The following is a 71404-nucleotide window of genomic DNA, read 5'->3' as shown; positions in this document are numbered from 1 at the left end:
CGGTCCAAGTCAACAAGACTCGATTGAAGGCATTCGAACCATCAATAGATAGGAACGATAGGCTGGTGAGGACAGTTGCAAAGTTATGGAGCGTTGGACCAAGGAGGCCACCAGTTTCTTCAGGCTCTTTGCATTATATGCGTCCTCCAGTCTCCTGGGTGGAAGTCCCAAGACAAGGGCACTTAGTTTTATTGAAGGAGTCTCCTGGAATTCTGGCAGTTTCCCCACCTCTTAGGACAGGGATGCCAATCCGTAGTGCCCTGTAGAGTCTGGGGAAGTCTCTCTTGGCCGCAAACACCTTATGTTTTGTCGGGCTCCACAGTCGGGAGGGGGGTCCCAGAGGCCCACTGCCCGTTCTGCTATCAGCCAGGATCTTTCCAGGCGCAGTGAAACAGTGTAACCCGGCCTGGCCTCGGGTCTCCTTACCTCTGACTGCTCATTAAAATTACGGACAGCTTTGCACGCAGCCTGGCCTGGGCCTGTGTGCGAGAGTAGCTGACTCAGTGGTCCGGGCTGGGGCTCGGGTGTGGGTAACAGACGGTCAGAAGGCATCGGACGGTCACTTGTTTCTGCCTCGCTGCCTTCGGTCACGGTGCCCAAAATGGAAGTAATGCCCAGTGAGGGCTGTAGCGCCAGACAGGTTATGCTTCAGAGCCTTGCCAGGTAATAGAGGGGCGTAGGTGTATATTTGGTGTGCGTGAGAGAGAGAGACAGAGAGAAGAGAAAGAGAGAGGAGCTCCCTCAATCCTCCCCTGACTTAGGGCGTGAGGGAGGGCCCAGCGAGCAACGTTTTCAGCTTCCCCAGACAACCCCCTGCCTTGATGTCCCCAAGATCCTGCTTGAAGGTTGCGGCTGGCCCTCAGGCCGGAAAGCCTGAAGACGTCTGAGAGCCTTTCTGCCCAAGGGCTACGAATTCAGAGGAAGAAAGGGTGGGGGTGGGGCAGGGTGCAGGTGGGAAGCAGGGAGTTTGCTTCTGGCTGGATAGTGCCAATCTGATCAGCCCTCCATCCTTCCAAGAGCTCCTTGTCCCAGGACCTGCTGTCTTGGCCCCGTGTGTCCTTCGATCCCCGCCCCCCCATCTCCTGCAACCAAGCCCTGAAAACCAGCGGGCTTTGGCTGAGCCCTCTTTGATGAGCTCCTCGAAGCTTCCAGCCCCCAGAGCTGGTCCCTGCTGTGTTCCAGCAGCCCATCCATCAGGCCCTTGCACCCCTGTGTCTACCCACCTGGGCCAGGCTCTCTGCCTCCTCCTGGGCCCCCTCTTTCCTCACTCTGGTGTCCCCCCTCAGCCAAAAGAAACCCCAGCCTCTCTGTTTTGAGCTGTGTGTCCTCAGAGACATGGAGACTATCCCCTGGGGTCCCTTGAACTGCCGGGCACCGTTCTGCACATTCCATGTGATTATTAATCTTTACAACAACCTTATGAAATAGGCGCCCCATCACCCTTTTTTCATAGGAGGGGAAACTGAGGCCCGGCAAGACACTGAGTGGCTTTCTCCAGACACCCCATGAGAACATGACAAAGGCCATGTACGAACCAGGCATGGATCCTGATACGGTATACCTATCGTTACAGCCACCTTTCTTTTTCCCGTTAAAAAGGCAAGAAAGGGGGCACCTGGGTGGCTGAGTCAGCTGAGTGTCTGACTTGAGCTCAGGTCATGATCTCGCGGTTTGTGAGATCGAGCCCCGTGTCGGGCTCCGTGCTGACAGCTCGGAGCCTGGAGCCTGCTTCTCTCTCTCTCACTCTCTCTCTCTCTCTCAAAAATAAATAAACATTAAAAACTTATTTTTAAAAAGGCGAGAAAATATCCCAAAGCCTCCACTGTTTCCGCTAGTCCTGTGAGCTCCCCTTTGAAGGTCCTGCCTTGTTGTGCCAACCAGGCCTCCGGGTCGCACACCCATCCAGCCCTGTGCCGGGTGGATCTTGCAGGTGTGACAGTTTGGTTTCCTAAGACCATCGGTATTGTCCACGGGGAGTGGGATCTCGGCAGCCCCTAGAGGTGGAACACAGCCCGTCCTTCCTTTTCCTGCATTTAGAGCGGCTGCCCTGCCGTTGCATATAGCGTCTCGTTCAACAGGGAGGGACCAGGACCGCCTTCCTCGCGGAGCGGTCAGGGCTCGGGGCATTTGCAGCGTGTCCCCCGGCCACGGGCGAGTACAGAGTTCCTCCGCTTTCCAGACCTGTGATTTTTCCATTATGTGGACGCCCCTCCCCCACAAGTGAAAACCAGAGGTGAGTCTTAATCGGGCACTGGTCCTGTTGATGAAGCTGTCGTCAGAGTGTCTGTCTCGCCAGGCACTGACTGGGTCGATATCTGGGGAGTGTTTACATGACAGATGAAGCCTTTCCTGTTTCGGTGCAGCCAGCAGCCTGTGTGGGCGTTCTTGGCCAGGGCTGGACACATCTGGTCGGAAAAGGTCCTCCAAAGTGAGGTTACTGCCTCATCAAGACTCAACTGACTCTTTTGAGCAGCTTAGTGTTAAAAGCTCCAGCACGGCGGAGGCGGGGGGGGAGGGGGGAGGCAGAGGGGAAGGAAGGAAAGCAAGGAGGGAAGGAGGGACGGAGGAAAAAAGAAATGGAAGGACCCTCTTTGACTTCCCTGAGCGGATCTCTGTAAACAGACATGTTTGGAATTTGTGGCAAATCCAAGCCCCCAGAAGACGTTCTCTACGAACCACAGGAACAGGTAGAAGCAGCTTGAACACACATCTCACACACACACACACACACACACACACACACTCAAGCTGGCACAGGGCTGTTCCCTAAATTACCTCTTTAAAAGTTACAAATGTATCATCTCCAGCGCCTTCACCTGGGGGAGCGTGAAAGCACAGAGCGATGGTGTTGTGCCATTGGAACGATGCAAAGTACAAGGGGTTCTTTGTCCCCGGATGCTTGTTGCTTAGGAAAGCCAGATTCCACTGATGCCAAAGGAAGGCGAGGAAGTGGGCTTTTCTGACACGTCGCGAGCCAGCAGAGAAAGGATCCGGGAGCCACTGAAGCAGGAGAGGGTCCGAAAGTGATTTGGGCTGGAGATGAAAAACTCTGAAACTTTTCTAAGGCTCTCCCTCCTCGGGGATGTTTTTCTGCTCCCGGGGGGAGAGAGGCCCCCGGAAGGTGGGGAGGGTGATGGATCTTGCCACCCAGCAATGGCTAGAACAGGAGGGAATGGACAGATCTTCTGGGCCCCTCAGTCCAGGCAGGACAATGCCAAGGACGGCAGCCTGGGCTTCATGTCAGAGGTTGTCCTCTTGGAAGAAGGTGGACAGAAAGGTCTGTGATAAGCCAAGGCAATGGGTGATTCAGGTAGAGGAGGCCACACCGAGCCGGGGGGTGGGGGGCGAGGGGCATCACTCTCCCGCAAGAAGAGCGAGGTGTGCACAAGCCATCCTGGAAGGCAAGCCGAGGTGAACAAGTCCCAGGGTGCATCGAGGTATGGCGTCTCTGAGCTGCAGGCACTTGCACTAAAAATGAACTTGGGCACAGACGTTTTCTTCATCTCGGAGTCCCTGAACCACATATCAAGTGTGAAACCTCGGCTCAAGCCAGAGAAGTTCACGGGCAAAGGTCAAATCCCTTTGTGAGGTTCAAGGCGGTTCAAGTACGTCTGCTCTTGGTTGTTAAAGGCCAGCGAATATCTATCCAGGGGATTTCAGTGGTAAGCCTGGGTTTCGTGCGGCAATTACCGTAGAATTCTGATCCAGAAATTAAAATCCTAGAACCGTATCTTACAACAGGGACGGATATGCAAAAATGTGGCTGTGACAGCTCTTTTTACGATGAAGGAAAATGTGAACATCCCGAATCTTAAGCAATGGTGCGGTCATTTGGGTGCGGTCATTAGACGCAATATTATGTAGATACTAAAACTAATGGGGAGGGGCCGCCTGGGTGGCTCAGTCAGTTAAGCATCTGACTCTTGATTTCAGCTCAGGTCATGATGGCACGGTTCGTGGGATCGAGCCCCGCATCAGGCTCCGCACTGGGGGCGTGGCACCTGCTTGGGATGGTCTCTCTCTGCCCCTCTGCTCCTCCCCTGCTAGTGCAGTCTCTCTCTCTCTCTCTCTCTCAAAATAAATAAATAAACATTAAAAAAAATAATGCTGAGGAAGGGTATTTAATGAAATGAGGAGAAGTCGACAATGCATGCTTAGTGGAGGGAAAAGTTACAAAGTGCTATACCTATAATTTTGGGGGGAGCTTGCTTCCCGGGGCGCTGTGCTAACCCTCTCATTTAATTCCTACAACAATCCCTGGGGCACCGAGAGGTTAATATAGTGCCAAGGGCACACAGCTGGCAAAAGGTAGAGCCAAAGTGTCAACTTGGCCATTCCGAAGACAAGTCCCGGTCTTCTCAACCTCTAGACGCCCACAGACGTATACCTTCAGACATATCCCCAGTTGCACGGCGACAAAAACGAAAGCCATATCTGCAAGACTGCGGAGTTTGGAGAGCGGGAGCGCAACACGATGTTTCCAAGTTCAACATAAAATGGGAAAAACACATCTGCGTGGAACGGAACGTACCGCCGGGCGAGTCGTGGTTGATTATCACACGTCTCAGTCTTGTGCCTCCATCAGACGAATCTGTGACATTCTGGCTTAGACGGAGGAGGTGGGCACTGGGCCCACCCCAGGGAGGGGTCACGTGGCCCAGAGCCACGGGCAAAGTCTGGCTTCATCTCTTGTACTGTCCCCAAACGGAGTCACACACCCAGACACAGGGGTAGCAGGTCAGTGTTGAATTAAGTGGCACATCTTAGGGTGAAATCGATTGCACATCTTACAATGTCGACGGTGAAATGTAAGCATTTATGCGGACCGTGAGTTTGGCGACCTTATTTGGTGCTTATGTAAATACATCAGGAGACTCAGGAATTCAAAACAAAAGAAAAAGAAGGAAGTGTCCTGCAACCATGAATGAGCCAACCGTCCATTGGTCTAGTTACGAGACTTTGAATCTGAGAATTTGTACGACTCACAGCACAAACATGGTCAGATGTACATCGGATGAGTGAAAGTGCACTGACCAGTTATGGTCCATTATCCAAGGGGGAGAGTCTTACACGGTTGTCAATGGTCTGTCACTCACCACATTGTCTTCTCTTCCTCTCTTGCTCTCTCTCTCTTTTCATGCCTCATTCATCCCTCATGGTGTGCAACCATAATGAAATCAAGATACGATTACTATCTGAATTTCACCACCTCGTGAATTCCTCAACCTTTGGGAGATCTCAGGACCCTTTTGAATGTCCTTCCCAGCAAGGTATTTTCAAGAGACTTCCTGGGCGGGGGGGGGGGGGGGGGGGGTGGGGGGGGTGGGAAGACACAGTCTTGTGCCTCACTCCTATATGATCTTGGATCCCTGAACACACAACTCTGTCTTGGGACCCTTTAGGCAGGGACCGGATTACGAAGCCTTTTTTAAATTTACTAGACCACACAATTCTTGTGCCCAGATTCTCTCCAAGAGGTAGGTTCCCTGGAACCTCACTCTTGGAAACACTTTTCTTGGCACACTGGGCCATGTGACTTCTCCAGCTCTGACATTCTTTCTGGTCTTTACCAATGAGGGAAAAATGGAAGAAATGGCATTCCTTCAAACTGACTATAGATATTTCAGGAAAGGAAGAGACCAATTTGAAGACAGGAGCCTTCAGCGAAGGACTCCAGGCCAGCTAACTTTCCCCCAGCAGGGAAGAGAAAACATCCACGGAGGCCGACCAAGAGATTCATCAGTGTGATCCCGAGTAAGGAATTGGGTGGACGTCCTCTGAGGTCATGCCGTGCCACGTCACTCCCAGTGGCCATTCAGGACCTCCCTTGTCACTTGTTTATTCTTCTATTGGAGAAGACCACGTTGTTTCAACTCCGGGCGGTGGCCTCATCATGGTCTTTGGAAGAACACCGCGGAACCCAGTTATGGTGTTATATGAGCCTCCCAAAGGTGGCTTTCTCACTGCAGACTGAGACCTGTTTGCCCAAAAGACTGCTGTGTCTAATTCAAACTTTTGCACATCAGATTATTTTTTAAAAATAACCCCAAAGAGCAGATTCTTATCCATCTAGAACCTGTCTGCTTTGCATACCCCATGCGACCATCTGGAGGCCATCAATGACATGGAGGCTTAGAGTTATAAGACCCCAAGCTGCTATGGCCCTTCAGAGGTCTGACCCAGAGACTCCCCATTGTGTTGATGAGCAACATCGCCGAGACACGTACGCCCCCTTTTGGAATCCTGTCTTCCAGGACTTTCTTCTCCCTCTTCCTTTTGGATGGCAGCCTCTGGGCCCACGACAGCCTCTGGACAGTCTCATGCTAAGAGGGACCTACCCGAGCACCACCTAATAAAGTGTGATACATGTTACTCCCTCTGGTGACCCTGTCTTTTTTTTCCTAGATCCATCCCAAAGTCCCTCACACGAACCCCCACCTACGCAGAGAGAGACGTGAGTCACAGAAGACACTGGAGCAGATGCACGGAAACTCAGTGATGACCCCAGGATCCACGCACGCAGAGAAGGGCAAAACATCCTCCAGAGAAACCGAGGAATCCCAGCGGTAGCATCGCACAGGCCGTTCCCAGCTTCCTAAGATAACCCAGCTTCGTGGCTCCCATTTCCAGAGAGGCCGGAGTGAAGGTAGTTGACACGGATTGCCGGGGTAGACTGCCAACTGGAAGACCCGAAGAAGGATCTGCTCGCTCTCGGGCTGAGGGAGAGCACCTGTTACGAGGCTGAAGGCATGAACTATTCAGCCATGGAGCTCTGACTAATAACCACGTAGTACATAGACCTGTACATAGTCTCCTGACAGTCCACAGAGCCCTACCCCGTTAAGGTGGTCTCCAGCTCAGGTGACCGATGGACCCGTTGTGTACCCAGCAATTTCAGGGGCAGATCCTTACCCACATGGCTACGTGTGAATGCCTGGTAAGGCTGAAATCGGCTGGTGGCATCAGCAGCTGCACAACGGAAGCATCAGTTCCCAGGCTACACTGGTGGTTGCTTCTAGAAAGGAAACAAAAGCCATATAGTTCCTCTCACTAAGGTCACCGGACTTTGCTGGCTTCTTCCCTGATGAGAGAGTCAACAGAAAATGACTAAGTGTTCTTGGCACCCAAAGCCAATATCCACAAAGATTCCTATCCCTACAGACCTGCCTCTGTGCTAGATAGCTTGTCTATTTTCTCCATCCAAAGCATGATCTCTTCCCCCACTCTTTGAGTCTGGACCTGGCCGCGTGAGCCGTTTGGGCCGGTGGAAATTTCTTGGCAGAAGCAGAAGCTTAGAGAGTGCTTGCTCATTGGGGCTTGCCCTCTTACTACTGGAGACTATTCCCCCATCCTCCGAACAAGCCCAGGGAACCTTGCCGGATATTGACAGACCAGCCATGCCAGCTGAGGCCCCGGAAACGTGAGTCACCCCAAGGGAGAACAGCTGCGCGTGGCCCAGACCTTCAAGCCACACAAAGCCCAGCCAGCGGTCAGAATGTGAAACCTAGTAACTTGTTGTTCCAAGCCGCTAAGATTTGGGGCACTTTGTTACACAGAAAGAACTAGCTGATACATTAAGGATCCTAGAGTTGGGATTAGGTGCCAAATACATTCTGTGGCAGCAGGACTTTATGCCCACAGGGCAGAGGCAGTCAATTTCCTGCTGTAGCAAATTGACTTGCACTCCCCTTTGGCTCTCCGGGGCCCAGAAAACTGATACTTCTTGGCTCAGCTGATTCCCTGAGGGAGGAGAGTGGTAAGGTCAGTGAGATGGAGCAGATTCCCCGGGCTCTGTGGGAATCACTTGACCCGCTGGAAACTCTCCGGCATTTTCTGAGAGTCTTGTGATTCCGCGGAGAGGCTACGGGTCTGCAAAGAGTCCCGTGGATTTGTGGGGGTGTGCTGAGATGCAGAGTCGAGCAGGACCGCTCACCCTAGCTGAGGCGAAGCACCGTGTTTGGTTTTTTCTTTATCTCAGTAAGCTGCCTGACCCCACTGGACATACCAGATGGATGCGTCCATTGATGGTGGACTTGAACGCCGTGCAACGCGAAACTACCATGAAAGCTTCTAAATTCGTACTCCCAGTTTCTGGACTTATCCCACAGCAGCCTTATACCAGTTCGTGAGCTGGCAGAGGTCCCCTGGGCGGACCACACTCGGAGTAGAATTTCTGCATAGACAGCTGAGGCCGGCCCTGACGTACGTAGAGCCCCTGGCCCAGGACCGTGAACTCTCCTCGGTGGCGGGAGCCTGACTATTAAAGCTTTGCTTTGGACACTAAGCCGAATGGCTTCTCTTCCACCCCCCGGGGCAAGGCCTATGGAAAATCAAATAACAGGACAACTTTTGTGAAGAGCAGAACCCTCCCTTGGGCCAGGTGCTGAATAACAAAATAATAACTCTCGACGTGTAGCACCTCATTGGCCAGAAGAAGCAGTTGTACTGAGCCCTTTGTTCCGCAACCGCCCGTGAGTCACGGTCTTGACAGAATGCCCGTCTGCGTGCCAGCCTTGCCCTGATTCGCCAGGGCAGAGCCTGCAGGAAGGGCGCTCCAGCCAGCCAGATGACCCCCCTCGGCTCCCAGCAACCATTCTCCTCGATGGAACCACCGCTTCCTTAATCTGCGGACGGCAGGAGCATAAGTAAATCCCAGAAAAAAATCTAGAGGGCATTAGGGAGCGTCCCCTGCAGCCTCTTCCCAGGGGAGGGGCTTGCAACATCGGAAAGGGGTACCGGGAACGTGCAGAAGGCAGATGCTGAGGACATGTATTTATTTTTTTATTTGAGAGAGAGAGAGAGAGAGGATGAGTAGGGGAGAGGGGCAGGGGGAGAGGGAGAGAGAGAATCTCAAGCAGCGCTCAGTGCCGAGCCCCGACGCAGGGCTCGATCCCACGACCACGCGATCATGACCTGAGCCAAAACCAAGCAAGCGTCAGATGCTTAGCCCACCGAGCCACCCAGGTGCCCCCGAAGATGCTAGGGAGATGCTGGGATGTCCCAGAAGGACCTTTAGTGAGCACCAAGATGCTCCAGGCCTTAAGTGCCTAACATACTATTTCTGTGGTCTTTGCAGCAACCAGACGCTCCCAAGCTAACCGAGGCTTGGAGAAATTCAACGAGATGCCCAAAGGCGCACGGTTACCATCCGCTTATAAAGAACAACAATTACGACTTCTACACGAGCCGCCGACAAAATGACTCTCTTTTCCACCGATCGGTGACGCCGCTTTCAAAACGTTTTCCCCTTCAACCTTTTTTGTGCCTAACGTGGATCGTGTCGGTGCCCCCCGCTGAAATACCGTCAAATCCTATTTTACCATTTCTGGGCGTCTGCGGCTCAACCTGCCTCGTCACGGTGTTTCCAAGGGCCAGTGTCTGCACGCTCTTCTTGTGAAGGGCTGTCCTTGGGCTTCTGGACCACTCTACCTGCAGGCACGGAGAGTCGGAGATGCCCGGGAGCTGCCGCACCGGCCTCCCACCCCCATCTTGGCCATCAACCAGACTGCCAGGCTGAGGACAACGAGAGCGCACGGCCCTTGCTTTGAGTTGGGGCATTTCCGAGGTGCGACTTCCCCTCCAGTGCTCCCTACAGAGTTAGGAGAAAGCTACCCTCCACAGGACGTGGAGCATACACGTCTTCACACCACGGGGCCACGATGTTTTCAACCCGAACTCACTGCCAGCGTTTCCAAGCTGGAGTCATGCGGAAACCTCCATTTCTGTCTGGCTTCTCTGGGAAAACTGGGACGCTTGGGGACACCAGCCAGGATGGCAGCCATCATTTCCAGCTGAGCAGTGGCTCACCCCTGCCTCGTGTATTGATGAAGACAGAAGGGACTCTGATCTTAGTGGCTTTACCTAACAAAGATCATTTCTCATTCACTCCTGGACCAGTCGGGGTCCATGAGGGCTCGACTCCCAGCTATGACTCCAGGACCCAAGACTCCTGCTTCTTCCTGTGATATGTCATATGAATAAGTAGCATCTAAGATCAGTGGGGGAAGGAAGTTTGAAAGAGGCACGCTGGCTCTGAACCACCTGGCTTGACATTTTTCTTCGGCGTCCATTGGCCAAAACTAATCAAGTGAATCCCATCGAGCTGTGCAGGAGACAGGATGATGTAAGACAGTCCTCGGTATCTGGTCAGCATCGTCTCTGCCACACACAGATGTGTTCTCTGTCTGGCCAAATATCCACGGACCCTATTACCTACCAGACGCTGCCGTTTAAACTCTAACACCAGCCTCTTTGCTCATCCCATTACCCTGGGTTAGAAGGAACCGTATCAGATTGGAAAGCCCCTGGATCTGTGGGTCTCTGGACCTCCAGCTCCTCCTTCAGGACTGACGACTGACGGAAGTGGCCAAGGGCCTCGGACAGGCGTCCCCAGGGAGGAAAAAGCCCTCAAGCCCTCGGATGAGCTCCTCGGCCATTGACCAAAACACGCCCGTCCCTGAGAGAGAAGTGACGCCCAGCTGTTCCCGGAGGCCAGACCTGTCACCCACACCTCCCTGTTTCTATTTCAACAGACATCTGGCAGCTGGTTCAAGGACTTTTTGAACAAACATGGTTTCTTCTCTCTGCGTGTAAGCCCACTCGTCTCCTGGGAAAACAACGTATAAGATGGTTATCGTGTCTCCGAACCAGGCCACACAACCTACTTAACACAGCATGTGGTGGGAACTTCCCGCATGTGGCTGAGACCGGCCTTTGTGGGTTAGCAAAGAATGACACTACCAACCAATGCCACAGGAAAAGACCTTCTGGGGCGCCTGGGTGACTCAGCTGGTTGAACGTCTGACTTTGGCTCAGGTCATGATCTCGCAGTTCGTGGATTCAAGCCCCGCATCGGGCTCTGTGCTGATGGCTCAGAGCCTCGAACCCGCTTCGGATTCTGTGTCTCCCTCTCTCTCTGCCCGTCCCCCACTCACGCGCTCTCTCTCTGTCTTTCAAAAATAAACATCAAGAAAGAAAAAAACACATTTCAAGAGCAAGCCACCAACTTATGAATGTTTCTTGCCATTACCGCTTGATAAACTAGAATTTACCTGTATTGAACAATCCGAAAGCAGCTCACGGAGGGTCCATTTCTCCCCCTAGTGTTTTGTGTTAAAATTAGATTTCAGGGGCGCCTGGGGTGACTCATTCAGTTAAGCGTCTGACTTCAGCTCAGGTCATGATCTCACGTGAGTTCAAGCCCCACATCGGGTTCTCTGTTGTCAGCACAGAGCCTGCTTCAGATCCTCTGTCCCCCCACCTCTCTGCCCTTCCCTCCCTTCCTCCCTCCCTCTCTCTCTCTCTCTCAAAAATAAATAAACATTCCAAAATAAATAAAAAATAAAATTAGGTTTCAGACGTTCCTTACCCTCAGAATAGGTCAGAATAGGAGAGGCTTTTAGAAGCTACTAAGTATCAGTCAAAACATGAAAAATCCATTTGCTGTTTTATACAATTGCAAAAAGAAACTTAAAAAATCCTCTGTATCAATACTGTCTAGATCATAACGGCTTATTTCACTCACTTCCAAATACTTTCTAATTTCCTGGACCTGTGGGTTGTTTAGAGGTATGTCATTACTTTTACAAATATGTGAGGACTTTTCCCAGATCTTATGACTGATGTTTTTATTTACATTTTATTTATTTTTGAAAGACAGAGAGAGACAGAGCACAAGCAGGGGTAGGGCGGAGAGAGATGGGACACAGAATCCGAAGCAGGCTCCAGGCTCTGACCTGTCAGCACAGTGCCCGACGCAGGGCTCGAGCTCACGAACCTCGAAATCATGACTTGAGCCGAAGTCGGACGCTTAACTGACTGAGCCACCCAGGCGCCCCTGATTTTTTTTTAATTTAATTCAGTTGTCGTAAGAGGACATACTCTGTCTGACATTAATCATTTTAAATTCATCGAGACTTCTTTAGGGTCCTAATATGGCTTATTTTGATTAACGTGCCATGTGCACTTGAAAAGCTTAGATATTTCCAGTCTTTGTATTTTTTTAAAGATGTTTTATTCCTTAGTGTACAATGACTGCCTAATTTTTTTGATGTAAACTCATTAAATTCAAAGAAAAATAGTTTTAAAAAGTTTATATATTTTGGGGCGCCTGGTGGCTCAGTCAGTTGAGCGTCCAACTTCGGCTCAGGTCATGATCTCGTGGTTCGTGAGTTCGAGGCCCGCGTCGGGCTCTTTGCTGACAGCTCAGAGCCTGGAGCCTGCTTCGGATTCTGTGTCCCGTCTCTCTCCGCCCTACCCCTGCTTGTGCTCTGTCTCTCTCTGTCTTTCAAAAGTGCGTAGACATTAAAAAACATTTTTTTTTAATAAATAAATAAAATAAAAAGTTTATATATTTTGCAGTTTCTGGGCAGGGAAATGTTAATTACAAATGTTACCTAGATCCATTTGCTGAGAGTGTGGTTCAAGCCTTCTGTATCCTTTCTGATTTTCTATTTTTTTTTTCTTCAAATATTAAGGAAAGGGGGTTGTAACATCTAATGCTAATGGTGGATGTGGCTTTTCTGTTTTTGCTCCCTTTATTTTGGACTTCTTTTATGTGCATACACATTTATGATTGTTGTGTCCTCTTGATGGGTCGATCCTTTTATTATCATAACATGTATCTCGGCCCTGAAGTCTGATAGTAACTGTCTGATGTTAACTTAATCACCCTGGCTTTTTAAAAATTGGTCTTAGTATATCATATCTTTTCCCCTTCTTTTCCTTCTACGCTAGTTATGTCCTTATATATACAGTGCGTTTCTGAGATCAATGTTCTTTGTTGCTTGATGTCCAGGGTCCAGTTTACATGTATTTTGTCTGGGTTTTTTTGTTGTTTTTTTTTTTGAGAGGAGGGTGTTTCTGGCCAGAGGGTAAGTCCAGTTCCTAACATGCCTTCTTGGCCACACGTTAAAGTCCCTCTGTTTGTTTTTTGATCAGTATTTTCCAAACAGCCAAGGGTCCTTATCGCTGGTCCGTACATGACTCATCCGCCAAGAATCTGCTCCCAGATCACCTCCTTCGTGAAGCTTCTCCTGACATTTCCCCCCGGCCCCACACCCTTCGTAGAGAATAGAGTTTGTCTATTCACAAGAATACATTCCAAGCACCTCATGAGTTCCCACAGTGGGGTCCCCCAACACAGCCTACCTGTTTTTCCTAAATGCAGTTTTCTGGATGAGAACAATTGCTTCCTTAGGGATCTTTACCTTCTTCTGGTTTCCATCATTGTCATTAGCAACCGGCCTTTTGTCTCAAGATTGTCTTCCATGACGGTACTGAGATAGGATTTTATTACACTGCGAAGATAATTGTGCCGGGCCCCTCCTCCCCCCCCCCCCCCCCATAGAGAACCCAGCCTCTCTGGAACTTGACTGATGTATGATCGGCTGGTCTCCTCACTAGTTTGGTGACTGGTTCCTGCCCATACATGTCACACAGCGCCCGCAGCAAAATTAAAATCATTGCGTGTCTAAGTAAGCTGTGGTCCATCTAGACAATGGAAGATTATTCAGTACAAGAAGGAAATGAGCTCTCGAGCCACGAAATGACATAGAGGAAACTCAACTGCCTATCACCCAAGCGAAAGAAGCCCATCTGACCGTATGCCATTCTGAAGAAAGCAAAATTATGGAGACACAAAAAGGATCAGCGATTGCCAGGGGCTTGGGGAGATGTGAGGGATGAACAGGCAGGGCTAAAAAGATTTTTAGGGCAGTGAAATTACTCTGTATACTATGACGTTGATATTGGCAGAGGCGGTCTGTCCGTGTGGGTAGAGCTCTACGAGACATCTCTGTACCTTCTCCTGCAACTCCTCTAAAAAAAAAAAAAAATGAAGCCTTGTAAAAATCGTGTGTGACTGTGTGACTACTCATAGGCTGTTGACACTGTGAATACCAAATCCAGTTGTTAAGAGTCTAATTATACTTGGGGCGCCTGGGCGGCTCGGTCGGTTAAGCGTCCAGCTTTTGGTTTCGGCTCAGGTCGTGATCTCACGGTTTGCGAGATTTGAACCTTGCGTCGGGCTCTGCATGGACAGCAGGGATCCTGCTTGGGATTCTCTCCCTCCCCCTCTCTCTCTGCCCCTTCCCCGCTTTCTCTCCATCTCTTTCTCTCTCAAAAGCATATTTAAAAAAACACATAAAAAAGAAGAATCTGATTACATTCAATTACATTTTTATTTCTTCGCGTTATTTCTTTACTGTACTCCTCCCTTAATCTATAAGGCTTGGAAAACTGAGACTTCCCTTGCGTTTCCCGATTACTGTGCCTAATTATAGTCCCTGGCATAAAATAAGCACTTCACTAATATTTGTTGAATGAATGAATGAGAGCATAGTTAGAAAAACGCACGAATCTCCAAACCTCCATGTATTTCTAGAATGCCTGCCCTGTGGTGACCTGATGCTTATATGCACCACCCTTTGGCTGCTGAGCATTGCTTTGAGCTCTTTTCCAACTCACTTATTCACATCGCTTTGAAACATCTAATATTTCCAACCTAATGGTGCACCTTGTATCCATCCATTCTGTCACTCCGACTTGAAGACTGGTTTAAAAAACAAAACAAAACAAAACAAAAGGCGCGCCCGGGTGGCTCAGTCGGGTAAGCGTCGGACTTCGGCTCAGGTCACCATCTCACGTTTTGTGGGTTCAAGCCCCGCGTCGGGCACTGTGCTGACAGCTCGGAGCCTGGAGCCTGCTGCGGATTCTGTGTCTCCCTCTTTCTCTCTGCCCCTTCCCTGCTCATGCTCTGCCTCTGTCTCTCTCTCAAAAATAAACGTTAAAACAAAAACAAAAAACAAGAAAGTAGTAGAGTAGAATCATAGGATGTCTCAAGAAGGCCTAGTGTCATGACAGCCACAGTGATAAGGGCCATCAGGACATTATTATCATTCTCCCATCCTCTATGCTGCTTCCTGAGCACCTAGTGCGTGCCGGGACTTTGAGAGCCTTTCTATGACAAGGTCGAACCCTTTCTGCTTTTCAGTCTGATTAAACACTTAGGAGCCTTGCATGTAAAGACTCACTGTTATCATTATTCTTATTCCCATTTTAAACATGAGGAAAAAGAGGTTCAGGGTGTAAACACATTTCCCGAGTCCATTAGCCGGAAGACCAGAATCAGACCTTCCTGTGAGAGCATGATGCCCCTGCCACTAGCTTTCTCTAAAGCTTTCATTTGGGGGGTCGCCCGGGTGGCTCAGTCCGTTAAGCGTCCGACTTCGGCTCAGGTCACGATCTCACAGATGGTGGGTTCGAGCCCTGTGTCGGGCTCTGTGCTGTCAGCTCAGAGCTTGGAGCCAGCTTCAGAGTCTGTGTCTCCCTCTCTCTTTCTCTGCCACCCCCCTTGCGTTCTCTCTTTCTCTCTCTCTCTCAAAAATAAATAAATAACATTAAAAATATTTTTTAAAATAAAAACATAAAGCTTTCACTTGCTCCTTGGTTCACTTTATCTCAAAAGCATGAACCCTTGCCAGTGTTGGGTCCCCAGAAGGGTGGGCACGGGAACTCTCGGCCAGCCACGGCTTGGAACAGGGTCAGGCTTTTCTGTGAACTATTTGAAGGCATCTGATGAAAGGCTGTTCGGTGAGAACATTCAGTCATGCTCAAAACATCTGAGGGACGGAACTATGTTTATCCAGACCTGGCAAGTCCTGTGCTCAAAACTATTTTCCTGGAGCACTCTAGAGGACTTCGTCTTTGCCAGGGAATGTTCCTATAACGTTTCTCTCTCGAGTCGGAGGGAATCACCAGCCCCGCTCTCTACGTGCGGGGACAGCAGCTGCCGGTGTCACTGGACTCCCCGGCAGGCTCGCGGGGGGTGTGGGAACATTCAGTTTTCATCGAGGCTTATAAACACCTCGTTCATCGTGCAGCCCTCCGGGCAAGTGCATGGGGACGCTGCGGCCCTACAGATTCCCAGGATGTCCAGACTGGTTTATTGGTTGCCGTGCTGGATTCTGTCGCTCTTTTTTCGGCCGCACACTCCAGCCGCGGGCCGTCTGTGGCCGGAGCCTTAACCCCTCTTTCAGCACATGGGGACGCGTGGCTCCGTGACAAAATGATGGAGCTGGGCGGTGAGGGGCTTCCCTTCTGATCAACAGGATCCAAAAGCATCAATCCCTGGACGGATCCTTTGATGAACGGGACGGGCTGCTAGGGTCTTAAAAAGCAAACCATTTCTCGCCAGCTCGATTGCCTCATTGTGTCTTAGTTCGTGCGTTTGTTCCCCCCTTGCTGTCCCCCAAATTTTACTTTAAATGTCCTCTCTCGGCTGTGCTATAAATCGTCACTAGTGCCTGACAGAAAGACCGTTCTTTTCTATCTTTTCTTATTTTGGCTCACAGAGGATGGACTGCTCTCTCCTCTTCGTGGAAGAGTGTTGAAGAGAACGTGGCTGGCCTTTCTCTGCCCCCTTCCAGGGTCCTTCCTCCGTGAGGAGTGGTGATCGTGGACTCATCGTGATTCACCATGTTATGAGTTATAAAGTTAAAATGAGATCAATTAAATAATTGGGGTGTTTCTTGCAATGAAAGCCAACTCCCTCCACCCCCAAACCGGTTGGAGGTATTTAGAAGGACATTGTCGGGGCGCCTGGGTGGCTCAGTCTGTTGAGCGTCCGACTTCGGCTCAGGTCACGATCTCACGGTCCGTGAGTTCGAGCCCCGCGTCGGGCTCTGTGTTGACAGCTCGGAGCCTGGAGCCTGTTTCGGATTCTGTGTCTCCTTCTGTCTCTGCCCCTCCCCCGTTCATGCTCTGTCTCTCTGTCTCAAAAATAAATAAACGTTAAAGAAAAAAAACTTTTAGAAGGACATTGTCTGATAGAATGGAGAAAGGGAATCACCTTCTCTGAGATCACGAGCTTTGAACTTTTCAGATTGCTTACCATTTTTTGGAAAGCAAAGACATACGGTTTTCTACTTTACCTGTCTCTGGAGATACAGAGTTCTGCTTATATCGTTTTCACGAATCATCCAAATATAGGTTCTCCAGGGCACATGAGGTACTGTTCACCTAAATACTTTACTCAGAAATATTCTAAATTTCATTTCTTGATAAATTAGCTTCTGGACCCACACACCCAATGGGAAAACATTTCTTGTCGAAGATTGTAGAAATTAAGATACACTTTAAATGTTTTTTAATGTTTTATCTACCTTTGAGGGAAAGACACAGAGACAGAGCACGAGCAGGGGAGGGGCAGAGAGAGCGACACAGCATCCGAAGCAGGCTCCGGGCTCCGAGCGGTCAGCACAGAGCCCGACGCGGGGCTCGAACCCACGAAACGTGAGATCGTGACCTGAGCTGAAGCTGGACGCCCGGCGGACGGAGCCACCCGGGCACCCCAAGATGTACTTTAAAGTCAACCTGTATTGACTATGTCCATCCTGTACAATGAGGTCTACCTAATTCATTTAAGTGCTTTGTTTTATCTTCTTTACACTTTATGCTGTGTGTTTTCATCTGTCGTTGGTGTTGTTATCGTCGCTCTTCTGTTTTAAATCCTCAGTTCACAAAAAAAGAATCAATGACTCCAAAGCGGTTTGTTAAATAAGAGTGCAATGAGGGGCGCCTGGGTGGCGCAGTCGGTTAAGCGTCTGACTTCAGCTCAGGTCACGATCTCGGGTCCGTGAGTTCGAGCCTCACGTCGGGCTCTGGGCTGATGGTTCAGAGCCTGGAGCCTGTTTCCGATTCTGTGTCTCCCTCTCTCTCTGCCCCTCCCCTGTTCATACTCTGTCTCTCTCTGTCCCAAAAATAAATAAAAAACGTTGAAAAAAAATTTTTTTAAAAAAAAGAGTGCAATGAAAATAGTAATACAAACACTACAGCTCAAAATAAAATTATAAATATAAATAGGAAAGAGGATTCCAGTCTAATTCAAATATAGACTATGAATGTGCATGTGCTAGGAGAAGCGATAGGCAAGGAGATCTCTTGCAAACAACCCCAACTGAAGACCTGAAGGGGAAGTCTGACAAGTTTTAAAATTGGGTTTCACTGGGGGCCCCTGGCTGGCTCAGTCAGTAGAGCATGTGACTCCCAATCTCGGGTTCATGAGCTCAAGCCCCGCGTTGGGAGCGAGATTATTCAGAAATATAAAAAACAATAAATTAAAGTTGGGTTTCACTGGACCAAGGGACTTATTTGTTCTACTCTGCCATGATTTGTCTATTTAGAAATTTTGTTAGACAGGGGACGGAGATTTTGCATCGTTTTCCAGCAGTGACCTTTTTCGTAAACCTCCTGACAATGAGTTTTTTTTCTGGAACCAGCACAAGATCTTGCTTCCCGGTTGTAAATTGAATATTTTTTTTAATCTAAGGAGCCGAAAACTTCAAAGCCAACATTCAAAGCCGTCTCCAAAGCATAAACAGGCTCGACTCAAAATATTTTCCCGAGGTTTGGAAAACCAGCTTCATAGCTTTTGACACATTCGGGCTTGGCGAGGAAGTCCAATAAGCATGTGGAAGTCATTAGTGCTGGTCGCTACCTATTTCCCATTCTTCACCTCTGTGTGTCCAACAGCCCCGCATCTCTGTGCTGCCTTTGAAGCGAGGCATGGCTGTGGGCCCTGCGTTAGTCAGAGAAAGGGGAGTGGAACACGACTTAAAAGCCGGCATGCAGTCCGAAATGTTCTCTCTCCCCCTACGTCCGTGACACCTCGTCCACGTTCCAGGAGCGGCCCTTCCACCAGCCTGAATCCACCAGCCTTCAAGTGACGTGAGCCAGACCTGCAATTCGCCCGATGAGATGTGGGGATCCTTTGTTACCGCAGCGTAACTTAGCCCGTCTTGAGCAATACGTAGTCATGGAATTCTTTAATCAGTGGCCAGAAGTTGAATGAAGCAGAGTAATAGCAGCACACGACATGGAAACACAACGTCACGGGGGGGGTGGCAGCAAGGCTCGTGTTTGTTTTTGGCTTGTGGTTGGGTTCAACCACCGATGCGCCAACGTTTGAACTCACTCTTGGAAGATAAGAGACATGTAGTCAAGGAAGAAGAGGCTGGTGACGCCATTCTGTTGGAAACTACGGTGCCGGAGAAGACGTGTTTATTTTAGTCGACAATTATTTTGTGAGTCATGGTGGGGACTGGAAAATGTGTGTTGGGGTCAGGTACACGGAACGCTAGCGAAGGAGGCATCGAGGAAGGGAGTTGCCCTAAAAATAAAAGAAGTTGCTCCGAAAGGGCAGTCTTCTCAGTATTGCGCTCACTGAACACCCCGCAATAACACAGGAAATGCACTCAAACTGGAAATTAAAATCCAGTGGGGCCCATTTGAAATGTTTCTTCAGTACGTGGTGTGACAGTAGTGGCAGGAAGTACAAGACTTTATTTCGGGGGCGCCTGGAGGGCTCAGCCCGACTTCAACTCAGGCCGTGATCTCACGGTTCGTGAGTTCGAGCCCTGAGTCGGGATCTCCGCTGTCCACACAGGGCCCGCTTCGGATCCTCTGTCCCCCTCTCTCTCTGCCCCTCCCCCACTCACGCTTTCTCTCTCCAAACATGAATAAACATTGAAAAACAAAGACTTGATTTTCTACACAGACTGTATTGGAATAAAGGCACTCAAACGAGTATTTGAAATTACAAGTGAGCTCTGTGTGTGTATGTGTGTGTGTGTGTGTGTGTGTGTGTGTGTTTTAAAGAATTACTTCATGGCCTTTCTAATATCAATCAATTCCTTAATTGATCAATTCCTTCAGTGATGTCAAATGACTTGTCCATGTGGCCAGTGGCATACCTTACCTGTATACTTGGCAATTGATGAGGATTCTTTTTTTTTTTTTTAATATTTATTTATTTTTGAGACAGAGAGAGACAGAGGATGAACGGGGGAGGGTCAGAGAGAGGGAGACACAGAATCTGAAACAGGCTCCAGGCTCTGAGCTGTCAGCACAGAGCCCGACGCGGGGCTCGAACTCACGGACCGCGAGATCGTGACCTGAGCCGAAGTCGGCCGCTTAACCGACTGAGCCACCCAGGCGTCCCAATGAGGATTCTTAAAGAGTTGGACGCTCGATGCAAATAACTCAATTGCAAACCATTTGACTCCTCAATATTTGATGATTTTCTCCATTAGTTCTACATCAAATGTTTTCTAACAGAACCACCTAGAATTTGCTTCTAGTTTCGTTGGCCTATAGCTGTGAGTTAGAATTTTATGCTTTTGAGGGATTCCTAGGTAGCTCAATTAAACATCTGACTCTTGATTTTGGCTGAGATCACGATCTCACCGTTTGTGAGTTCGAACCACGCGTCAGGTTCTGCACTGACGGTCGGAGCCTGCTTGAGATTCTCTCTCTCTCTCTCTCTCTCTCTCTCCCCTCCCCTCCCCCGCTCTCTCTCTCCATCTCAAAATAAATAAACTTAAAAAAAGTTTTATGCTTTTGATATGCTTAGATTAATATTAAATTTACCTACGTTTTCTTTGAGTACTTTCACGGTTTTTAAGACTCCGTGGGGCACCTGGGTGGCTCAGTCGGTTAAGTGTCTGACTTCCGCTCAGGTCACGATCTCGCGGTTTGTGGGTTTGAGCCCCACGTCAGGCTCTGTGCTGACAGCACAGAGCCTGCTTGGGATCCTCTGTCTCCCTCTCTCTCTGTCTCTGTCTCTCAAAAATAAATGAACATTAAAAAAAAAAAAAAAACCTCTGTAACCAGCTACAATTTATGTTAGTGTATCACATGAAATTATAACCTAATTTTTTTGCAAATAGCCAGTTACTGAATAATCCATTTTTTTCTCCCGCTGTTATGATGAATTCATTTTATCAGATCCACATGTATTTGTGGGACTGTTTTTGGGCTTCCTGATTCATTGATCTGTCTGCCTATCCCACTTTCAATTACTACAGCTTAAAAATACTGCTTCAGGAATAATAAACAAGTAAGAAGGGTTGAACGAGTATTGTTTTTAATTTTTTTTAATCTTTATTTTTGAGTGAGAGAGAGAGCGAGCATGTGTGAGAGGGGGAGGGGCAGAGAGAGAGGGAGACACAGAATCCGAAGCGGGCTCCAGGCTCCCAGCTGTCAGCACAGAGCCCGACGTGGGGCTCGAACTCATGAAGCTCGAGATCATGACCTGAGCGGAAGTCAGACGCTTAACCGACCGAACCCCCCAGGTGCCCTGAGAGAGAGTGTTTTGTTTTTGTTTTTGTTTTTTATTTTAAAGACTGTGGAGTGTGCTTCCTCTAGTCTGTGAAATTTCTCACTCTGTCCTCTGGCTTCTGTCCCTTTGCTTACAAACGTGAACATGTTTTTTTCTGTCTTGAAGAGACTTGTGCTGACCTCCTTGTGTTTTTCTGGTTATTGCTTCTCTGCCCTTCCTTTCACTGCCGGTCTGCCCCCGCAACCCATGGAGCATAGTCCTCTTTCCCTTAAATTCCTGTGTTATCTGGCCATGCTGTGCTCCCCAAAGAGAACTATTAAAAGTTATCAGCCACCTCCCTTATGTCCTTCACGTCTATTTCTGATCTTCAACCTCCCGCGACCCCTTGCACAATGTCACAGCAGTCACTACACCGCCCGGACTCACCTCGCTTCTCTCTCGCCTCCGCCTGGTTCTGGAACCCCGCTGACGTTTTTGAGGGCAACCTCCCTGCCTCTTCGTTCTTCCTGTACTTTCTGTACACACTTCTCTTCCAAGACTGGCTGGCTGGTGGCCTTGAACGGGTTACTTAACTTTGACTCTCCCTCGATTCCAAAGAACATGGCTGGCGTGGTTTGCTCTGTGTTCATCAGGCGCCAGCGGGAACTTTGTGCAGCTTGGTCCACAGCCCGTTAAGGTCCTCCGGACCTAAAAATGAGCTGCTGACTTTCTGGCGGACTCCTAGAACAGAGCTTGGCTTTGACGTGCCAATGCCACCACTGTCCCCAGTGCCTCTAAGACATCTTCTGGGTATGAGAGAAAGGCCCCCCTAGGTCACAAAACCTTGATACGTGGTTCTCGTTGAAGCCCTCCTATCTCTCCATTCCAACACCACTACTGACCCATTCTTCTTACCTCCCGCTTCTTCTGTAGCTTCCACCGAGAAGTTCATTAAAAGCTTCTCTGGCTGACTGTTGCCAATGGATCGAATCCGAATTTCTTAGCCTGGCACTCAAGACCACCGTGCACAGACTATGTTTATGGCATCGGTACCCACCGCTACCCTAATTAATACTGGGGTCCAAAGGATCTGGATTTCATTTCAGACTCAGACTCTTGGTAGCTGTGTGGGCTTGGACGAGTTACTTAGCCTCACTGTCACCAAACCCAAAGACCTTGGAGTGTCACAGCAGAGGAGACTGACTGCATGTAGCTTGTGTGTGTCAAGCCCCAAAGAACCTCCAGGGATCAAAGAGACTTGTCTGCTGAACACAGAGGCAAGACTCGATCCGTCTTGGGCAACAGCCATAGTAACACCTCTGAACTCTTGAAGGTGAACACAGCGACTGTCCTTCTTCTTCTTTGCTTTTAGAGGTCAACAGAGTGATCCTCTGCCCTTTTTGCTAACCCCTTTTCGACCCAATGAAGCTATCTTATTTCTTGGCATCCCCAAAATACCTAGGGCGCCTAATAGACACTCTATAAACCTTTGCAAATAAATGCTTGTTGAGACCACCCATCACGGTCTAGGGAAAAGATCACCCAGAGTCAGAAGGCCCAGGCTGATTTCTGGAGTTGCCCTACGCTGGCTCCATGACATGGAACAACCAAACTAGCACTCCTGAGCTTCGGTGCCCTACATTTTCACGTGGAACTCTGGTCAGCGTTCAAAAGCCACGCGTGGTTGGTTGCTACCATGTTGGATTGAGAAGCTATGGAACATTTCTATCACTGCAGAAAGTGCTGTTGGACCGGGCTGATAGATAACACATCACAAGGATAGCGTGGCTGGAAATAATGTCATAAAATAGTACTTATCGGAAATGCCCGGAATGGGAGCTTCACTGGCAACAGAAACGCAGCTGCATTAAGTGAAGGAGAGAGCCGAGTGACTCTGGGATGTGCTGCCTGTGTATCTGAGGAATTGGATTAGCGGAGATTCAGATAAACAACCGAGAGACCTCATCATAATCCTCTGGGAGTTATCTGGACTCACCGAACGATAAGGAGGAAGGGAGGAAAGTAGCCCCATCTTATATAGAAGCCTCTAGCATTAAGCTGAAGAAATGAGGCAATCCCAAAAGATATTGTGAAGCTCCAAGTGGGAAATGGCGATTTTCAGGCCTTTGAGCTTCTTCATTGACTTAAGAAACTGAGATTGAGTTGCAGAGGGGAAAAAGTGCTGGGTGGGATTTAGCTCAGAGAAGAGAAGTTTGGGGTGGGGGGAGCCATGGAGGAGGTTACAGCTTTTCCCAACCATGAGACTGTTTTAGAGGACCCTCCCTCAATTGTCCAGGATCCTTTTCAGTATATTTTTATAATGTATTGCTTTTATTTTTTAACGCTTATTTATTTATTTTGAGAGAGAGAGAGAGAGCGCACGCACAAGCGAGGGGGGGGGCAGAGAAAGAGGGAGACAGAGAATTCCACCTCCCTGCAGTGGGGCTTGAACCATGAGATCATGACCTGAGCCGAAACCAAGAGTCGGACACTCAACCAACTGAGCCACCCGGGTGCCCCTATAACGGATTATGTTGGTAATACCCTTCGGCCATATTTGGTTTTGCTAGCCGTACTCTAAGTTCCTAAAGGACAATCAGCGTCCAGTTCCATTCTTCACATCAAAACCAGAGTGGTCTTCCAGAAACTGAGGTATGTCCCTCCTTGCTTAAGACCTTCCCGTGCCTGCATATCGCAAGTGAAATCAAGCTCAAACTCCCACAGTCGGGACTGGCTACAGACTTTAGGGGACACGGTAAACAATGAAACTTCAGGGCTCCCTGTTCAAACATCGTTAAGAATTTCAAGACTGTGACAGGAGAGCATTCACTAGGTACGAGCCTTTCTGAGCCCAGGGCCCTGAGTGGCTGACAGGTCTCATGCCCGCGAAGCCAGTCCTGGCCATAAACAACACCTGTATATAGCCCCTGGGTCCTTGGAAGCATATTTTTCCCAAAAAGCCTTCAGTCCCAGATAGGAAATGATTGTGTTCACTGACCACATACACCAGCATTTTGGTGCTAGTCCACTAAAATAGGTTCTTTCCCGCATGTGTGCATTTTGTGTTGTTGTCTGAGCTGGAGTTATAGCCACAAAAATAGCTCCCTGACTTCCTCTGGAGGGAAAAGAGAATTCAGAACTCGGTCTCTCCCGTGGTTACCGCGATTTGGATTCTCTCTATCTCATCTTGTGGATTTTGAGACCCTTAGTCCACAACATACTTCTTTGCTCATGGGGAGCTCAGGAGACACCGGGACACCTTCACAAAACGAACACTAAGCATTGTGTTGTGACTCTGATAGGGAATGTAGGAAGGGGTCTAATTACGAAATATAGAGAGAAAGAGTCGATGAGTGAACACCTTCATAGTTTTGAGCTGTGTTTACTGTTCATCCTTCAAGAAGAGAAGGACGATGTTTATTTACCTCTTGAGGTGGAGAAGGCTCAGAGTTTCAGGGATGAGACAGAAAGACCCATCAGGGGCGAGGTAGTGACTGTATGGGGTGGTTTCCTGAGAGAACAATCTCTTCTAACTACATTAAACAGAAAGGGATACAGATCTTCCCTGACTTACGTTGAGGTTGCATCCCGATAAGGGCATCGTAGGTAGAAGATACCGTCAGAAAAATGCATTTAGGGGCACCTGGGTGGCTCAGTGGGTTAAGCGTCTGACTCTTTGGTTCAGGTCATGATCTCACGGTTCGTGGGTTCGAGCCCCACATCGGGCTCTGTGCCGACAGCGTGGATTCTGCTTGGGATTCTCTCTCTCGCCTCCCTCTGCCCCTCCCCTGCTCGTTCTCTCTCTCTCTCTCTCCCTCTCTCACAATAAATAAATAAACTTTAAAAAAAGAGAGAGAAGAAAAATAGGAGCTTGGATCGAAGACCATTTAGGGGAACTAAGACCCAGAAAATAACTTTAAAAATACATAGCTACCAATCAAGAGAGATGACCTAACTCAGAGTACAATACACAAATATGCTGCACAAACAGCACAATAACGTAGTTTAACTCCATTTATGAAAACTAAAAGGAGCTTGGCATTCTCTAATGTTAAGTTTGAGATGGCAACGGGGAAACTAGAGGGAGAGGTTCGTGTGGGTTGCACGTAGTTGAAGGACTTTGTACAAGTTCCAAACTGGTCATTTTGAAGGACCCGGTGGCAAATATTCCTGCATGACTATAGAAATGAAACTGGTCGACAAAATCAATCCAGTGACGAAAAGCTAGATAAAGTCACTTATGTGACTGATGTAATCAAGGCGGCTGTTTATTTTTTTCATTTTTTAAAAAAATTTTTTTAACGTTTTTATTTCTTTTTGAGACAGAGAGAGACAGAGCATGAGTGGGGGAGGGGCTGAGAGAGAGGGAGGCACAGAACCTGAAGCGGGCTCCAGGCTCCGAGCTGTCGGCACAGAGCCCGACGCGGGGCTCGAACTCACGGACTGTGAGATCGTGACCTGAGCCGAAGTCGGACGCTCAACCGACTGAGCCACCCAGGTGCCCCAAGGCAGCTGTTTATTTTTAACATTTAAACTATATGTAACAATATATATTGATATTAAAACTATATATAACCATGCTTATAACTACAGATATAACCATATCTATGTATATAGTCACATAGTAACTATAACTATAGCCTCCGTGGCTAAGTCACTTCAGCGTCTGACTCTCGATTTCTGCTCAGGTCATGATCTCACAGCCTTGAGATCAAGCCCCGCATCAGCCTCTGTGTGCCGAGTGGGGAGCCTGCATAAGATTGTCTCTCTCCCGGGGCGCCTGGGTGGCGCAGTCGGTTAAGCGTCCGACTTCAGCCAGGTCACGATCTCGCGGTCCGTGAGTTCGAGCCCCGCGTCAGGCTCTGGGCTGATGGCTCGGAGCCTGGAGCCTGTTTCCGATTCTGTGTCTCCCTCTCTCTCTGCCCCTCCCCCGTTCATGCTCTGTCTCTCTCTGTCCCAAAAATAAATAAAAAACGTTGAAAAAAAAAAAAATTTTATAAAAAAAAAAAAAAAAAAAAAAAAAAAAGATTGTCCCTCTCCCGAGGGGCGCCTGGGTGGCTCAGTCGGTTAAGCGTCCGACTTCGGCTCATGTCGTGATCTCACAGTTCGCGGGTTCGAGCCCCGTGTTGGGCTCTGTGTGGACAGCTCGGAGCTTGGAGCCTGCTTTGGATTCTGCATCTCCCTCTTTCTCTGCCCCTACCCTGCTCGCGCCCTGTTTCACTCTCTCAAAAAATAAATAAATGTAATTTTTTAAAAAATTAAAGATTCTCTCTCTCCCTCTTCCTCTCTCCTCTGTTCTCATAAATAAATAAATAGATAAATAAATAAAGCATCAATGCTTCAGTCTCTCATACAGTGGTGTGGGTGGTGCTCTTAATTCTTGGGTGTGGCTCTGGCTTATTTTTTTCCTCTCAGGTTGCCTGGCCTCGTCTCTCTCAAAGAGATGTTACATACATCAAAGGGCCTGGGGTTGAAAGGTGAAACCGACCAGCTTGTTGCAAATAAACAGATACTCCCTCACCCCCTCCCAATGTATAAAATGAGTTTCGCTATCAGTAAACACATGGGTGTCCAGAAAGAGCAGGATCTCAGGCAAGCAGAGCACCATTGGGTGGGGGGCTGGGGGATAGGAAAAGCGTCTTTATGTCTGAGTGACTGCGGGGCTGACACACCCAAGACTAGAGTCTTGAAACTTCGTCCAAAGAGATCAACTCACCTTACAGGGAGGGGACGAAAACATAGTAATGGAGAAATACCCGTAATTTGTGCGGTTTCCAAGGCCCTATCCTTCCGTACACAATGAGGCACCATTTAGAGCCGTAGTCGAAGCCTCCAGGTCCCCAACAAGCTCCCTCTTCCCTGTGCCATGAGGCCACCGGAGTTGATTTTCAGACTCGGCCAGCTCTTTTAGAAGGTCCTTTGGCTAAAGGGAAGAAGTTGGCCACAGAAAGGGTCTCCTATGAGCCCCTAGCAAAATTAGCAAACAGCAGGTTGCAGAGGGAATGAGCCAGAGATCACGAGACGGAACCTTTGTGATGCCGACAGAGAAAGATTTGAGCTGAGAATTCAGATCGTTGACAGCAGGGCTGACAGTGTTTGTGCAGATAACTCTTGCCGATGACACTGGCCTATGGCACCTCTAGACGCTTACCTGTCCAGGCTCCCACGGGGCCTCAGAATCCTTCTTAACACTCCATAAGTGCACACTACTCTGATCTAGAGCTGGTCTGCAAGGTGAAACAGATTGTCCATCTCTGGTGAGGAGATTAAGTATTGTCTCTCTTCCCCACGGATGCATGAATATACAGGGTTCCAGAAAGACCATCAGCGAGCGCACTCTGCGTAGAAGGCGGGCCTTGGCCATGATGCCAACCGTGAACCCAGTGCTGCTGGGAACAGTGGAGGAGTCAGGGCCAGCAGAGTGGAGACTGAGGGGGAGCCTGGGGACGCGGCCTTGAGTGGCCACTCTGCCTCCTCCCGGGTGCCTTGGGTCAGCCCTGCCTACGAAGGGAAGGGCTCCGTCCTTGCTTTTGGAGCGAAACAAAAATTATAACCCCCAACTAGACCCCACCTCGGCTATTTACAGCCTGAACTCAGGACTCCAAAAAGTGCCAGGTGAGGCGTTTATGACAACACTTCCCCGGGACACGAATGGAAATTGCTATTTAGGGGGAGTTACGCGCATTTCTAAATCTGAACGATGCCTGGGGAGGTGGAAGCCTGTGGCATTCCAGAAGCCCTTCTTAAAGCCACATACTATGAAAGACACTTCGGGGCCCGAATATGTAAAGCTGCATCACGGGTCGATATTTGCAGGCTGGTGATTCTTCAACAGGATCACACTTGGCGATTCTTGGCTGTTCGTGGATTTCAGCGTTCGAATATTTACCCTCGCGAAGTGGCTGCGACATTTAAGACGAGAAACCGAATGTTTATTTGTAGAATTTAGCCTTGCCCACGGTTTACCAAAATTAACAAGAAAACCAGCCTTTTTCTGTGTCGGAACTACGTCGTCTTCCCATCACATTCTTGCAATTCCGGGAACATTATGTTTAAGTTAGAAAAAAGAGAAAAACTCCTCAAGCATATATTCCTTTAAAAAGGGAGCAATTCATGGAAAATGTCAGCAAGATTTTCCCCGAAGCATGTAACAAATAAAAGACATGCGGAATTTATGGTCACTATCGTCTAAAACTGATGACCATCCACACCTCATCGCTCGAATTGCCTAAGTGTTCGAGTGGCACTTAAACATCTTTGTTTCCATTAGAGGCGAAGGGAGAGGGTGCAAAGCCTACAGTCTGATTTCTAAAATGATATACTGAGACCACAAAAAGAACCCTGGTCCGAGCTTATCGTGTTTACGTCAACTCTACTAGCCTTTTGAGACGTTTCGTGAAGTTGACTGATCCCAGGTCTGAGAAAGTTTTAGGAAACAGAGAGAGATGGGGTTTGGGGTTAATCAGCGGTTGGATGAGAGCAGAGAGAACACACAGAGATGCTAGCTAGCTAATGGGAGACACGGGGCTACCCTAAGCGAGAAGCAGGAGACCCAGAGAGAAAACCGTTCCCTCCGGTAACCCCACCTTCCGTGTCGGGGCCTCTGCATCAAAGGATTCAAACGCTGTCGACATCCTGTGAGGTTGAATTCCAGATGGTTAAATGCAAGTTCAGGAGGCAGTAAGGGGTGCCTGGGTGGCTCAGTCGGTTGAGCGTCCGACTTGGGCTCAGGTCACGATCTCGTACTCTGTGAGTTCGAGCCCCGCGTCGGGCTCTGTGCTGACAGCTCAGAGCCCGGAGCCTGCTTCGGATTCTGTGTCTCCCTCTCTCTCTGCCCCTCCCCCGCTCGTGCCCTGTCTCTCTCCCTCTCTCTCTCTCTCTGTCAAAAATAAATAAACATTAAAAAAAAATTTAAAAAAAGCACAGGCAGTAAGATGTTGACAAACCTCCGTGATCACTGCTGGGTGTTATGATAAGGGGTGTGTTTTAGGAGTCTGTGTGTGCCTGTGTTCCCTAGTTTCCAAAATACGGCATGCAAATGTTTTTCATTTACAGTAAAGAAAAAGTTACTTAAGCAAAACAACTCCTGAGATACCACAGGACCTCCTGGAATGCAAGCAATGCCCCATTTTGCAGCTCATCCAGGGTCAACGCCTCTGTCATTCCACACCCCTTGACGCTCAGTTCCCTTGAAAAGAGTTGCCCAGGTCCCGTCGATGGGTTAGAATATGCTTTGCATTTCTCCCGTCTTTGCCTCTACGGCCACCTCTCTGAGTTCATTGCTCAGTCGTGATTTCATCGGGCCATTTCCCCGCTCGGACCTCCCCCGACTCCTTGACCTGCAGTTGAAGGCCTCCCCACCTCACGTGCCCTGCCATCATGAATCACAGCCTGGTCTCCTTAACTAGGGCTCCCAACGCACTGTGTATTTTTCCGCCCGTGTTTTGGCTCAGACTACCCCCAAGGTACCCCGCGTACCCAAGGGTCTTTCTCCTTTTCTGTTTCCTTCGAGGCAGAGCTGAAAATCCACCCTATCTGTGATTCTGGCCCCCACCACCCTCAGAGGAGATACATTTCTACTTCCCAACCCATTCGTGTTACACAGAGAATAACGAGGATAATACAAATAATCCTTTCTCTCTCTCTCTCTCTCTCTCTTTTTTTTTTTTAAATTTCTCCTTTAGATCGGGTGTCTTTATTTCCTTCCCGTAGCTCAGCAGCCTAGTAAATAGTAGAAAATTAAGGTTTGGAAGGAAACATAAGACTTTCCAGGACAGGACGCTCGTACCTTTCTATCAACGCAATCCTTTAATAAGTGAATAGAGGAGCAGCTGATTTCAGTGCTGCCACCAAAGCCCTGTGGCTTTGGTTCTCTTTCCCCGGCTCCTCCTGGGGGGTTGGGGGGGGTCCCTAACAGAAGCCCACCAACCGGAGGGTGTTGGGGAAAGTCTTCCGCGTGCTCATGCACTTTTCCTGGTCGATGTACAGGGAATTGGCTTTGACGGCCAGGTCGTGCTCCAGGGTGGCTTTGGTGTGGACCAGCGACTGCAAGGTGTCCTCTGCCTCCTTCAGACGCTGCTGCAAGGTCTGGATGGTGTCGTCCACCTCGTATACTTCATTGACAAGGCTGCGGAGGCAGAGAAGCGCCCGGTTAGGTTGGCGGAAGTCACTCCCCCGAGACCGGCTATGTGCCCAATTAAGGGCCTGCATGGTTACTGGATTCCCACTGGACGGTGGCTGCTGGGCTGAGTCCCCCAGCAGCCCCACGGGGCACCCCGACGTCAGAAAAAAAGGAACCAGTGCTTGGGCTCCCTTGTGGTTGCGGTACCAGGCCGGGGCCACTCCCCTTAACCACACCCAGAATCCAAAAAGCAAGGATTTGGTTGGGAGTTCAAGCCCCACGCTGGGCTCCGCGCTGGGAGTGGATTCTACTTTTAAAAAAAATATATTATATTTTTTCTTTAATTTTTTTTTTTTTTTTACATTTATTTATGTTTGAGAGACGGAGAGAGACAGAGCACAAGTGGGGGAGGGACAGAGAGAGAAGGAGACACAGAATCCGAAGCAGGCTCCGGGCCCCGAGCTGTCGCACAGAGCCCGAGGCGGGGCCCGAACTCACGGACCGCGAGGTCATGAACCAGCTGAAGTCAAGACGCTTAACCGACTGAGCCACTCAGGCGCCCCCAAAATGTCATATTTTAAAACAGAGGCAAAACTTGTAAACCTGTGACAGTGTGATATTTTTTTAAATAGTAAAAATGGGGGGGGGGGAATCAAAGCTCAGCTGGACTTTCTTATATTTATTTCATCATCGAAATTATTTTCACTGGTAGGGACTTTACTCAGTGGCTAAAATGCAGCACAAACTGTCAACATAGCCTGGGGGCGGGGGGGGGGGGACAGTGGGAGGGGTTAGTTAACGGGACATTCCTCGGATCATAATGCCCCTGCCCCCCAGCAGCGTCCCCAGGTAAGGCCTCAAGTTCCCAGAGTCAACGTACTTGTAAAGGCAGGAAAACATAATAAACAGGAAGCTGATCGTGCTTGAAATCAGCTACAGAACACTGTGGAACAGGCTGTAGTTCCAATTACCTTGTGACGGTAAAAAGAAACATGACACGTTTTTCATTAAGATAAAAGAGAAAAAAAGATTCATTCCATGGAAAAACCTATAGCATCTCCTCAAGTTACATGGGTCAATATTGTTTGAATTGTTTCCTTGAGTATCAGTGAAACTTCCCCCAAACGTCTGTTGACCTTGTCAACGGTGAACTGCCTGGTCTGCTCTGAGCCGCTGCTCTCTTTTGTTCTCTTTTCTACTGGGGTATTACTTTTATCTTATTCATTTGCAAAGAGCTCTTTCAGTATTAGGCATGCTGATTTTTTTTTTTTTTTTGCTGTTTTTTTTTTGTTTGTTTTGTTTTGTTTTTGGTCTGCCTTCCTTCTGGCAAATGTTTTCCCTAAGTTGTTTTTTGCCTTTTTGATTTTGGTTATGATGTTTTTATTATACGTATGATTTCAATTTTTTACAGTAAGCCAAATCTTTCCCTCTCTCTCTCTTTTGGTGATTCCTTCCACCGTGTTTGTATTTAGAAAGTCTTTCTCTTCCTGAGGAGCAGTTAAGCAGGCGCTCCTTTACCCACGGATTTGGCCAATTACACTGAGGAGAGAGGACTACGTGGTCACTTAAGAGAAAGAATAGGAAACAGTTTATAAAAAGACAATAATAGGGGCGCCTGGGTGGCTCAGGCGGTTAAGCATCTGACTCTTGATTTCAGTTCAGGTCATGATCTCACGGTTCGTGAGTTCAAGCCCCACGTCAGGCTCTGTGCTGGCAGAGCAGAGCCTGCTTGGGATTCTCTCTCTTTTTCCCCCTCTCTCTGCCCGTCCCTCCCCCCCCACTCATGCTGTCTCTGTCTCTCTGAAAATAAATAAATAAACTTAATACAATTTAAAAACCAGGGGCGCCTGGGGGGCTCAGTGTGTTAAGCATCTGATTTCAGCTCAGGTCATGATCTCACGGTTCATGAGTTCGAGCCCCGCGTCGGGTTCTGTGCTGACAGCTCGGAGCCTGGAGCCTGTTTCGGATTCTGTGTCTCCCTTTCTCTCTGCCCTTTCCCCTACTCATGCTCTGTCTCTCTCTGTCTCTCAAAAATAAATAAATGTTAAAACGATTTTTTTAATTAAAAAAACAGATAATAATAATGATAGCAACACACTTATTAACTACTTTATTATATATAAATATAGTATATAACATGTATATGTGTATTATATACATTCTATACATGTAGTATATATATAAATATATATGCATATGTATATACAGTCCTAAGTACTTTCCATGATCAGACAATTTAATCCCCATAACAACACCACAAAGTAGATACTACGATTATCCCCATTTTACAGATGACAAAACCAAGGCATAGGAATTTAGGTAACTCTCCTTATAGTTTTGCATGGAACTAGCCATCAGCTGCTTTTATTTTTTTTTAAATTTTTTTAATGTTTTTATTTATTTTTGAGACAGAGAGAGACAGAGCATGAGCGGGGAAGGGGCAGAGAGAGAGGGAGACACAGAATCCAAAGCAGGCTCCAGGCTCCGAGCTGTCGGCACAGAGCCCGACACGGGGCTCGAACTCACAGACTGTGAGATCATGACCTGAGCTGAAGTCAGATGCTTAACCGACTGAGCCACCCAGGCGCCCCTTTCAGCTGCTTTTAATTACCGTGCTGCTCCCCTGTCTGACTCTAGTCTGTTGAAAACACAACTTCAAATTTACCAAATTGTAACTAGTGATTCAATATTAAGGTCTTCTTAAAAAAAAAAAATTAACGTCGTCTTTATTTGGGAATTCATTTGTCAGCAGACTGGAGGGGCATGGAATTAATCAAAATCTACAATAATATAGGGGCACCTGACTGGCTCAGTTGGTAGAGCATGTGACTCGTGATCTCAGGGTCATGAGTTTGAGCCCCACATTAAGCATGGAGCCTACTTTTAAAAAAATTGTCTTAACGTTTATTTATTATTGAGAGAGCGTGAGCAGGGGAGGGGCAGAGAGAGAGATACACAGAATCCAAAGCAGGCTCCAGGCTCCGAGCTGTCAGCACAGAACCCGACGCAGGGCTCCAACTCACAAACCGCGAGATGGTGACCTGAGCCGAAGTCGGACGCTTAACCGACTGAGCCACCCGGGCACCCCTAAAAACATAAAATAAAATAGACAGTAATAATATAAAGAGAACAGTGACAATGAACAGAATAAAGATACGGTGTCCCTAGAGATAGAAAGGGATTTCTCCATCATAGAAAAACACCCAGGCCATGAGAAAATCATTATACCAAGGCAACCGTATAGCTTCACAGAACCCTGCAGCTGGAAAATAAATGTGAGAGGTCATCAAGCCCGGCTTCCTTGTTTTGCAGGCAAGGAAATTGAGCTGGGGGACTGATGAACTGCCCTCTCCACAGGCAGGCGGCCCACATGAATTTATAAGCTTCACGCGGTTATCCAGGAAACCAAGAAGAAAATAAGGAGCCTCGCTGGCCATAATAAGGAACTGGGTCCTATTTCCTGCCCCTGCCCTCTCCGCTCCCTGCAAGCAAAGCACAGAAGCAGAGACCCGGGGAGCTGGCTTCAGGATACAGGACCCCGTTGGGTAAGACCGTCTCATTCCTATTTGTAATCCCCACAATGTAGGGTTGCCAGGTAATATACGGGATGCCCAGTTAAATTTGAATTCCGGATAAGTGTGCAATTTTTTCAGGATACTAGTTTTTTAATTGCAACAGACGACACGCAACATAGAATTTACCATGTTAACCATTAAAAAAAAAATTTTGCAGTCTGTTTATTTGAGATAGAAAGCATGAGTGGGAGAGGGAGGGGCAGAGAGAGAGGGGGAGAGAGAGAATCCCAAGCAAGCTCCACACTGTCAGCACAGAGCCCCGTGCGGGGCTCGAACCCACGAACCGTGAGATCATGACCTGAGCCGAAGTCGGACGCTCAACCGACTGAGCCCCCCAGACGCCCCTTCTCACTCATCTTTCAAGGCCACATCTCACCCCTGGCTTCCTTGTTCTCCGCAGATCACAGAGAGCTGTTCTGCTGAAACCACTCATTTTGGGAGGGGAATTACAGAACTGAAAAAACATTTTGCGTTCAAATACAAATAAAGCTACCGTCATTTTTTTTTTTTTTTTTTTAACGTACCAAGATTATTTAAGTGAAGCAGAGCCTGGTCTGGCCTCCCACCAAAGATGCCAAAAATGTTTTAGCATTGCTTTTGAAAGAACCCCTTCGGAAAACTTGAAATGAAAACAAAAGTCTGGACACGAAAACTGCAATTTTTCACTCACTCCCCTGAGTCCACGGTCTTTCTCGTTTCTTCGTCTACACGGCCAAAGGGTTCCTCTCCGAAGGATGAGGGTGAATAAGGAAAATGATCCCCTCCCTCAGTCGTCATCCCAAATTCCACGGCTGTTCCTCTAGGACCGTATCTTTTGGCAACGACACTTTAACGAGAAATCTTGACGGAAACAAAAGTCGGTTTTGTCCTGAGGTCAGGAAAGGGGCAGGGGCAACAGACATACTGTGGGTTCTACAGGAAGCAAAGGGAGAGTAAATTCTGCGTAGCCCTGAAGGGGGAAGAAGGTAAAAATCACGCAGCCCTGAATGCCTCCTTGTCTGCTTAGACGACTTAGACGGCTGCTCAGAAACCTTTTAAAAAGCAGCCCCTTGTGTGTGGGTCGGATGGCAGTGTGAACAATTTTTGGATCCCCGTCTCCCCTTCTGGTGCCGCTGCAGAAACTCTCAGAGAAGGAAACTTCGCTCAGCGTCCCCGGATAATATTTTCAGAGAGCCACAACCTGCGAGCAAATCCTAAAGGGGCCTGGATGGGCCTTGTTCTCACTCCCGGCGTCCTGGGAAGCAAACGGGCGCTGCAGACTGGCCGTCGGGGGACCTGCCTGGCCTCCAGGGTGGCGGAGGTCAGCTCACCCCGAATAATGCCCGGGCTGCGTGTGGGGAGGGGCTCCCTGGAACCCACTTGGGGAAGCGTGGTGCCAGCCTGGGTGCACTGCTCTGTGATGGCCCGGACGGCCGCCCCGCCGGGAAAAAGGCAGCCGCTCCGTTGGCCTATCGGCTGAAGCAAGCTTCTTAGCATCCGACGCACCCGCCGTAGGGGAATGGTACAATCACCACCCCCGTGAGAGGCGGGGAGAGAGATGGTTGATTGGGTTGAATGGGGCTCTGCGGTGCGGTGGGCAAGGACTCACTCTGCGTCTCTACCCGCTTGTGCCTCAGTTTCCTTGTTTGTAAAATGCGGGTAGTCAGTGAGGTCCTGGAGGGCTGAGGACGGGCCCCGGCACTGAACGAGAGCCAAGCAGCCACTCTATCCCGGCCATCGCCCTCTTTCTTATCTTCACCATCATTGGATTGTTGGCCTCACAGCCATCTCCCTTGGCCTCCAAGGAATCCACACTTGTTTTAGCCCTAGGATAAATCCTTTGTGATGATGAGGGAACCCCATCCGGGAACCAGGCGGGAGACAAGACCAGCGGGCGGCCGTCCCCCCCGCCACCCACCACCGGCACCAGAGAGGAATCTGGAAGTTCAAGAGCAGCCCCTTTTGGCCTCCACTTGCTATAAGTTCGATTTGCTTCCGCACGGGGCCTTTCCTGACCTGAGAAGGGCAATGATGAAATCCAGAAAGAAAAGGCAAACTGGCAGGTGTTGGGAAATTGGACGTGAAGCCAGAATGTGGGGCGGAGCGGAGGGGGTGGGGTGGGGTGGGGGGAAGCTTTGGCCAATTCCCCAGGAACCCATCCCAAAAAGGGATGTTTGAAGTTAAAATCATCATCCTAATCAGATGCATCTAGCGTTCAGCGGCCTCCGAATCTTCCTGTTCCTGTGTATGTGCAGGACGTGACGAGGGCCAGCTGCTTTTGATTTCTACTGAGAACAAAATACACTGAAATGAGCCTAACAAAAAGGGTCCTAGGGGACTACGATGATGGTCCTAATGAGGACAAGAGATATTAAATGCCAAGAGAGGTCAATGAGAACAAGTGAGTGAGAGCAAATAGACAGGGGTCATTGGAACTGGTACCACACGCCCCTTTTCTGATGAGTCCCAGGCGCTGAAATACACACAGGAAACAACACTTACAAGAGAGGTACTTATAAGAGAGGTGTTCTGGAAACCCCAGACCCCAGGAGAGTGCAGAGGAACCCGGACGCCCCACTGGCCCCAATGAATGAGCCTCAATGTTTATTATCATTTTTTTTTTTTTGCATATAGTATTGGTATCATTTCCTTTTTTTTTTTTTTTGTGGTGGATTGTACACGCAAAAAACTTACCATTTATTTACTATAAAATTTTTTTTAAGTTTATTTTTGACAGAGAGACAGAGAGAGAGAGAGAGAGACATAGCATGAGCAGGGGAGAGGCACAGACAGAGGGAGACACAGAATCCGAAGCGGGCTCCGGGCTCTGAGACATCAGCACAGAGCCCGATGCAGGGCTCGAACGCACGAACTGGGAGATCATGACCTGAGCCGAAGTCAGATGCTGAACCCACTGAGCCACCCAGGCGCCCCCATCTCAACTGTTTATAAGCATACAGTTCAGTGGCATTAAATACTTTCAAACTGTGGGGCCTCCCGTCACCACCACCCACCCCCAGAATTATCATTCATTCTCCTCAATTGCAACGTCGTGCCCATCGTGAATAATTACGAACACTTTTGAAGGAGGCTCCTACAGAATCAGCATCACTGTGCTCCGCGATCTGACCGGTGTGAAAGCAGGAAGCGCCTTCATGAAGACCACAGAGCCACCATCGGGCCGGTGGGTTGCCCCCCAGGCGCGTCCCCCCCAGCCTGGCCCTCCTGCCAGGGGCGCTCTCCCACCTCACCGTAGCTGAGCCATGTCCTGGCAGAGCTCTATGTTGGGTCTCCTGGTGCGCTCGTCCAGTCTGGTCTGAGCCACCTTCAGGAAGGCGGACTTGTCCTTGATGGCCTTCTTGATGGATTCTATGGTCATCTCAGTCTGGAAGATCTCCTGCAGGGTCTGTAGGGAGAGGAGCAAATGCCTGAGGCTTCTTGCATTTGAGGAGAGGGCCCCTTGCCCTCCCGTGGGGAGGGGGTTTCTCTGAGCTCCTTGATCCCTCCCAGCCCCATCCCTTGGGAATCTCCGGAGAGCTGACTGTGGGCATCTCTTCCCAGGGCCAGGTGCCACCTGCCAGGTGGGGAGAGTATTTACACGATAGAGATGAGCAAAGACTGCAAATTGGAGCTTCCTTCCCACCCACAACCGCTGGATCACCTGTTGTTAAATATTTAGCAGCACACGTGTGTGCCTAAGGCGGGAGGTGTGAGTGGCCCTTACTTCCCTCCTCAATCAGGACGTCCTGCCTCTTTGTCTTCTTACTAGCCTCATAGAGGCGTTTTCCTGCTGGTGGACGATTTGCCTTGAAGCTAATCAAGTTCAAGTTTCTGGGTGTCTCACTTGCGTGAGAGGAGCACTGGCAGTTTGGGGGTCCTGACTTTTCTCTTTTCGTAAAGAGGGTTCCCCCTGCCCCGAAACTGTATCACCCTGGATCCCTCCCTGGTCTCTTCTCCTAGACCCTGACAATTCCGCCTTCTGCCACGACCTTGACCTCTGCACTCCCAATTCTCCCCATCAGCCCACCACTCTCCCCTTCCTCGGCCACCTTCCTGTGGCCTGGAGACACATCCCAGGGTCACCCAACCTCTGAGTCTCTCTAAGATACAAGATGGCAGGACCAGTGTGTTGCCCATGTGTGTTTACCCCCCAAAGTGCCCAGCATAGTACTTCGAATGCAGCTGGTAGGGGCTAGGGGCTGAATGCTATTCTCTTCCACAGCCCCCCAAAAGTTCCTGTGTCCAAATCCTAACCCCAGTGTCTCGGAATGTGATTGTATTTGAAGAAAGCGCCTCTCAGAGAGGCAATTATATTAAAAAGAGGTCATGGGGGTGTGGCGCCTGGGGGCTCAGTCGGTTACGCATCTGACTTCAGCTCAGGTCACCATCTCACAGTTTGTGGGTTCCAGCCTCACGTCGGATCCTCTCTCCAACCCCCACCGCCCCACCGCCCCTTCCCCGGTCATGTGCCTTTTCTCTTTCTCTCAAAAATAATTAAAAAAAAAAATTTTTTTAAATGAGGTCATGAGGGTAGGTCCTAGTCCAGTACGACTGGTGTCCTCATAAGCAGAGATTAGGACACGAGCAGGCACGGAGGGAAGAGCACGGGACACATAGGGAGAAGATGGCCATCTGTAAGCCAAGGAGAGAGACCTCAGAAGAGACCAACCCTACCCTGCTGACTCTTCAATCTTGGGACTTGCAGCTTCCAGAATTGTGAGAAAATCGATTTGTGGTGTGTAAGCCACCCGGTCTGTCGTGCTTTGTTACGACAGCCTTAGCCAACTAATGCAGAAGTAAATACAGGTTCGTTGAACAAAGGGACTCCGATCACGCGAGCCTTCTAGAGGCCTTTGGAATAGCTTCGGACTGCCCCGTGGACACCTTCCCACTGATGTCTCCTACCGTGTGGCTCCAGCCCGCCTTGGCAAGTTTCTCTTCCCAGGACACATGCCATCCGTTTACAGACCTGACCTCCGCCTCTGACCAGCCACCTCCTGAGGCTTTGCTGGAGACGTCACTCCGCCTGAATGTTCGCTTCCTTCCCCAGACCCCGGCGACACTTTCTGTATTTAGTATCTGGCGACCGCGGTTTATAACTTTCTATCGTTACTGACTGTTCATGAGCTTCCCGTGTGTCGCTGGGAAGCTTCACAAATACAAGCTTCCTGGGGACACGACGGACTATCTTACTTCTCTCTTCTGTAGCGCGCTGCCCAGCTCAACAGATCTCCTGCCCAAAGAAGACACCAGGAGAAGGGGACTTCAACTGCTGCCATCCAGGAGAGCCTGGTGCCCCCAGGGGGATAATATCACCTTCCAGCAACATGGCTGAATGCGTCAGGTTCTTAAAATAAGAAATGAAAACCCATACGCAGCATAATCCACAGAAATCATAACGGCTCCAAGAGAGACGCGAAAGAAAGAGCTCCTTGTTTATCTTGAAACACTCAACTTCTGCTGAAATCCTTCATTTTATTGTCATCGTAAAACGTTTATGCTTAGAGCACTTTAAGAAGTTCAATATCAGAAACACTTTGAACCACCTAATCGTTTCCTGGTTTGGGTTTTGTATGCCAGAAAAAGGGCCTGAAATAATTGAACAGAAAACATCCCTGCCATATGTTCTAATAATACATTTGCTTCCTAGTTACATCCAGCGATCCATTAAACTTTAACCATAATATTTTTGTTTCTATTAACTACTAGGAACCTTTCCATGCACAGTGCATTCTTTGTATTCCAAACACAAGTGGATTCCGATTTCATTTTGACACCTGGCTACGTGGCTAAAATAAACGGCGTGCTTTGTACCGGCTTTAATTTTTCTCAGTCTGGATGGCCAGGAGGTCATGCGTCTTACGGCATCTCGGCGGCAGCGGTGAGAGATTTGTGATCTCAGAGCCCCCTGCCCCATCTATCCGGGTCAGCCAAGGGGTACCACGGGCGCTTGATTTACCTTCGCTAAGTGAATCTGAATCTTATTTTTAGCATCTGCAGTCTCAGCAATACGACTGGTGAAAGACAAGTTCACTTTGTTGAACTGATTCCACATCTCGTTGGCAGTCACAACCAACAGGTTGTGAATGTCGTCCCTTAGCTTGGAAGAGGCCGCTCGCGTACTTTGGGAATGGAGAACATTGTCATCCGTAAATTTGGCCCAGGACTCGGGCACTGAGACCCTGGAGGGAAAAAAAAAAAAGTAGAATCATACGTGGGTGACAAGGATGAATCGGCCTAGATGGTCTGCAGGAAATCATTCATTTTGTGAAAGACAGAACCCCATAGCAATGAATCCTGGTTTTATTGCCTAAAATATAAACATCAGAGCAAAGCTTGTCGACACTTTTCTTAATTGTTCCTTATTTTCCTGCTAATGTTTCTGTAAATCCAAAGCATACACTAAGTCCAGTCGGGAGGCCTGGGGGGATTGATGAAGGGTATCAGCGTGTTGAGTCATAAGAAATGTGTCTCACTGGCCCACTAAACATATGAAGAAACATCCAACCTCAGGAGTAATCAAGGAAGTACTAACGAAAACAGTAATATAGTAATAACCCTTTACTGGAATAGCAAAGAGTGAAGAGAATGATAATGTTGTGGTGAGCATGTTTTAAACGTGTTTTAATGTTTATTTATTCATGGGGGGAGGGGCAGAGAGAGAGGGACAGACAGAGAATCCCCAGCAGGATTCCCCGATGCGGGCTCAAGCTCACGAACTGTGAGATCATGACCTGAATCGAAATCAAGAGTCAGATGCTTACCCAATTGAGCCAGCCAGGTGCCCCAAGGCAAGGAAAATATGCTTCATTTCAACTGTGGTCATGGTGATACAGGCATAGAAATTTGTCAAAACCCACCCAAATGTACACCAAATGTATTTCAGTGTAGGTGAATTTCACTTCAATCAAGTTGGGTTTTTTTTTTTTTTAAAGGGAAGGATTGGAAAAAGACCATGAACCCAAGACTGCATCCAGGGGCCTGGCATGGAAACCACTGATGGAACAAGTTTAATGTTCAACATTTAAAGCAACAAGCAGTGATGGGGCGCCTGGGTGGCTCAGTTGGGTAAGCGTCCGACTTCGGCTCCAGTCGTGACCTCACAGTTTGTGGGTTCAAGCCCCAAGTTGGGCTCTGGGCTGACAGCTCAGAGCCTGGAGCCTGCTTCAGATTCTGTGTCTCCCGCTCTCTCTACCCTTCCCCCACTTGCACTCTGTCTCTGTCTCCCAAAATAAATAAACGTTAAAAAAAATTTTTTTTAAGCAACAAGCAGTGATGATAAAACAGGAAGCTGTTTTTTTATCCCACAGTTTCTGCTTCAAGTAGCTGTTATTTTCACAGGTAGAACTATAAACAAATATTCTTTTTTTTAGCTTTTAAAAATATGTATTCTTGAAGTACAGTGGATTACAACGTCCTAATAGTTTCAGGTGTACAACACAGTGATTTGATGATTCTATACATTACTCGGTGCTCACCACAATAAGTGTAAACAACAAATATTCTTTTACAAAATAATACAGGATGCAAGAGTCAAGGCCTGACGGAGAAATATGCACGCTTACTGAAGATCCGTCCAAAGCAGGGAGGATCTTTTCTCTTCCCATGTTTTCCACTTCTAACCTGCATCATTTTGAAGGGAGAGAGAACGAATCAAATGACGTCAAAATCCTAGAAGTGCTTCGTGCCCAACTTACGTCGCATCGACCCTCTCCACTCCGCGAAAGTAGCTGACACCATCCGACGTGTTGCGCAGATGGTGGCATTTATCGTCGATTCGGTAAGCTGCCTGTTTGTCACTCAGGTCCTTCTCCAGCTCGTGCTGGGAAGCTCTGTTAGCTCTGTTAACACCGAGTGGGGGAAACGGAACTTCAGGTTTAGGCAACAATTTGATATGAGGAAGAGTAAATACCCTTCTGTGCAGGGACCCATCCACCACTGTGGTCTGGGTCTCTCCTCTTGCCCACAATGTCCAGCTTCCCAATTAACAGGCGCCCTCCCCGAAGGTGTCCATACATGCGAGTAATTAGAACCCTGCCCACACTGCCCCTCCCATGGTGTGTGGTGGGGCTCGGGAGAGAAGAGGTGCAGACAAACAGAAGGTTTGAAGCCCTGAGGCTGGGGCCCATCTTCCCCACACAAGCCCTGTTCCAGGAAGGATACTGGTTTAAAGTAATCTGTCCACACCTGTGCCTCTCTTTCCTTCTTCTTTTCCCTCTTCTATATCCTAATCCCCCCATTCTTTGAGTCCCACTCTGTGAGAAGTTTTGAGACATTTAAAGCCAGCTTCCCTCCATCTAAAAGTGACTTCAGTTTGTGCTCACGGGAGGCTGAAGAAGTTTGCCAGGAGATAGAAACCAAGAGTCAAAATTCAGCTCTGGGGCAGGGGAGAGAGTGCTTGAAAGCAGATCAGGAATTGGTGGCCCCCAGGCTCATATGCTCCAGCAGCCACCCTTCTGGGAAGGAAGAGACTCTCAGATGCATGGTGCTTCCTGCTCTGCCAAACAGAGAAGAGACCCAGCAGTTCACCACGAGAGAGATAGGCCCGTGGGGTGGGCATGGGTGACGGGTGAGCCACATCTTTACTCAGGCAGCAGTCGATTCAACAAATGCCTGAGTGTCCACTACATGTCAGGCACTGTTCTCCAAGCCCGAATGCATCCATGGACAAGGCAAACATCTCTTCTCTAAAGAAGCTGACATTCTAGCAGGAGGAGACAGGCAATACCCCTAAGGAATAAGGAAATCGTGTGGTTCGTTAGCAGAACAAGGCAGAAAACAAAGCAGGGAAAGGGAAACAAGAGTGTGAGTGATTATTTAAGTAAGATGGTCAGAGTAAGACTCCTTAAGGAGGCAGTGTTTGAGCAAAGACTTGCAGGAGGAAGAAATAGATCAGGCAGGACCTTGCTGGGTGTTGGAAGGAGTCAAGTTTTGTTCCGAGTGAAGGGAGAGACCGCTGATGTACAATTTTAAAGGATCATTTGGTGCTGGGTTGAGAACAGACAGCAGGGGACAGGCAGACCCATTAGCAGATGGGTACAGTTAAGTTACGCAGGAGAAGGATAGTAGTGGCTTTGACCAACGGGGTAGTGGTGAAGGAGGTGACAAGCGTTCGGATTCTGAGTGTTTTAAAGAGAGAGCCAATCTCTCCTAGAAGCTTAAACATCAATGGAGAATAAGGAGGTGACATTGAGTAATTGGAATAGCAGAATTCCATCAACAGAGATGGGTGAGGCTGTGGGTGAGTAGGCTGGGGAGAAAACGGAAGTTCAGCCAATACATTGAGCTCAAGCGTCCATTAGACATCCAAGTGGAGCTACCAAGGAGCTTGTTGGAACTTGGGAGAGAGGTCTGGGATGGAAATAAAAATTGGGGGATCATTAGCATCTAGATAGTATTTGAAAACGCAGGACAACTGGATGGTCTTCATCATTTTGGTATTCCTGGCACACAGAACGGTCTTGGCATATGGAAGCCATTTGGTAGAGCCTGTGTTGAACTGACTAGACTAATCCCAGCTGCCTGTACCTTTAGGTAAGTCAACTGACCTATCAGAGCCGATTCCTTTTCCATAAAATGGAAATGAGGGTAGCAACATGCCAGTAGTCTGCATTTTGTGAATCCTAAAACAATCCTGGGAACTCTAAAACACATGCAGAAGTTGAAAGATGGGAGAGTTGCCTCCCCTTGCTATTTCTGCGTTCAGTCTCCTGCTTCGGGTTCTTCTGTTGAAACTCTAAGATTAAGGCCTTTCTGACTTGTGGTCTGGGACCAAGATGCCCCATAGCCTTCCTCTCTTGGGCTGACATGCCCTGGACTTCCTCTGACCTGACCTCAGAAACTCCCTTAGGAAGGTGTTAGAGGCAGCATCCCATCAACCTATCTTATAACCCAAGATGGGAAAAATCCTGGCTGCCATATTGCTGCCTAATGACATTCCATTTTCAACTGAGATCCAAATTGAGGCCTTCGTTGTGTGTTCCAAAACAAATAAAGTTACGAAACTCTCCTCCCATCACCTTTCCTGGACCAAGCCCAAAGACCATGTAGGCAACCCCACAAATCCTGGAGAAACCCACCCAGGAAATGAGGTAGACATTCTGCCCACTGCGTATGAAATGAAAGCCACGGTCTTTAAAGCATCGCTAACAAAGGTTCCAAACAAGTGCACGTGTGGAGACACAACTTTCTGCAAAGGCCTGAACAGGGCCAGGAATGGCTGGGAATGAGACAATTTATAAATGAGACTGATAGGAAGATGTGGCTGTTCCACAGTAGAACAATCTGGGCAAGAAGCTTGAAGAACATGGAAGATGAGCTGCAAGGTTTTAGGTTATAAAGAAAACAGGATTGGGAACTGGAGCTGGAGAAGAGAGAACAGACACGATTCTGTGAACCATGCTAAACTGTGGTTCTGTGATTCCCAGGGAACAGAAGCCAAGAAGTAATGTCAGAACTGCACTGCCTTGTGGTTACAGCTCAGGAAAACTGTATATGGTCAACCAAACCATGTACAGTCAGTCATCCTTAACTAATCTTCTACCTCTCTTCAGTATTTCTGTACTAAAGAGCCTTTCCAATCAGACAGAGAGAGAGAGAGAGAGAGAGAGAGAGAGAGAGATCTCAGCCATCTAAATCTCGCCAAACTTCAGAGCATCAATCCTGATGGGCACAGTGAGCAAACAATACAGACACTATGGATACCTCTATGACACTTAGGTATACCCTGTAGGCTATCCCACATTATCCTTGATAACATTAATATTAGCAGAAGCAGCCTCTCCTTTGGATGACATATTCGATGCTGCTTTCCATGACCCATAACCAGACGAACATTAATTTTTCTAGTCATGTTAGGGAAGAGGCTCAACCAATGTGTTTTCTATGCTGACAGCTGTTTATCATTGCTTAAGACCTTCCTTTGATTATTATTCTCCCTTGCCCCAACCCCCATCATAAGTAGTAAATACCTCCTATCTGCTATTGCCAAGAAAAGAGGAATTTGTATTCTGGTAGAGAGTAGGATGGGCGAACAATTGTAATGCAATGGGAAGCAGTCAGTGCTGTAATAGCACAACCAGAGCACTGGGGAGGGGACCGTGGGCAATCAGGGAAGTCTGAGTCTTTAAGGAGTTATGGAAATCACCATTAAAGTGAGCCACAATTCATTACTTCTCCAACTGTTGGGCTGAATATATACCAGTCACTCTCTCATCAAAGAATGAAAGCCTGAGTTGAAAGAAATCTTAGCCATGTCTCCAAATTAGGGCAGAAATCCTTTCTTTAGCATCTTAAAATGATTTCTTTAACTATGAACTTAAAGCAAGCACTCCAGGGCACGTGGGTGGCTCAGTCAGTTCCGGCCCAGGTCATGATCTCACAGTTTGAGTTCAAGCCCTGACTAGGGCTCTGCACTGACAACTCCAAGTCTGAAGCCCTTCCCCCACTGGTGTGCACATTCTCTCTCTCTCTCTCTCTCTCTCTCTCTCTCTCTCTCTCTCTTTCTCTCAAAAATAAATAGAAATTAAAAAAACCTCATTTCAACCTCCAAATAAAAATGTATATGGGAATGTAAGCTGGTGCAGCCACTCTGGAAAACAGTATAAAGTTTCCTCAAAAAACTAAAAATAGAACTACCCTACAACCCAGCAATTGCACTGTTAGGTGTTTATCCAAGGGATACAGATGTGCTGTTTCGAAGGGACACATGCACCCCCATGTTTACAGCAGCACTATCAACAACAGGCAAAGTATGGAAAGAGCCCACACGTCCATGGATGGGTGAATGGATAAAGAATGTGGTTGGTATATATACACAATGGAGTATTACTCGGCAATCAAAAAGAATGAAATCTTGCCATTTGCAACTACGTGGATGGAACTGAAGGGTATTACACTAAGTGAAATTAGTCAGTCAGAGAAAGACAAAACTCACATGACTTCACTCATATGAGGACTTTAAGAGACAAAACAGATGAATATAAGGGAAGGAAAACAAAAAGAATATAAAAACAAGGAGGGGGACAAAACAGAAGAGACTCATAAATATGGAGAACAGAGGGTTACAGGAGGGGGTGTAGGAGGGGGGAGAGGCTAGATGGGTCAGGGGCACTAAGGAATCTACTGAAATCATTGTTGCACTAGATGCTAACTAACTTGAATGGAAATTTAAAAAAATTAAATTAAAAAAATTTTTAAAAAATGTAAAAAAATAAAACTTTTTAAAAATAAAATAAATAAAATTAAAATGTATAGGTGTGCATGCACGTGTGTGTATGTGTATCCATCTACAACAAATCCTTACATAAGACGCTAAGAGAAATTTAAACAGGAGGCACAATAGCACAGTTTGGAGACGTGATTTTACGTTGTATATAGAGTTACAACTTACGCAAGTTGAGCGATGGCCTTATCCAAATGAAGCTTCATCCTTTCTTCACAGCACAGAATAATGTCAACCTCCTATGCGATTAAAAAACAAAACACATTAACGTTTTTCATCATCAGGTACAACATCCAACAACGTGACAACACATCAATAAAGGGCAACTTGGTTCCTGGGGGGAAAAAAAAAGAAAGTGTCAAATAAAAACAAGAGAACAGTTTTTACATCCCCTTAATTACCGACATCCCCTCATGATGCTGCAATCTAAACATGAGAATGAGAGTTTCCCTTTTCTGGAGCTACCGGAAAATTACATGAAGGAACTAGTCGGGACGGGGATAAAACTGTCGCATTTTTCTTTATTTTTATCTCTGGTCCTTAATCAAAACAATCAAACGGTACGTAAATACAGACATTCTGGTGAATTTAACTCAGGCTTCTTTTATAACTATTCTTCAGAGACGATAAACTGGGGAGACAGAGGAACAGCCAATAAGGGACTTCCCTCTGGCGGGGCATGTAACCTCCAACAGACCCAGCTCTTTGGTCCAAATGGAAACTTGACCTCCACACCAGGAGGCCAGCCCTCCCTCGGCCCTGCCTGTGCCCTTGCAGTTCAGCTCTCACACTCCTACAAACACCTTTGTAGCCTCTCTCCTTGTCCACGTGCATGGCATTCAGATGCCGCCAGGATACATGCACTATTACATAGCATGTGTTGTATCACAGATGTTTTAAATAAACATTTCTCGCTTCCCTCTGAAGATCGTGTTCACATAAGAAAACCCAGAAACCCAAGACAGCAGCAAGAAGACATTTCAGGGGCGCCTGGGTGGCTCAGTCTGTTAAGCACCCGACTTCGGCTCAGGTCATGATCTCACGGTTTGTGAGTTCAAGCCCCACATCGGGCTCTGTGCTGATGGCTCAGAGCCTGGAGCCTGCTTCGGATTCTGAGTCTCTCTCTCTCTCTGCCCCTCCCCCACTCAGGCTCTGTCTCTCTCTGTCTCAGAAATAAATTAAAAAAAAAAACATTAAAAAAAAAAGAAGAGAGAGAGAAGACATTTCAAAAGTGCCCATGGTCATTGCTGCCACTACTTCAAGCACAGAGTGATCACACTAGACACACTTATTTGTGGCCTGCCTTTTCATTTGAACCTTGAACGTTTCCCCATGACATTAAACAATACCGTGATGAACACTCTCAGTCAAAATTTGGACACCACCAAAGGGTATGCCTTTTGTCGAGGTTTTGACAAATACAGCCCAACTGCCCTTCACAGAAGCCGTGCCCCTGTATAACCACAAGTGAGGGTACACCTCATTACCTCACCTGTTACGTGGTCACCACCAGATCTTCTCCATTGTTCCCGGGGCGACAGGACCCCTCCCCCAAACAGCAAACGTGATGAAATTAATAGTTTGACTCATGTTTGCTCATCGTTCGGCTTTCTTCTTTTGTGAACCACCTGTGTCTCCACTTTTTCTGGGGCTTTTTTTCTTATTAATTTATATATTTAAAATGCAATCCTTTCCCATCACAGAAGTCATAACTGTATACATAAATACATATAGTATTAAAATATATGTATATTTTTAACCAGTTTGTCCCTTGCCTTTGTATTTTCACATAGTGGTTTCGACACATAGACAGTCGTGATTTCTATAATGTCAAATCTATTAAATATCCCCTTTTGGTATCTGCCTTCATTAATTTGACTATAAAGGCCTTCTTCACTCCAGTATCAGTTACTACTCAACTATATAGTCTTCTCATTCTTTTTTTAATGTTTATTTATTTTTGACCGAAAGAGAGAGGGAGAGAGAGGGCAAGTAGGGGAAGGGCAGAGAGAGAGGGAGAGCCAGAATCTGAAGCAGGCTCCAGGCTCCAAGCTGTCAGCACAGAACCCGACGTGGGGTTTGAACTCACGAACCGTGAGATCGTGACCTGAGCCAAAGTCAGACGTTCAGCCGACTGAGCCACCTGGGCGGCCATTTTTTTTCCCTTAGACAGAGAAGACAGCACACAAGCAGGGGAGGGGGCATAAGGAGAAAGAGAGAGGGTGGCCAGCAGGGTGGGGGGGGTGGAGAAGGGTTCATGGAATAGAGAATGCCTAAAACCAAAGACCTTTGGAACTGTCCCCAGTGTTAGTTTATATATTAATAGGTACTCAAAGGTTCATTTGGCCTTAACTAGGTCAAGGAGTTAGCCTGGCCTGGGAGGACCAAAAAGACGGTACCCTGATCGGTTCCCCAAGAGAAGCCATTCTGGAAGAATTTGATGGCTGTCACTGAACGTGAGTCAGAGTCAACAGAATTCACGAGAAAATATGTCGAGGCACCCGCCTTCGCGAAAAGCAGGCCTTTTAAGACTATTTCTTGTCTTTGCCGGTGCTTATTTAATTATTCTAAAAAGGTAGAGTCGTGCTGGTAAAAAGAGAAGATATGCTAATATTACCACTTGGAGTAAGATATGGGTGCCCTCGTTACTCGAATGGCAATGACCAAGGTACCCCTCAACTGATGAACCATTGTTCTAGCTGCAGATTTCGTTATCTGGATATAAAGCAGCCTCTGCTACTGGTCTAGACAACATTATCGTTCTCGAACTGGGAAGGGACTTGTAACTCTACTATATATTCAGGATACTCTATTCCTGATCACTCGTGTGCAGCAGTTGGGGTCTGTGGCTTTTACAAAGTAGATTGTGTGACCTCTCTGTAGTGGCCAAATTTCCCTGAGTTTCTTATTTCCACTCATATTTCTTTCAGAGAATCGGGCAGTGAAGAAAAGCAGAAGAGCCAGGGACAGTCTTCTGCTTATGACCCTTCACGGCAAGAGATCACTAAAAATAATTTAATACAATGTTAAAAGGAACCCTGATAACTTGCGAGGATACAATTACTGATGGCCAGGCTGTTAGCTAGTCCAATTGCCCTTCTTACCAAGGATTCGTCTTTTACCAAGGACCAGTCACGGAAAGGCCAACTGGTGGGACCCAGCCAAGCTGGTTCGGGGATAGTGAACCGATTGGCTGAGGCAGAAATTCAACAGGTCAGAGTAGGAAATGAGAGGGAGAAGGTGTAAGAGCCAGACAATGGAAGGTCCTAGAGATTCGGAAGTCCGGGAAGAGATTTTTAGTGGACAGAACCTCTGGTGATCACGAGTAGTATGGATCCGAGCAAAGGGAAGATATGTGGGGATTCTGCATAAGCCAGCTAGGAAGGAGGACCAGTAGGGAGAACGGAATGGGAAGGAGAGGGCTGGGAATCAAATCAGAGGAATAATTTACAGGAGCTACAGACTGACTACAAAGGGTGAAGACGGTCAAGCGATGGCACTGTGCCTGGAGAACTGTGGCACCGAAACTAGGAAGGGAAAGGCTGGAGGCATCAGGGTAGAAGAAAAGTACACTTTTGAGCTTCATAAATAGGAACCAAAAAAAGAGGTGGGGGAGGGGTGACAGGGTTATAACCCCAACAGAAATACATTTCTGGGACTTAGGGACACAGGACTAAGGCATAATAGAGAATCTGGCCAAAAAAAAAAAAGATGAGGGAGGGCTCGAGGCACATCGTGGCTGACATCTAAAGGAATGGCAGAGATCTTCTGGGGGTAAGTCTGGGAAGTGAAGGCCGAAGAACTCAGAACTAAATCACATTTAATTGGTGGAAGGTTTGGAATATATATATATTATATATATATATAATATATATATATGAATATATATGAATATATATATTGAAATATATATAAGGTTTAGAATATATATATTATATATATATGAATATATATATTGAAATATATATATAAGGTTTGGAATATATATATATGTATATATATATATACTCATATATATATATGTATATATATATATATATACTCATATATATATATATATCTCAGCTTCTAGATGGCAATTTGGCTATATATCAAAACTTCCCAAATGCATATGCCTTTTAACACATCGATTATGTCTCTTGAAATGTGTTCTAAGGAAATAATCAGAAAAAATACAGTTATCAATAATAATATTTTTGTACACTGCAGTGTTATTAAAATAGCAAAAAAAAGGGGGGGGGAGTGAGAAAGGGTGACAGCTTCACTATTGAAAAAGAGAGGACTCATTTTTTTTTTTTTTTAATGATAGCACCTTGACATTGTGGAACCCAATGCAACCCTTAAAATCACACCTTCATGTATATCTAATGCTATGGGAAAACGACCCCAATAGAATTCTTAATTAAATAAAGCACTTTGGGAAGGGAAGGATAACTAGGCAGAGCACACAGGAGTCTTAGGGAAGTGAAAATACCATATACATCAATGATGGATATGTTATGATACCTTTGTCCAAACCCACAGAATCTACACCACCAAGAGTGAACCCTAAGGGTAAAACTGGACTTTGGATGTTAATGATGGACCAGTGTAGGTTTGTCAATTGTAACAAAGGTACCACTCCGGGGGGGGTGGGGGGTGCTAGTAATGGGCGGAGGCTGTGCCCGGATGGGGACAGGAGCTAACTGAGATATCTCTATGCCTTGCCCTCAATTTTGCTGTGAACCTCAAACTGCTCTTAAAAAATTAAGTCTTTAAAAAGAACGGTGGTGCCTTCCCTACAACCATATCTAAGAATAAACATCATTGAGCATTTATCCAGAAAAACAACCCACCACAATTCAAATTGTGTACACAGTATCATTCGAATCTTGAAGACCTGTTTGTGTGTCTTTAAGTTGGGTGGTGCCTAAGTACAACTAACAAAAAGAAATTCTCTGAAATTCTCTGGATGAACTGAAATTCTCCAAAATTAAAGGTGATTTCTGTCCAGCTGAACTTCAGATGATTTTTTATCTTTCTTTATCCTATACTGTATCTTTCAAACTCTCTTACATCTATTGAACATATAATGAACATATAATAAACATCTATTACATGTATAACCAAAAAAAAAGGTGTCTTTTGTAAATGCTATATACATTTGGATACTATAACTTCTTACTTATAAATGGCTTCATGTAATATCATTTTTTGTTTGTTTCTATACATTAAGGACATGTTTACAACTACATTTCTCCTTACTGGTGCATTTCCCCCATATTTACCGTCAGTAGTTGGATTTCCACATCGTCATGAACTAGATCAATTCCCATTCTCTTCTCTCGATGAAATAGACATTCTCGGGCTACCTACAGATACACAAAGAACAGAAAGCACTAATCCAAACTGACTAAAATCAGTGACCAGCAGCTCTAAGGACCTATTTCTAAAACAAGTCAATGGATACTCCCAATACCAATTTTTCAAGCCATTTTCTTGGAAATCTAGTATGAGACCCACCGTGACAACTAAGAAACTCCCTACTGCTAGTTAAGAGATAGAGTTAGCTCTTCACATCAGTGTGAAAAAAACTCTAATTTGGAAAGTTGACAAAATAAAGCACATGACATTTACGTGATTCCCACAAATTAGCATCTGAGAAAACTACTTAGCATTAATTCTTCTACAGAAATAGTTCGACAACCTGAAACATAGTTTTCAAGATATTATTTCCACATATTTTCGACTGAGGGTGAGGAAGAAACAAATTATTACCTTTAAAGACGCCAAAATATTTGTGTAGCCAAAAATCTTAATGATTATTTTTCAAGTTCCATTTATTGTTTCCTAATTACGAAAATAACGTGCCTTGTCCATTAAAGAGAAAAAATATAGAAAAGTAGAAAATGATCTAGCTATATTCCTATCCCTGTTTTGTTTGTTGTTTTTAATTTTAAAAAAGAAAGGTTATGGAGCACCTGGGTGGCTCTGCCGGTTAAGCGTCCGACTTCGGCTCAGGTCACAATCTCATCATTTGTGAGTTCGAGCCCCGCATCGGGCTCTGAGCTGACAGCTCGGAGCCTGGAGCCTGCTTCGGATTCTGTCTCCCTCTCTTTCTGCCCCTCCCCCATTCACAGTCTGTCTCTCTCTGTCTCTGAAAACTGAATAAAAGTTTAAAAACAATTTTTTAAAGAAGGTTATAATGCCCTTACAATTTTAGAGTATGTTTTTTAGGATTGACATTAAATGGTAGGCTCCGGTCATAAAATATTCTTCGAGACAAAGTAGGTTAATGACTCCAGTGGAAAATAGCTTGGATTGCTAACAATAAATTATGTATGAAAGAACATTATGTAAATGTTAAAATACTCTTTTCCAAAGACTATTTCTTGACATGGAACAACTGTATAATCTTAATCTTTTAAGCATAAAATATAATAGCATGTATACTGTAATCTGGACATAGTGTCACTGAACAAAATCTTTCAGTGAATGCACATTTTTTAATAGGAAAAGTCACATTTACTAGAAGATGGATTAAGGGGTTGAGAGGAACGCTGATTACTCTAATGTGTATCACTAACCTGCTTTTCGTAAGTTTCTACTAACCCACAGTCTATTAGGACTCTACTAATCTTACCAGCCACATAGAAAGGTATCGATCTCCCGTACTTTGGCCAACTCTAGATGTCATCAGTTTTCATTGTTGCAGATATGATAGGCCAAAGATGGATACATCATTGATTTAATTTTTTTATCCCTGAATTTTAACTTTTTTTTTTAATGTTTTATTTATTTTGGGGACAAAGAGAGAGACAGCATGAGCAGGGGAGGGGCAGAGAGAGAGGGAGACACAGAATGAGAAGCAGGCTCCAGGCTCCGAGCTGTCAGCACAGAGCCTGACGCGGGACTCGAACTCATGAACTGTGAGATCAAGACCTGAGCTGAAGTCGGATGCTCAACCAACTGAGCCACCCAGGCGCCCCAACTTTTTTGCTCATATTAGTTGATCATCTGTGTTTTCCCTTCTGAGATGTACCTGTTCATGTGACTAACTCTAATCTTAAATTTTTCTTAATGTTTTTTTTTTATTTTTGAGAGAGGGACAGAGAGCACGAGCAGGGGAGGGGCAGAGAGACAGGGAGACACAGAATCTGAGGCAGGCTCCAGGCTCTGAGCTGTCAGCACAGAGCCCGACATGGGGCTCAAACCCATGAACTGTGAGATCATGACGTGAGCCCAAGTCGGATGCCCAGCAAACACTAATCTTAATCAAGACCTTCTCACACTGTGCTGATAGTAAACATTCTAGCACACAGGAACATCCGGACAAAAATTGTATAAAAAAAATATTCAAATTAAGCCCATCTCACTGAAAGGATTACTACTGAAAGGAAGAAACTGAATGTGCTCTGGAAATTCAGAGCGTAAGTGGCTGTCACTTCAAGGATACTCTGAAGGTCAGGTGGGATGCAGAACAGACCAGGAATCCTCAAAATGAGCCAGAGCGTGAAGAAAGTATGGAAGGGCTTCCGATCTTCAAAAAACATTTCATGACAAGTAAATTTAAAAGGACATCGTTCGTGCACCGTCACTCTTTCTTGGGATTTCTGGTGGTTGTGCGTGTTTGTGCGTACTTGTGTTTGGTGGGGGTACCGGGGGTGGGGGGCAAGATAAGAAGTAACAATGTGCAGAGGTCTCCAACAAATTCTTCAACCCACTAGACTTCTGGCTCCTTAATTCTCTAAACCCTTCTGCCACAGATGTCATAACAAAGACCTCCTGCAAATGCTCATCACGTGGGAAATGAGTCATACAAGCGTGAAGAAAAATGGTGTTAGCTTCATCAGTATATATACACCTCCAGAAATAATTTCTGTAACTTACGCATCTTCAAATACAGAATGTCTTCTTTCAATGGTTGGGGGGGGCATAGAATGAGCTTGGAGGGGGGCCCTCCCATCATACATTCGGGGGTGAGAGGTAACCAGAGGCCAGCAACAAATTAAAATGCTGCCCCCACGATCACCAGAACTGGCTTGACCTCAGGCCCATTTCTCTATTCAGTCAAACTCATTCTATCTCCTAAGATGGTCTTGAACGTTTCACTGTGCCCTCAAAAGGAATCAGCATACGCAAGGGAGGCCTTTCACGAGACAGATTAAAAGAACGGTACTTTTTTTCCTCAAATAATGGTACAGCAATGACCAAGCAGCCTATTTAATAGATGGGAAGATGGCATTCTCACCATAAAACGTTGTGTGTCTTAAGAATGTCCCTCAGGGCGCCTGGGTGGCTCAGTCGGTTACGCACCGACTCTTGATTTCGGCTCAGGTCATGATCTCATGGTTCGTGAGTTTGAGTCTTGAGTAGGGCTCTGCACTGATGGTGTAGAGCCTGCTTGGGATTCTCTGTCTCCCTCTGTCTGCCCCTCCCCTGCTCACGTTCACTCTCTCTCCCTCAAAAATAAAAAAAAAAAAGTTTCTAATTAGCCTCCTTTGCTTTGCATTCAGAATTCTTTCTATTTAAATAGTTGTTCTGTATGAAACTCGTAACAGTTTTACCAATGGTGAAATTAATTACAGATGCATTGATAGGAGGTTGGCTTCTACAGGTGAAGGGAAACATAATTCAATAGGCAATAACCTCAGTAATTCAACCAGTGGGTTACAATCATACAAACGCGTAGTGTTTTTTCATCAAAAGGTCTTATATTTACCTGAAGAGGGGCTTCTGTCTCCATCAAGGCCCTCTCCAATTTTTTCTTAACATCAGTGAGTGCATTTGTCTCTCCAATCATTGCATCCAACTCATGAGTGATCTCAGATTTCCAAAATCCTATGTCATTGACTCGTTCTCCCAAATTTTGCGTGGAGTCTGCCTGAGTTTTTCTTGTGTGTTGATACTTGTCTTGAATCAGGCGAGACGTATCTACCCTTAGCCTCTCGGAATTATGTCGGGAAGTGTCGGATTCGAGATAGTTGGTTAGATTGGACCTATACCAGTCATCAGGAGTATACCTTGTGAAGAGAGTGGTTCGGTTGGAAACAAAGGGGAGCATGGTATTGTCGCACACCTTCTGAGATCTGGTGCAGTACGGGCCCAAGGTTGGTGAGTTGGAGGCTACTTTGTAGTACGTGCTTGGTCTCCAAGGAAGGCTCAAGGAATGGGTTACATTGTTGTGGGGGAAGCGGTCCCTGTAGCTGGATGCCAGAGTACTGACGGCTGGTAGAAAATTGGTCGGTGTTGGTTTAGGATGGGCGTAAGTTGCCGTTAACGTGGAACCTAGAGGCTCCATGATGCTCAGACACAGTCTGTAAATCTCTCTGTTTAAAGGGGGGGGGTAACATAAAAATAGACAGTCACATAAATTCATCTTTGGTGAAAATTTGAAAATTAAAAGCCACATTTGACTTAGTTTTAGTAGCAGTGCTCCCTAACATATTAGGTGTCTGTTCTAATTCGACAGCCACCTTTACCGGCGATAATATGCTCCAAAAGGATTTTTTCCCATCTCTGTTTCTAGAATACACTAAAATCACAGTTTTTAGATGAGCCATCTGAGTTGCTGAATTTTTTTAAATTATGATTTAAATTTATTATCTTGTAACAAATCTACATGAAGAGCCTGAAATACGCATTTTAACAGACAGGGATTCAAATCTTGGCTCTGCTATTTACTAGCTGTGAGGCACTGGGCAAGTTACTTAAACTCTCTGTGCCTCAATTTCCTCATCTCTAAATTGGCAATAATAATAGCGCTTAATTCTCTGGACTGTTAGGAGAGGTGTTAATAAAAACGGGTTGCCTGGCAGAACCCCTCACACCAAGCGATCCTAAATGAGCACACGGTTTGGGTAACAACCGTGTGCTTGGTTTGCAAACACAGCTCAAGGCAGGTGCCTAGCTCCCTTTTCCTGGCAACTTGCCACCTCAAGGCACCTCCAGTATAGACATTCTAGGGCAATTGTGAAGCCCAAGCAAGACAATGGTAAGTATTTGGATTGCTTAGCACAGTTCTGGGCACAAATTCAATGTTCGATAAATGTTAGCTTTTTCAACTACCAATACAAAAGAGTATATAAAGTAAAAGATAAATATCCATCCATCCCCCCAAGTAGACATTGAATGGTTCATTAATTGTTGTTTCTTTCCAGATTTTTCCTATTCATATGCCAACGTATGTATCATTTTTTTTAATGTTTATTTTTGAGAGAGAGAGAGCGCGTGAGCAGGGGAGGGGCAGAGACAGAGAAGGAAACAGAGAATCAGAAGCAGGCTCCAGGCTCCGAGCTGTCAGCACGGAGCCCGACGCGGGGCTCGAACTCACACCTGGTGAGATCATGACCTGAGCCGAAGTCGGATGCTTAACTGACCAAGCCACCCAGGCGCCCCACCATCTGCATCGTTTTTAAAGCTACTTTAAACCTGCATCTACTTATATCCCATTTGTACATACGAACAGAGCTTTTTAAATTTTTTTTTAACGTTTGTTTATTTTTGAGACAGAGAGAGACAGAGCATGAACAGGGGAGGGGCAGAGAGAGAGGGAGACACAGAATCTGAAGCAGGCTCCAGGCTCTGAGCCATCAGCCCAGAGCCCGATGCGGGGCTCGAACTCACGGACCATGAGATAGTGACCTGAGCTGAAGTCGGACGCTTAACCAACTGAGCCACCCAGGCGCCCCTTTTTTTTTTTAATTTTTTTTAACATTTATTTATTTTTGAGACAGAGAGAGACAGAGCATGAACGGGGGAGGGGCAGAGAGAGAGGGAGACACAGAATCGGAAGCAGGTTCCAGGCTCTGAGCCATCAGCCCAGAGCCCGATGCTGAACAGAGCTTTTTAAATACAAATATTGAATTACCTTAATCATTTTATGTATCATTTAGAGCACACATTTTTAAAAATATATGTTTCTGACTTCTCTCCCTCTTAGAACATAGAGCTCCACTTCCTCCTGCTTACCCCTTGAAAAGTAGTCTATTGTTTGGAACTTTTGATCGTTATTAGTCCAGAAAGGCAAGATGCCGTAGTCTGTGACATACTTTCCAGCATCTAAATGTCATTCTACTTGGGGGTCAGTGTCTATGGACCCATTTACTGAAAAGGAAAAATAAATCAGATCCAATTCCATACCCGTCTTGGGAAAAAAAAAAATATTCGATGATTATTTCAATAGCTATGTCTTGAGGCCTTTGGCCCCCAAACCACAAAATTATCTATTTGTAGAATTGTGGTCAAATCAAAATGCACTCGTTCCACATGTGGTGAAACAGCTGCCCACTGCCAGTGGTGATGGCCCACACAACCCTACCTTCCTGACTTTTTCCCAATTCTTCCCTCCCTCAGTGCCCAAACACCTGGTACTGGCCAAGCCTAGAAGCATGACGGTGAAAAAGAAACCTTAATAATCAGTCACATCTCTTCACCTCCGTTTGAAAGCTAAACGCTGTTTTTCGGAAGAGCAAATTCAGAGCAACTTGAGCCCTTCGGGTCCCCATGGCTACTTTCAGTTCTAAACTCTTCTCCAGTCAAATCTAGAAATAATCTTGTCATCTTTCCTTCAGCAAGAAGCTTCAAGCAGGCACTGGACCCCTCTTACTTGGATTTTCTTAATTCTTGACAATAAAAGCTAGCGACTCCCTTGGTCCTTCAACCGAGGAATTCCAAGAGTAGAATTACCACATATGTTTGCCCAGCACCTATTATGTTGAGGTCCTGAGGCATCTAAACCCATGTTTGTCAAACCATGAGTCATCTACTCTGAGTGGTGATTTTTGAAATGCTGAGGTTCATAACCCAGAGGAGACGTACGGATGAAGAAATTCAATACAGTTTACAAAAGTTTCCAGTGCTATATTTTTAAATTAAGGATGGGACGTAATTTAAAAATCTGGAATCTGATGCATAAAGCTCAGTTGTTTAATGTTCACAGATGTAGAGCTCCTCGTGGGTGGCAGTAAGTTTCACACGGAGACACAATATTCTACATGATACACAATGTTCTATACAGCCACACAACAGAAGTTCTAGCTCCAGTCAGCCATCTCAAAAGTCATTCAGGAGGACCAACCAAAAGACGACAGCATGGCAACATCTTCTATTTCGAGTCATTATTGGTCAAAGAAACTGAGAGTGTCATGGCCTAAGCGATATTTAAAAATTCAAAATAGACTTTCACCTCCAACCATGATAGAGCAATAAAGACTAGACTTAAGCTCTTACATCTAAAAAACTAGACCAAATATATGAAACACCTGTTTTCAGACACTGGACAATAAGCAGCACGAGACTCTGATTCCTGAGAGAAGAGAAACAAATAAGGCAAGCCTTCTGATTGTCCTGGCATTCTGCCTGGAGGCAACTTCCAGATTATGGGAAAAACAGATGAAAACGGATCAGAGCCTGTCAACATGTGTGAGTCGAGGAGGAGATCAGAACTTTGAGAAGCTGACACAGCTGGAAGGTGTGAAGCAGGATTCCAGAATAAGTCAAGCTCCCTAAGTCTATGTAGGCATCCGCTTGAGTTTTTGCTGAGCACCAGGCTGTACATACATCAAGGGATGCTCCACCAACTTTGGCAAAGAAGGATGCCAGGGTTGTTACTGAACAATTTCTAGAGATCACAGAGGGTGGAGAGACATTTTGAACTCAGACCAATCAGCGTGGAGAGTTGTTGATGATAATCTGGAGCATTCCATGGAGACCCAGAGGAGTCACACGTTAGAGACGAGGCTGACCCATCTCTGGAATGAAAGTACTGAAGAGTCATTCTAGCAAAGCTTAAAAAGAGGCCTCAAAGGGATCAAATTAATCTGCAAGTAATTTGATGGCCTGATGACATCAAGACATTCATGTATGTAACCTAACAATGTCCAGCATTGAATCAAAATTACCAAACATGCCAAGTAGCAGAAAAATGTGACATATGATTAGGAAAAAAAAAATCGGTCAACAGGAAAGATGTGGTAGAACAAGGAAACAATATGGAAGTAGTTAAAGGAAAACAAGAACGTAATGAAGAGAGACGTGGAGGATTTTTAAAAGAACCAAATGTAACTTTCGGAATAAAACATAAAATACGTTCTTATACAGTATATACTTGAACAATTCCACTAGAAGGGATTAACAGCAAATTAGACATAGTCTAGTTAGTGAGTTCAAATCTAATCAAACCAAAGTACAGGCTTTTTTAACTTAAAAGAGAGAGAGAAAGAGAGAATCTTCGGGAACCTAGGCATATCATCAAGTGTTAGACTAAACCATGTACTTGGGAATGTCATATAGAAAGGGGAGACAGAAAAATATTTGAAGAAATAATGGCTGTATATTTTCCAAATTTGATGAAAACTATAAATTCCCAGGTCCAAGAAGCTCTAAACACTCCAAGAGGGTAAACACACCCTATACACATGCACACAGATGCACACACAACACTACCATCATCATCGCCACACCCACCCTCACCTCAAAGATCATCATAATCAAATTGCTGAAAATCAACGATAAAGAGAAAAACTTGAATCAGAGCAAAAAGACACACCACAAAGACATGAACAAAGGTAAGAATTAGTGCAAAATTCTTGTCAAAAACTATGCAAGCCAGAAGACGATCGAACAACATCTTTAAGTGGCTGGGAGAAAGTGTAGGCCTACAACTGTATATCCAGTGGAAGCATCCTTCAAAGATGAAGGTGGGGTAAAATTTTTTCATGAAAACAAAAGCCAAGGGCATTGATCATCAGCAGAACTGCACTGAAAGAACTGTTAAAAGAAATTCCTCAGGCAAAAGGAAATGATACCAGATAGAGACTTGGATCTACACAAAGAAATTAAGTATCGGAAATGGTAAGTATGTGTGCTAATATAAAAGATATCCTTTCGTAACTTAAATTTCTTTAAAAGACGGTTGTGTAAAGTGAAATAACAAAAAATTACTGTGGGGTTTGTAGCAAAAATAGAAGTAAATTATATGGTCATAATAGCACACATGATGGAGAGCTGAAATGGAAATGTCTTACTGCAAGGGTCATAGCTAAAATGGAATAATGTTATTTAAACATGTACTTCAATAAGTTTAAGATACAGATTGTAAAATTTAGAGCATCAGTTTCCAAGATATGACCCAAGAACCCACAGACTTGCTTGAAACTTTCTCAGGGATGACAAGGTCAAAATTGTTTTCATAGTAAATACTCAGGTGCTGTTTTCTTTTCTCACTCTCATTCTCTCACAAGATTTACAATGGAGTTTTCCAGAAGTGATGTGATATGTGATATCACAACAGACGGAATACAGTAGACAGGAGAACCCAGCTTCTAAGACAGAGATCAAAGAACTTTGCCAAAAATGTAAAACAATGCTACTCTTCTCACCAGATGATCTTTGTTCCAGAAACATAGCTTTTTAATAAAACATATTATTTACGTTACTCTATAATGAGTTGTATACTTATTTATTTTTAAATAATATTTTTAACTTTTCAATTTAATTTCTAATATAGTAAATATAAATAGGTGCGATCCACATAAACTAAAGCTCTTTGAGGTCCTCACCATAAGGTTATTTGAGTATAAAGGGGTCCTGACCTGGAACACTCTCTAAGAAAGAAATAGAACAGAGTTAAAACTAATCAGCTAATAGGATAGGGGGGAAATGGAAGACTTAAAAAGATGCATAATTAATCCAAGAGAAAAGAGACAAAAATAAGACAAAGAGAAAACAAATAGCAAGATAGTAAGCAAAAAACCCCACCACACTGATAATTATATTCACAATAAATAGTTTAAACAATCAAATTAAAAGGCACAGATTCTTAAGCTGGTTTTTATCAAGCAATATTGAATGATATGCTTTCTCAAAAAAAAACCACTTTAAATATAAAACACAGATAAGTTAAAAATAAAAGTATAGAAAAAGATGCAATGTAAACACAAATCAAAAGAATTCTGAAGTGGCTATATTAATAACAAACCAAGCAGACTTCAGAACAGTAGATATTATCACAAATAAAGAGAGAAATAAGGAGACAAGTATTAATCAAAGAGATGTAACGATCTTCAATGTCTATGTAACCATCAATAAAATTTTAAACACATAAAGCAAAAACTGGCAGAACTAAAATGAGAAATAGATCCACAGCTATGGTCAGATATTTCAACACTCAACTGTTAGTAATTGTTAGAAAAAATAGAAAATTGGTTGATAAATAAGTTATTTGGACCATATAACTAACTGGACATAATTTGCCCCTATAGAACACACCATTCAAAGCAGCAGATTCTTTGTACCTATATGAGATGATAGATATTAACCAAATATTGTGGTAATCATTTCACAACACATGTAAGTTAAGACATTATGCTGTATACCTTAAACTTATATAGTGCTATATTTATTTCAATTTGGCTCAATAAAACTGAAAGAAAAAATATCTTTAAACAGCAGATTACATACTATTTCCAACTGCACAGAATATTCACCAAGGTAGACCATATACTGACCATTGAACAAGTTCTCAATAAACATAAAATACTGAGATGATACAGAATATGTTCTCTGACCATATCAAACTAAATTAGAAATCCATAATAGAAAGATATTTGGAAATTTCTCAAATCGTAGGAAATTAACACACTTCTACTTATCCTCTAGGCCAGTGAAGAAATCACATGGGGAACTAGAAAATATTTTGAACTGAATGAGAATAAAAACAGAGCACGTCAAAATTGTGAGATTCAGCTTAAACAGTGTTTAGTGATTTTTCAGTGATTATTCTAGAAAATAAGAATTAGCTAAAATCAGTGCTCTCCACTTTATTCTTAATAGTGGGGTGGGGAGGATGGAAGCAAAGTAAAGCCAAAGTAGAAGGAAAGAAATAATAAGAAGAGAACAATCAATGAACTAGAAACCAGACAAACAGAAAAACAAAAGCAGTGAAATTCTAACAATAAAATGGATAAACCTCTCACCAGACTGATCAGGATAAAAAGGGATGAAAAATTACCAACATCAAGAATGAAAAAGAGGTATTGCCATACACCCTGCCCACATTAGACCATTAATAAAGCAATGTTACTGACAACTTTATGCCAAGGAATTTGGCAACAGAGATGAAATGGACAAAATTCTTTAAACATACAAACAACCAAAACTGACTAAAGAGGAAACTGATCACCTGAATAGCCCTCTGGTAGTTAAAGGAACTCCATCTATAGTTTAAAATCTTTCCTCAAAGGAAACCTCATACCTAGATGGATTTGTTGATGAATTCTACCAAACTTTTAAGGAGGGAATAATACCTCAGTTTTTAAAAAGCCTATAGCTTACTTTGATGATGTGCCTTTGACAACATTTAAATCTCTAAATTCTAACTCAGGCACATCTTAACAGGGCTCGTGCAGCACATACTAAGATAATCAGCTGATGCTATAAATGTCTCCTGTTTGCAAGTAAACCGAGCAAATTCTTTGGAAAAATGACCGAAAATAGCTGTGGAAAAATTCAGACCCTAAATTATGCGATTGTTTTTTTTTTTTATTATACTTTTAGGCATGACTGAAAAACATTTTAAGAAATGAAGTCAAATACAGTGTTTGACTATATTTATTTAATGTGGAGGCAATAGTTATTTACCTACTGGGGAAAAAAATGCTATAATTGTCTTCTATAAATATTAACATGCCAAAAATACAATCAATCACACAAAGATTGTTAAGTACTGGGAGGCTCCACTGACAATCCAAAAGATGACCTTCGGTTGGATAAACATATTTTATTAGCATATTTAGGGAAGACTTTAAACTCATAAATATTTTAAGGTATAAAAACCTGTAGATCATCTTCCGCAGAAGATATGACAAGTAGAGTAGGAGTACATGACTTGCTTCACACTCTGCCTCAGATCAGTGACCAAGATAGGCTTGAAATAATCACATACAGTCCCCCTTAGCCCCCTTGGTCATAGTCATCTCATGACTGCCAGTTTCAAACTGGAACAGAAAGAAAACACTGCCCCCAATACATTAATGAGCAGCAGAATTTTAAACAAATTGTATCAGATTTCAGCATTAAAGCAGTTTCTTTTTAAGCAGATGTTAAACAAGAAGGCAGGAAAAGCTAAATAATCTCTTTCTTCCAAAAAAAAAAAAAATGTTGAATAAGGCACTCCCGTCACCGAGAGTGGAAATATACGTGAGGATACACTGGAGAGCTATGGGGCAGTCTCTAGTAAAGTTGACAAAGCGCTTTCCCCTGGGGCCTGGGTGGCTCAGCCAGTTAAAGGGTCCAACTCTTGATTTCGGCTCAGGTCATGATCTCACAGTTGGTGAGTTCAAGCCGCATATCAGGCTCTGCACTGTGGAGCCTGCTTGGGATTCTGTCTCCCTCTCTCTCTCTCTCTGCCCTTCCCCCACTCACTCCCTGTCTCTCTCTCTCTCTCTCTCTCTCAACATAAATAAAAATATACTTTAAGAAAAAGAAGAAAGAAAAGAAAAGGCACCTTCCCTATGATTCAGCAATTCAACTTTTTGATATATACCTAGAGAAAGTTGAGTGTGTACACAATTAGAATGTACAAGAATATGTTTCTAACAATTTTTAAAAGCAAACGGTCGAAAAGTCTATCAACAGGAGTATGCACACATCATCAGTAGGAAGTTCATAAAGCATTATCACAGGGCAGTTAAAATGCATGACCTAGAGCATGTAAAGCATGACACCATTATATAAACTTGAAAAATAACACCATACGTTCATTTTTGGACAAATACATAAGTAGTAACGGTATAAAAATACACAGAGTATAAGTAAACACTAAATTCTGGTAGGTACGTCTGCTGGGACGACCCCTCCAGGGTCCCCTTCCCCAGTGAGGCCCCAACCTCTGACCTCAGCATTTGGGAGCAGTGGAAACCAGACAGGAAAGGAAAAGAGGGGACGCGATTCCCAAGAGGGTACATAGGAGGGAGGCCTCATGATGGATGCATGGATGCTTGAATGCTCTACTTACCGCGGAAAATATTTCATTTTAAAAAGAAAAGAGTTCGGGCGCCTGAGTGGCTCGGTCGGTTAAGAGTCCGACTCTTGCTTTCGGCTCAGGTCATGATTTCACCGTTCTTGGGATCGAGCCCCACATCGGGCTCTGCAGTGACAGCACAGAGCCTGCTTGGGATTCTCTCTCTCTCTCCGTCTCTCTCTCTCTGCCCCTCCCCTGCTCATGCTCTCTCTCTCTCAAAATAAACATTTAAACATAAATAAATAAAAAGAAAAAGGAAACAGCAGAATATTTTTATCAGAAACCCCAAAACACTTTGCCTAGTAGTGAAACAATTTGCTTGCCTTTTTTCACAGTGACCAGACAACTAATTTTAACCCATTTCTAAAATGCTTACCTGCATCATTATAAGCATCCAGGGGGGAAACATAAAGGGACTTGGTCTAAACGGTCAAAACACAAGAGCTTCATGGTCAGAGCAGGAACACAAATGGCCACAGGCCGCGGGAGAACACCTGCCTTGATGGGAACCTCAGGAACCCTCTCTGAGCGGCCAGGTGTTTGTAGGGCCCTCCCCTTGGTGGCACTTAGAAACCCGGCTAATGAAGCAGGACACAGCGCGACAGTGGAACCGCACAGCACTGAGAAATCACACGAGGGAGCACAGGGGCGGGGGGGGGGGGGGTCGGACGCCCCTTTGCTGGTTCCTTATTTAGAAATAACTCCTCAATCCTTGCAGAGCATGAGAAAGGTAAGTTGCAAAGGCACCGGGTAGGGGTTGGGTAGTGGGTACCAGTGGGTTTGGACGGTTTCTATTTTGAGGGGTGGGAGCAGGGAGGTGCAGGTGGGGGAGAGGAATTCCAGGGTTTCCACTTCACCCCCAATTCTGAGGTCAGACGTTGGGGCCTCACTGGGGAAGGGGACCCTGGAGGGGTCGTCCCAGCGGCACGCAGGAGCCGGTGAGACCACTCACCTGTCGGCGCGCAGTCCCGCCTTTGAGGGCTGGGACCCCTACCGGTCCGGCCCTGGTCCCGCCTTGCCCACCTGTGACGTCAGCGCCAGCGGACCACTCAACGGCCGCCCCTGCCGGCTCTCCGGGAGCTGATTGGCCCGTAGGAGGAGGGGCGGGCGGCGGGCGCAGGAAGAACGCTGTGGCTGGCGGTTGCCATGGACGCTCTCGCGCCTAGTAACCACGGCTCGCTGGGAGACCTGCTGGGTCCCGGGGGTGACCGAGTGAAGCGCCACTCAACGGAGAGGCCAAGGTGATTCCCCCCCCTTTCCTGCGGCACCTGAATCGGAACTCTTCAGCTGCAGGGGACTTGGTGGCCCGTTCTACGTGCAAGATACGGGCAGGACTCCACATTTGCACCTGTCCTCTGTCTAGCAGAGACTTCTCCCTTGGTGGCGTTATCTAGTGATCCTCCCCTCCTTCCTCACTCTAAGGAAAAGATTTGGGCTCTCTCTCTCTCTCTCTCTCCCTCTCGCAAATATTTCCGTAAACAGTAGCCTGCCCTATTTCACCCAGGCACTGGGTCACCTGTCTTCCATATGTCACTATTCACCCGTGCAACTTCCTTCCAACCATGCGGTAGGAATTTACGTTTTACACACACACACAAACTTCAGGCCTGGAGAAGTTATCTGACATAGGCAAGGCCCCCCAAACAGTAAGTGGCAGAAGTCCCACTAAAACTCAGATCTGTCAGACTTCAAGGAGCTCTTTTCTACAAGGCAACCGTCTTAATGGGTGAACAGTGAGGCCAGGGAGTTACTGTTAACGCTAAAGGAAAAAAAAAAAAAACCCCGGTTAAACATTCTTGGTTGGTCTGGGAATCCCCGCGTGACATCCCACCAAAGGGTGACACCAGGGGACTTGCTGCCAGGGTAAGGCATCATCAGGCTGGCCCTTGGCAGACCTTAGTGAGGTGACTAAAGGTTAGGGACCTCAGCTCTGCCCCTTCAGAGACGTGAGTCTGTCTGTTTTCCAGGTTGATTAGAGGCCAACTCACGTGAACTGAACTAGAAAATCTGTTCCTCCGCCAATGTCTCCACTAAAGCAACACAGCAGGTCTGACCATGGATACAAACCCAGAATATTATCCCCGAGTAGGAAAACCACAGACGGCATCCAATGATCAAAAGCTGCTCATCAGCCCAGCCACAGAACTAGACAGGACGAGTCTGGGCCCCCAGACCCCACCAGGGCACCAGGGCTCCCCCAACCCTCTCCTGTCCTCCTATGTTCCTTACCAGCGACTCTTTCTATTTCTTGCCTAACACACATTTTACCCCGAGCTACCTTTTTCTGAAACTACCTTGTCTCACGAATAGTGTGCATTTTGTATTAATTCTCAGAATTCTGGCCTGCAGGCCATAGACTCGGTAGATGCTACATTGACCTTCAACTCATCAACACACCCCTGTGAGGAAGGTACTGCAGCCCAGCACACATCAATACCTGCTGAAGACCTGGGGAGTCGCTTTCTGTAACAACAGGTAAGGCAGGCACGGGGGCGAAGGTCCCCTGTTCGGAGGCTTTAAAGCCATCTTTTATAGGATAACACCTTTAATAAGGCAGTCTGAATAACTTTGACACCATCTAGAAGGGAGGGCGAGTGGCCCACAGATCAGGATTCAATGGCTGGTCCAAGAGAGCTTAAACACAACCTCCTCAAGGTTCTGGGATCAGAGTCTTTGCAGAAGATGCTTGCTTGTCAGCACAAAGGCCAACAGAACCACAAGAGAACGGGCTTAGAAAGCTAGTGCCGGGCCACGGCTGCTTTGTGAGATCCTTTCAAAGTCGAAGATCACGAAGGGGTCACGGACAAGCTTCTGTTCATCCTGGAGGGCAGAGCAGGAGACGGGGTGGGAAGCTTGTCAAACATGAGCGGGAGTGAGAAAGTAAGCAGGGACCCCCATCACAGACCGCCGCTTCCGTCCCCAGAGGGGCAGCCCTTGGAGGCTGGGATGGAATCTGAGGGCTCCTTTCCTCAGCCCTTTAGCACAGAAAAAAGAAAAGTCTTACTGCATGAGATGGGTATTTCCCAAAGCGTGTTCCCCGGACCATTAAAGAGGCGATTGGTCAACTCAGAACGCTTGTTACCATCTCCAAGAACACTAACTGTTCCACGGAACACAGTTTGGGCAACACTGGCTTAACATTAAATGTGTCCCCAAAATACGCTTCGGTGAGAGAAAGAAAAATCCATGTGCATGTCTAGCTAATTGCAGACCTTCTCCAAAGCAGTTGAAAAATACCTGGTTTATCTGTGTATCCAGTGAAAGGTTCTAAGTCAGTTGAGGCTTGAAGGCAGTTCCCCATCTGAGTATACTGTCTAGGAGTGCAGGGGGGGGGGGGGTTGGGGGGGGGGAGGAGAAGCCAAAGGGTGGCACATGGAAAAAAAGATGGAAGAAGGACCCACAGAGAGGGAGAGAGAGAGTAAGGAAGTGAAAGAGGTGTATGGGGGTGTGAGTGTGTGGGAGTGAGAATATTTAGGAAAATTAAACAGACAAATATATGATTCCACTCATTTGTGGAATTTAAGAAACAAAACAGATGAACATAGGGGAAGGGAAGGAAAAATCGAAACACAGAAGGAGGCAAACCGGAAGAGACTCTTAAGTAGGGAGAACAAACTGAGGGCCGCTGGAGGGGTGTTGGGTGGGGGAGGGGCTAAATGGGGGATGGGCATTAGGCGGGCACCTGTTGGGATGAGCACTGGGTGTTACACGTGAGTGATGAATCCCTGGGTTCTACTCCTGAAACCCATCCTACGCGGTATGTTAACTAACCTGAATTTAAATGTTAAAAACGTAAAAACAAAAAACATTTGCACTCAGGAAAATAAAAGAGAGTATATTGCCTTTATATCCGGCTGTCTCTTTAACCGGCCCGCTCTTTCTAAATTCTTTTCATTCCGTTAGTCCATCTAATGGCTATTTAGTGGGGAAATCGGAAGCATCGCGTTGTAAAAAACGTGAGAGCCGAAGTCCTAGGATAACGTAAGTCCTGAAGTGCGGTCTAAAATTACAGAGTAGTGTAAATCTTGACCTGCGTCCCCCGCCATTCGTTCTCAGGAAGGACGGAGACACAGATTTGCAACATTTTTTTTCAAACTCGCACCGCCCCTATCGACGGCTTGCCTTTATTTTCCTTGAGCGCTGGGCTGACTATGGGTGCTTGTGGAAGATGCACCGTCAACCTGTGAACTGGATAGGAGATCCACGTTGACTCGAGGGCGCAGAACACAGCACTCACACTTACAGAAAAGGGCTTCACAAGGCACTGGTTGGGCCATGTGAGTGCGGGACGCATTCGTTGAGAATTTTATCGTTTACAACCGCAGGAAGGCGAGATCAGCCGCCGCTGTTGTGTTTTGCTTACGTTACTAAGCTATTTGTAGGTAGGGGTGTGTATCATCTAAGCTTTTACAACCGAATAGACTTTGTCATAGCCTGGAATTTGCAGGGCACGCCCTGTGGGGAGTGGAGTACCTGGGGAGAGCCGAAGACACATAGACCCTACCAAGTTTAAACACCATCTTCTACTCCCTTGTGTAGCAGGTGGCGAGCTGTGATTCTAGAAGCTACGTGCCTCACCGAGTGTCCCATTTTGGGGTGGCCTCCTGATCCAGTGGGACAGGCTCCCACAGGGCTCTCTTTCCTTGTGTTTCCATCAGAGTCATTGTCGCCTTGTCACATGCTTTTACATATCGTCTCTCCCGTGAGACTGTGAGCCCTTTGGGGACGGGGCTGATGTTCTTCCAGCCGTGGTCCCCAGAACCATTTTTGACGTCACTCTTGTCGTTGAGTGAAGTTCCAACACACATCCCCGTGCTTGTCTTACCTGTTCACATAAATGAAGATGCCGACCGACATTCAGGTTGGAGCTTCCTCGTTCATCAACCGCAGCCGTAGGCTGCCCAGAGACAGAAGAGTTTAGCGAGAAATCAGTGGAAAGCACTCTGTGAAAATCAGTTGGCTCTACGGAACTTACAACACAGAGTATCGTATATCATTATCATTTGTAAATTGTGAGCTATACATCCTTTATATCATTCAAGTATATAATAAATTTGTGTGTATGTGTGTATAGGAATACACTTTACCCCGAGAGCCAACGGTTGAATATTTGTATCCCCGTGAGTGGGTCCCTGTTCGTATCTCTAAAGAGATTACCATCCGATGGGACACGGGAAAGCCCGGATGGTGCGGGCTCCAGTGTGGGGAGAGTCCCCAAAAGAGGGAACGCACAGTCAGCCAGGGACTCCCGAAAGCTTAGCTTCTAGGTGACACAGAATACTGCCGCTCCTCAAACTGAGGAGAGTTTGCGGAAATAAAAATGGAGCCGGCTCTATAGACAGACGTGCTGTGTTTGTATCAGGTATTTGAAGCGGTATTTCTCAGTGATTAATAAGGAAGTTAATTTCTCTTTGCTGACATGGTTGAAAAGAGTTCCTCCTTTCTTCCTACGCTGAAAAAAGCCAGAGTCTGGTGAACGTGACCTTATCTGCTGTGTGTCGGCCTTTGAGGTATGTTGGCCTCGGTTGGCCATTTCTGCAGGTGCCATACTGTAGACACAGGCCCTAGACACACGACTGCACGTTTTACGACCCGAACCTAAGCTCCCGGCTCGTTGGGTCGTCGTCACAGTCAGGCAATGTGGGGAAGACTTCAGTCAGCTTATGGCGTCAGCCACGACCACAGCGCTCTGGTGAAGAGAGCCTCTCTAGCACATTCTTCAGCTGGCTGTAGCAGATGATGTCAGTGCTACAGTCCGCAGTCCGTCAGATGCTTTGACCGTTTCGTGAGCACAGCCTGTCAGAGCGCTGTCACTCACAACACTGGGCTTTACATCTCCCTGAAGAAGGACTGCCTTCTGGCTGCCAGCAGCTACCTTGCCTGCAGAAGAAACACTAGAAATGTCTAGGAGTTTGTGCCTCAGGCCAACCGTTACCCAAGACTAATGAGTTCACGGGGATGAATGTCCCAGTTGCCTTGCCCTGACTGGGACGACTCTGAGGTGGGACCTACCCTATCTCCAGAGCTCCCCCTGAGGCACTGAACCGAACCCCCCTTCCTGGGGACTTGGCTAGATATTGTACCCCTCCTCTCCTGACTTCCCGTCTAGATGTCTAGATCTCACTTCCTCATTTCTCTACTAGTTTTTCCAGGGGAACACTTTCTGAATAAGTCACTTTCACACTAATCCTCAGGGTCGGCTTCTACGGAACCCAACCTATGACAGTGGCCATGGTTCCTATGATGGGCTCTCTACTCCCATCCAGCACTCTCCCTGGCCACAGCTGATTGGACCACAAGTGGGCACCTAGCTCAAAGGTAGCCCATCCGTAGTCTGGCCAGAAGACTGAGGTAGCCTAGCACCAGACCCAATCAAGGCAGAGCCTCTCTCTTGGAAAGTTTGGTTTTGAGTCACGCAGAGAGTATTTGAGTCGGCATGTTTGATGTTGCGAAATTCTGGCTGACGTTCATACATGTGGACTGCCAGGGAGGAACAACACAGTCCTGTCATTGAGGCGCTACCGTATCCTCAGCGACTCTCCAGTTTGCAAACATTTTCCCATTTCCGTGAGATTTCTTATTTCTACCTGCCTCTCCTTCCTGCCGCCCTCAGCATTCAAGGTAGTTAGCTATCTCTGTTTCCCAAAGAGCCTACAACCCAAGCTGGGAACCACCTCGTCGGTGGCCCCGATGTTCTGGCCACTCATTGCCAAATCCTTCAGGGAGAGTTTCCTGAGAATTATCCAGAAGGCCATGATGATTTTAAATAGGAGCGACTGGAAGCCAAATCAGTGTCCAAATAAGTTGACTAACGGAGATGGGAGGCAATCTGTTTGAGATATTGAAAAGCTGAAAGGAGGCCGACTAGTGTCCGTGCTTGGGTAGAAAAAGCATCTGAATCGTCTTCTGACTTCCATAGCCACTTGCTATGGAAGTGGCTGTCACTGCAGCAAGTTCTGTCACTTGCAGCAACCAAGATGAGACTCCCAAACTAAGGAGGAGACAGAGAGTGGAAAGTCTACCAACCAGGAGGGTGGAGGGAACTATATATAAACCATAAATGTGGAGCCCTTTTGGCTTAGAGGTGACTCTGGGGGGCTTTGGATGCCTTTGGATGCCTTCAGCGATGACAGGACCAGACTAGAATGGAAACTGAGGCACGCCGTCTGGGACTTGCTCCATGTTTGCTCTATGACTAGATTAAAAAGGGCCTTCTGACCTAGCCTGGCTCACCAGGACCCCAAAAAAGAGACAGGAGCACAGAGCAGACATCTTTGTTCACAAGTGGACGTTGAATGATCTTTGAGGGATCAGGCCAGGTAGGGTGTGGAGATGTTGGAATGGAAAGCCAGAATGTTACAGACACGAGCAAATGCAAACAGAATTCAAGCTTGCCGGGAATCAACAT

General features: G+C 46.4%; 1 protein-coding gene across 1 annotated transcript; it reads right to left on the bottom strand.

Moving 5' to 3' along the window:
- Positions 1–29882: 29882 nt before the first annotated feature.
- On the bottom strand, positions 29883–64999 carry TEKT3 (tektin 3). Its single transcript, XM_053892915.1, has 8 exons — positions 64949–64999; positions 54697–55303; positions 51263–51346; positions 46164–46234; positions 41470–41613; positions 39732–39954; positions 37024–37178; positions 29883–30224 (listed from the first exon to the last, which is right to left on the bottom strand). Exons 2-8 carry the CDS (start codon positions 55273–55275, stop codon positions 30008–30010), a joined length of 1473 nt encoding a protein of 490 aa, XP_053748890.1. The 5' UTR covers positions 55276–55303; positions 64949–64999; the 3' UTR covers positions 29883–30007.
- Between the last annotated feature and the right edge of the window lie 6405 nt (positions 65000–71404).

This window comes from Panthera pardus, unplaced genomic scaffold (genome assembly GCF_024362965.1).
Source record: "Panthera pardus isolate Hobbes unplaced genomic scaffold, ASM2436296v1 HiC_scaffold_3, whole genome shotgun sequence".
NCBI classification, from domain to species: domain Eukaryota; kingdom Metazoa; phylum Chordata; class Mammalia; order Carnivora; family Felidae; genus Panthera; species Panthera pardus.
This window is presented reverse-complemented; position numbering and strand designations above follow the sequence as displayed.

Excerpts from the sequence above, each read along its gene's own strand:
- TEKT3 (XM_053892915.1), bottom strand. The coding sequence starts at position 55,275 with ATGGAGCCTCTAGGTTCCACGTTAACGGCAACTTACGCCCATCCTAAA. Across the intron at positions 46,235-51,262 it reads TGGAAATCCAACTACTGACG|GAGGTTGACATTATTCTGTG; the intron begins GTAAATATGGGG and ends TTAATCGCATAG. Across the intron at positions 30,225-37,023 it reads CAGGACATGGCTCAGCTACG|CCTTGTCAATGAAGTATACG; the intron begins GTGAGGTGGGAG and ends CTGCCTCCGCAG.